The 63,447-nt window shown below is 38.9% G+C and overlaps 1 long non-coding RNA gene across 2 annotated transcripts; it reads left to right on the forward strand.

The window, feature by feature from the left end:
- The first annotated feature begins 326 nt into the window (after positions 1-326).
- Positions 327-39,760, forward strand: LOC144367191 (uncharacterized). Of its 2 annotated transcripts, XR_013426486.1 has the most exons (5): positions 327-779; positions 20,518-20,760; positions 27,921-28,036; positions 35,340-35,526; positions 38,947-39,760. It is a non-coding gene; the product is annotated as an uncharacterized LOC144367191 (long non-coding RNA). The 2 variants fall into 2 exon arrangements; XR_013426485.1 differs by lacking the exon at positions 35,340-35,526 and having other exon boundaries at positions 522-779; positions 38,947-39,743.
- Positions 39,761-63,447: the final 23,687 nt, after the last annotated feature.

Here is a 63,447-nt window from a genome sequence, read left to right on the forward strand (position 1 = left end):
GCAGCAATTCCCATTCCTAATAAGTTGGCTAAAGTGAGGGATACAGGTTTCCGGCGGAAACAGGTTGTATGTCCCCTTATTTGATCTTCAAATGAACCTGCGTCATGATAGAGCACTCTGGGAAACATATGCACCATTATACAATTAATTACATCTGTTGACCATTTCATGAAAACATAAATAATGTTTAAGTACATAGAATTATACTGTTGTAGGGACGGACAAGGCAAGGCACCTAAGATAGCACTGAAGACAGGGAAACAGTCCTATTTGGTTGCAACCGGATTCAGAGGGCATTGCTTCTGTTGTAATCAATTAATCCCCTGAACCCCAAGTTTAGGTAGTTTCAGAATTTTGTACTCAACATGTAAGGGAAGGGGCTCAGAAGTTCACAGTCTGCAGAAATTCACAAAAAGCAGTTTTTGTTTCTGTTTTTTTTCCTCTGTTCTGGGAAAGTTAACTTTTCAAGGACACCTGGGAGGGGGAGAACTTTTTTTTTTTCCTTGCCAGCTGTTACCATGGAGCCCAGTTGATAACTTTTTTATCTTAGAAATGTAGCCATCTCTGTGAAGCCCCAGCTCAGGGCCAGAGGCCTTGTTCACATATTTTGTGAAAAACTAGTAAGGGGGTGTCTAGCTTAGGAGTGCTGATTTTTCCAGCCAGTGGCCAAGTAGAACAGGGCAACATGAAAAGAGGAAGTTTATCTATACTGAACTCCTTTATAGGGACTCTTTTGCTGAAAGTCCTAAAGTCAGCCATAGTGAAGACTTCTGGAGAAGGTCAGTTAAGACTTTTCTGTGGGCCTGGTACAGAGGGGGAGGACGGGGAAGGTGGTGCGGAGAGCAGCTCCGTGGATCTGAGAATGAGGAAGGAGAGATGTAAAAGAATAATGGGAAAGGGGTTGGGGATTTTCCTAGCAACAAAAACTTGAGTAGAGGAACAGGTAGAGCAGAGGGGAAGACTGGAGTGAGTATCCCAAAAAGCCTGTGAGGGACTTTAAATTTTTAGTAACCTGTTTTCAGTGATGACAAAGCAACTTTAAAGGCCAGTTTCATTACATCTTGGATAGGGGTCTAAGGGCTCTCCTCTGGTTTGAGCTTTGGGTTAGCTGGTAAGAGGACCTGGTGGGACCCAGTGTGGGCACTGACAGGAGAAGAGAGGAGTGAATGGGTGGAGAGATACCTCAGTACCTGTTACTTCAGCAAGGGGGCAATGGTCTGAGAACCGGCAGAGGTTTGGGTTCCATCAGGTAGCCCCTGTATGTTTACATCCTTATGACTTACAGAAGTCGGTTTTTCCCCCACAGAGCCGTGACTCTTTGAGGCTTTGATAGTCTGCCGGGCAAACATAGTAATCTAGGTTAGCCAACCTGCATCTGGCTCCCATGTCCCTACATCCATAATGTTTGTTTCCATTATCTATGGTATGGAAGGGATTTAATGGAATTTTAGTGGGATCCTCTTCATCAGGGATACCCAATAGGAAAGACCTATAGCCAGCTGACAAATGTCTGGGTGGAGAGATGGCCACCAGGTCCCTAAGGGGGCTGTATGTGAGATAGATCATACTTTTTGTCCAGTAGGATTTGTGATAACCCATCGCTGCTGAATGGGCTGATGAGGGTTAGGACTACTGGTGGTCAAGGGGAGAGTCCATAGCCTTATCCACACGGCGAATATGCAATTTGAGAGAGTTATCGGTCTTTTTCAATTTCCAGCCAGAGTCTGGACAGGGCGCAGGCTTGAGATGAGAGGCATGGATCCAGGAAGTGATTCCATCTACCTTTACCGCTGTAGATGTTATAAGTAGCACCTGGTATGGTCCTTTCCAGCGGGGTTCCAGGGATGACACCTGATGTCGCCTTACGTAGATGAAGTTTTCCACTTGATATCGATGTGGAGTTCCTTCGTCCCCAGGTTGGTAGGCAGTGGCCAGCTGTTTCCACAGGTATCACTGAATTTTTTTAAGAGCTTTAAGTCTGTCAAGCAAGGGGGTGCAGAAGGGATTGTTAGGTCTTAGAGTTGGGATTAGGTCCCTTACTGGAGGAGGGGCACCATAGAGAATTTTATAGGGGGTGAGGTTACACAAAGAAACAGAGGGAGTATTTCTTGTATGAAACAGTGCATAAGGCAGGAGCATAGTCCAATCTTTTATGCCAGTCTCTAAGCTTAATTTCGTTAAGGTCTCTTTAATGGTTTTATTTATTTTTTCTACCTGTCCTGAGCTCTGGGGTCTATAAGCACAAGTAACTTTCAATTAATCCCCAGGGTCCTGGTTAACCCCTGACTTACCTGGGCCACGAACGCCAGTCCATTATCATACCCTATTACCTTAGGCAGGCCGTATCTTGGAAAAATATCTTTCAGGATCTTCTTGACCACCATTTGCGCCGTTTCTTTTTTTTGTGTGGGGAAGGCTTCAATCCATCCTGAAAATGTATCTACAAAGATTAGGAGATATTTAAGTCCATACCTTGCTGGCTTAATTTCAGTAAAGTCCACTTCCCAAAATTGTCCTGGTCTGGTTCCTCGAAGGCGCCTTACTGCAGGAAGCTTGGAAGGGTAAGCATTAACCAATTGATAGACCCGACAGGTTTTTGTTACCCGTTCAGCTATTTCCTTTTGCTGTGAGCCGGTTAGTGGAAAACTCTGTTCTTGATCCTTCAGGAATGCCTACAATTTCTTTGAGCCAAGGTGAGTGACTTGATGTACATTTTTAATGCAGTGTAGGGCTTTCTGAAATTGCAGGCTGGGCTCAGTAGAGGAGTTCAGTGTCAGTGTCCTTATGTTCCCCTGGTGTGGAAAGTGTTAACATGGTTACTCCGTTTAGGGCTGCCAATTTAGCCTCTTCATTTGCCCTCTTGTTAGATGGGGGTGGTATCTGCACAACGGTTTGTTTTCTGGGCTCAGTGAGCCATCGTTTACTGCCCCTAAGGGAATAGTCCAGGAAGACTACTTTTTGCTGGCAAATTTGGGCCTTTTTGGCAGAAGCTCTATACCCGAGTTGAGCAAGCTCAGATAATAGTGCTTGGGTCCCAGACTCACAGTTTTCCTTGGTATCGGCTGCCAGTAGCAGGTCATCCACACATTGAAGCAGGGTGACTTTGGGGTGCGTAGTTCTAAAGTTGTTGAGATCTCTGTGGAGGGCTTCATCAAACAGAGTGGGGGAGTTTTTGAACCCCTGTGGGAGTCTGGTCCAAGTTAGTTGATCAGACGTTTCGGTTTCTGGATTTACCCATTCGAAAGCAAACAGCAACTGACTATCTTTATGCAGAGGCAAGAAAAAGAAAGCATCTTTTAAGTCCAGGAAAGTATACCATTTTCACTCAGGGTTCAGGGTGCTAAGCAGATTGTACGGATTAGGTACTGTGGGGTGAATGTCCTGCACTCTGTTGTTAATCTCTCTTAAGTCTTGAATGGGGCGATAGTCCCCGGTTCCTGGCTTTTTTACTGGTAGCAGGGGAGTGTTCCAGGCCAATTGACAGGGCTTTAGGACCCCCTAAGGCCAGATATTTCTGAATATGGGGCCTTATCCCAGCTTTAGCTTCTTTGCTCAGAGGATATTGTTTAATATTAATTGGGGAGGCTGAGGTTTTAACTTCACTGTTATTGGAGGTTGTTTTATGGCTAGGCCTAATTTAGCAGTTTTTGCCCAGGCATCTGGGTAATCTGTTATCCATTTCTGGGATAGCTTGTCTGTTTGATCAGTCTTGGGGGATGTGAAGAGTTGATGTTCACCTTCTATTGACATAGTTAAAGCCATGACTATAGGAGTTTTTACTGAAGGATTTAAAAATTCCATTTGGGGGCCTTCAGGGTTAAAACTTATTCTGGCCCAGAGTTTGGTGAGCAGATCTCTGCCCATCAATGGGGCTGGGAATTCTGGGATCACTAGGAAGGAGTAATGGACTTTTCCTTTCCCCAGGTCCACGGTCCTCTTAGTTGTCCAAGCCTGATATTTACTGCCATTAGCCCCTTGAATTAGAGACCTTTTAGTTGATAGAGAACCCAAGGGTGCCTTAAGGGCTGAGTATACTGCCCCTGTATCCACTTCAAAGTTTACTGGGGTCCCCTCCACTTCAAAAGTTACCTTGAGCTCGGGGAGTGGATCCAAGCCCCGACTTTCCTAGTCATCCTCCAGAGTTAGAATGGCTGGCTGGCGTGGCTGTTTCTTTCTAGGGCAGTCTTTGGCCCAGTGTCCTTTTTCTCTACAGTAGGCACATTGATCTGAGGCCAGAGGTGGCTTCTGGCGTTGGCCCAGGTATCCCTTTCTGTCTCCCTGTCTCTTAAGTTCTGGCCTATTTCTTGTCGTGACCAGGACCTTAGTCAATGCCTCAGTCTGTCTTTTGCTTCTTTCATCCTCCCTTTGCTCCCTTTCTTTCTCCCTCCTTTGTTCCTTCTCTTCCTCAGTTTCTCTCTTATAGTATACCTTCTCGGCTTCTATGACTAAATCTCTCAAAGTCATGTCTTGTAATCCATCTAAGCACTGTAATTTTTTTTAATATCCAGGGCAGCTTGCCCAGTAAAGGCCATTGTGACAGATGCCTTTTGATCCTCTGCTTGAGGATCCAAAGGAGTATATCTCCTATATGCCTCCATAATTTTCTCCAGAAACATAGAGGGAGATTCATTAGGCCCTTGAATAATCTCTCTTACCTTGGCCAAATTAGTTGGCCGTCTAGCAGCTGCTCGGAGACCCGCTATTAGAGCCCGGCGATAAATGGACAGATGCTCCCTACCTTCAAAGGTGTTGGGGTCCCAGATGGGTTGGTTCAAGGGGAAATCGGCTTCGATTATGTTGGGAAGTTGTGTCAGTCGCCCATCTGGTCCGAGGATATTTTTTCTAGCTTCCAGGAGGATTCTCTTTTGTTCCTCTGTCATGAAGAGAGTGCCTAAGAGTTGTTGGCAGTCATCCCAAGTAGGCTGGTGTGAAAACGTCAGCGGGTTCTTTGAGTTCTTTTAGCTGGGCCAGTTTCTTCCAGGGGAGGAGGGGCTGTGTGTGCCATGGGGGAGTCATCTGGAGGGTACAGGGCTGGCTCAGCTTCTTCCAATGGTGGAGAGGCAGAGTCAGCAGCAGGGGAATCACTTAGAGTGTGTTGGGGGTTGGGGAACAAAGGCAGGGGATAAGGAAAGGGAGGAGAGTCCAGCAGAGTCAAATCTTGAGACTCAGGGAGAACAAAGGGTGGAAAAGGAGCAGAGGGTTTGAGAGATAGAATCGTGGGGGGAGGAGTTAGAGCGGGGACAAGAAAAGAATTCACCCATGGAGGAGGAGATTTGCAGAGGTCCTCCCAAGTTAAGATATATGGCTGTTGATCTGGATGGCTATGTGATCTCGGCTGAAAGACAAAGACAATATCTCTGACTTTATAAATTAGTGGAAAGTAGAAAGATCCTTCTGGGGGCCATCCGACGCCAAAGGTGGGCCATTCTGAGGAATAGAGAGTCTGCCAGGTCTGGTGTTTTACTGTAAAAGAAAGATTTTAAGCCCTTAAGCGGACTTCAGTCCAGTGATCAAGGGTCAGGGACAGAGGCGTGGAATGGCTCTGTCCCATAATGAAAGTTACTTGAACAAAGACAGGGACAATATAAACGTGACATAAACACGGACACAGAGTAAACAGTAAATGTGTAACACAAGTTCAGAGGCAAAGATTAAAACAGACAGTGAATTCAACTTGAGAGAAAGAATTGTTGCCGGCAAAACCAGACGGGTTGGCAGCAGAATACAACAGATGAAGGCACCTCCGTCCCTCCCAGATGAGGGCACTTCCATCCCTCCCAGAGTCCTTCAAAGCATCCCTTGAAAGACGTGGCCTGTGGCTTCTGGACACGTCTGTCCACCACTGCCAGGGGGAGCTCACACTCTCCACTGGCAACCACACTCTGCCAACCCAAACCAAAAAACCAGAAAGGCTCTGAAAGCTCATGCTCTCCACTGAGCAAAAAACCAAACTTTGAGCGATCGCAAAGGAAAAACAAGGAGAAGACAGAGAAGGAGAAGAAGAAGAAGGAAAAGAAAAGACCCCTTTATACCCCCCCCAAGGAGTCTGTTGGGGTCTCCCTGTCCGGCAATGCGTACTTCCTGGCCAACGCACCAAATGTTAGGGTCCGGCGAAACGTCGGAGAAAGAGACCACAAGAGACTGTCTTATGCAACAACAAAAGGGTTTATTTGGAGACCAGCGTGCTGGGGCTCAGAGCTCACTTTAGCAAAGAGAGATACAGCAAAGAGTCCTGAGAACATCTTAAGCAAAGCTTATATACTTTCCTTGGAGAGGGCAGGGAGGGAAGTTCATTGACGGGACAGGGCAAGAGGGCGGTTTGCCTGCAACCGGGTGAGGGAATACATACTGCAGTTTGGCAGTTGGAGACAGCACATTCTGGGAACAAGATTAGAAAGGAGTTCTCAAGATTATTAACCTTTCATCATGGTTCCTTTTCTTCTAAGACTCAAGTTTCATGGACTGAGCTGCTACTGATCTCTCCAGCTCTCCAGTCTGCAAATGGCCACTGTAGGACAATCCAGTTTCTGGTGTATAAGACAATCTAACACATCCCCTTTTTATAACCATACCTATATATATCCTGTTGATTCTGTTCCTCTAGAGAAACCTAATACTCTTTTGTTACTGGTCACAGTATCTCTGTAATGTCTCTGTTTAGTGTACCTGGTCATGGTATCTGGATAATCTCTTTGGATAGTGTATCAGGTCACAGGATCTGAGTATTGTCTGTGTTTTCTATACCTGATCACAATTTCTCTGTATATTTCTGATAATTATACAAGGTCACAGTAGAGGATAACATCTCTGGTTACTGTATCATGTCATAGTATCTGAGTATTATTTCTGTTTATTGTCTATAATTATTTGACCCTATTGGTTTGGGCCTCTGGCAAGACAGAACATGATGACAGAGACCATGTAGTGGAGCCATGTTGATTACCTCATTGTGGCCAGGAAGCAAAGATTAGGAGGAAGGGAGAAAAGAAGACTGGGACAAATGACAAAATATACCCTAGAGGGCATTCCCCCAATGATCTATATCCTCCAACCTTGAGCACACCTCCAAATAACCCCTTGAGTGATGGATCCACTAGCATTCTTATAATCTATTTGTGAGGTCAGAGCTCTTTATGATCCTATCTTCTGCTCAAGGCCTAATCTCTGAGCTCTCCTGCATGGGGACCAAGTCTTTAACACATGGGCTTAATGAAGACATGTAAGATCCAAAACATAACATTGTGCCCACAGCTCCCAGAAATGTTGTCTGTGAGACAATGCGAATTGAATTTCATTAATCTCCAAGAGTTCCTGTAGTCAATAGTTCCAATATGGCTCAAACATCCAAGTTCAAAGTCTTCGCTCAAGACTCAAGGATAAATATTTGATATGAACCACTGTAAAAATCAAACCAACGGTTGCACGTTCCCAAGACACACACACAGGATAAATGTCCCCATTGCCAAAGGAAGGAGTAGGGAAATGACAAAGAGGAATGGTTTAAAGCAAGACCAGATCCTCCCAGGGTAAACATCAATTCCTGTAGGTCCATATTCAACATCTATGTCACAGGGTGGTATGATGTAAGCACCAATAGGCTTGTACAAAAACTCAACTGAAAGTGGACCAAGGACCTAAGCAATGGACCAGAGACCCTGCCATAACTAGAAGAAAAAGTTGGCCCAACTCTGTATCATCTTGGCTTTAGGAGTCAAGAAGACTCCTGGAGTGTAAAAGTAAAACCAAGAATCAATACATGGGATGATAGCAAACTAAAAAGCTTCTTCTCAGCTTAGAAACAAGAGTGTAAAGAGACAGCCTACAGAAGGGGACATTTTTACCACCAGCACCTCAGATAGAGCATTACTCTCCAGTATATATAAAGAACTGAAAAAAACTTTAACACCAACAGAACAAAACAAAAACAACCAATCAAGAAGAAAACCCACCCAAATAACTCAATCATTAAATGGGAAAAGGAACTGAAAAGGTATTTCACAGAAGAAGAAATTCTATTGTTCCAAAACTGCGAAAAAATGTTCAATATCCCTAGCAATTAGAGCAATGTAAATTAAAACTAACTCAAATTTTATCTCACTCTAGAGTTAGGCAATTATAAAAAAATACAAATAACAACAAATATTGGCAAGGATGTAGGGAAAAGTTTCACTAAATACATTGCTGGTGGGACTGCAAATTGATGCAACAACTCTGTATGGAGATTCATAGAAAAACTTGGAATGGAAAAACCATTTGACACAGCGATCCCACACCTTGGTTTATACCCAAAGGACGTAAAATCAGCCTACTACATTGATACAGCCACATCAATGTTTAGAGCAGCTCAATTCACAAAACCTAAGCTATGGAACAAACCTAGGTGCCCTTCAACAGATGTATGGAGAAAGAAACTGTGACATATATACACAATGGCCTATTTTCAGCCTTAAGGAAGAAATTATGGCATTTTCTGGTACACTTGGGGAGCAGGCACAGACTCTAGATAGCTCCTCGATATCACATGTGCCCATGCATTCACTCACACACACACACACACACACACACATGCAGACACCATTATGAAGCCTGGTAATATGGTGCCCACTTGAAATGCCTTCAAAGGTTGAGATTGAGGACTTGGGAGCACCATTTTGAAGTTCATCTGGGGAACAGTGTAGAGCTAAGAGGTCAAGTTCTTGTGTGGTATATTAGTCTCTGGTGTCAGAAACTAGTTGGATGAAAAAAAATGTTAAGGAAGAAAGGAAGGAAGGTAGAAAAAAAAGGAAGGTGGTAGTAGGAAAGCTGGGGGAAGAAGGAGGTAGAGTTAAGTTTACTCCTTCTTCCTCTCCACCACTTGAGGACAAAGCAAGGAAGCCGAGTGAGGGAGAAGGAAGCTAGTTCTGTGCACACACCAAATCTCCTGGCCATCTGACCTTGGATTCATCAGACCCTGGAAAACTCAGAACTTGAACCCATGGATTTATTGTGATGAGCTAGCCTAAGATGGCGAGGGGCAGGAGTGTGACAGGGCAAGGCCTCTGGACACACCTGTGTTTCTCTGTGCCACGGCAGGACCCATTTGTAGAGTCTAGGATTGGTGGCCTACAGGTGTGTCCTGGATCGCTTTGCATAGTTGAAAGCACTGCCTTGGGGGTTCCAGGGTTCCTGGAGAGGGAGGTGTCTCAGAAATTCTGGGGGAAATGTGGACCAAGGCACATTTGCTCTCAGCCCGTTGGAGTGAAGAAGCTGGACCCGGGTGTCTTAGGGGACAGGGCATTGTGTGAGGGTGCGGTGATGTGAGTGAAGGGCCACCACATTAGGACACCAACCTCCCTGAGGCAGCAGACAAAGGAGGGTGGAGGTGCTATGGACCGAAGGCCAAAGGAGCTTTGGGTGTTGGGACCAGACACACGAGGGCCATTGGAGCCCACTACAGGTTTTGGTAGGTGCGTGAGACACTGTGGGTGGGCAGGACGCACCTATCCTTGAGCTTGTGGACTTTGATCTTTGCATCATGACCAGTGCCAGGTCCTGGGGGCCAGAACCCATAGGGAGAGGAGCATCATGGGCCAGGCAGGGCGCACAGGGCCATTTGTGGCCGTGACCTCACAAGGGGCAATTGTGAGGGCATTCCATGGGGGCGTTATAAAAGGCAGTGGCGACAGCTGAGCTTCGTCCATTGTGCAGGAAGCTCTTGGTGGTGACCTGTCGGACTCCCAGCTAGTTAGTGCGTTTGGTGGTTGGTGGTTGGTGGTTGGCGGTTCTGGTTTGTGTCTTTGTTCTTTGATTTGGGGTGTTGTTGTGTTGTTTTGTTGTTTTAGTCTTGCTTTGTTTGTTTGTTTGGTTTGTTGTGTTGTTTTAAGGTAGTGTCCTCGGGTGGGGTGGCCACTCCGGATGGCTAGACAGAGTAGTGAGAGTCAGAGTAGGGCGCCCAGGAGCCCCCAGCGGGGCCTGGAGTCCAGCTTGTCCTCGGAGGATGCCCTGAAGGGCCAGTATGAGGTGCTGAGGTGCATCGGGCAGGGCGCCTTTGGCACCGTGAGGCTGGCCCGCCACATCCTGACGGGGGCGGAGGTGGCGGTGAAAACCGTGCCCAAGGGCGAGGTGGACCCGGCCTTCCTTCAGGCCGAGGTGGCCATCATGAAGGCCGTGGAGCACCCCAGCGTGGTGCAGCTGTTCCAGGTGATGGAGACGGCTGACCGCGTGTACCTGGTCATGGAGTATGCTGGTCGGGGCGACCTGCTGCAGTACATCCCACAGGGGGTGGGCCTGCCGGAGCGGGAGGCACAGGGACTGTTCCAGCAGGTGGCCAGCGCCCTGCACACGTGCCACGCCCAGGGCATCGCGCACAGGGACGTGAAGGTGGACAACATCCTGCTGGACTCGCGAGGCCGCATCAAGCTGTGCGACTTCGGCCTGGGCTGCCAGTTCAGGCAGGGAGAGCTGCTGGACACGGTGTGCGGCACCATCACCTACTGGGCCCCGGAGAGGTTCCTCCTGGAGGAGTACCTCGGGCCCGCGGTGGACGTGTGGAGCCTGGGTGTGGTCCTCTACTTCATGCTAACGGGGCACCTGCCCTTTAAAGGGAACACCTTCGAGAAGCTGAGGGACCAGGTGCTGCACCGCTCCTGGGTCTTACCGGCCCACGTGTCCCTCCAAGCTCAGGACCTGGTGGCGAAGATGCTGACCGTGGACCCCATGGAGAGGCCCAGCATGGCTGATGTCTTGAGGCACTCATGGCTGAAATGGGGTCAGTGGGCTTTTGTGATTGATACCAGAAAGTCCTGCCACCGCTTCTGCCCAGATCCCGCCACAGTGAAGGTCATGCTTGACCTTGGTTTTGACCTCACTGACACCTGGACGTCCCTGAAGGGCCGAAAGTTCGACCAAGCCATGGCTACCTATCTCCTGCTCAGGCACCAGCACTCGCAGGGGGTGGGCCTCAGGGTCCAGAGGAGGTCTGTAAACTCGGGGCTCCAGCCCAGGTCCTCTGCGGGTTCTCTCCCAGCCACCCTGCCCCGCCAGAGGAGCGCCAGCAAGCCCACCTCTCCCTCCAGGCAGGTCGTGCCAGCTGTACAGCAGCCGCGTGGGGTGCACCTGTGGCCCCGGCAGAGGGGCAGCAAGGGAGGCAGCCTGCCTGCCCTGGCCCTCCCCAGCCTGCAGGCCCAGAGCCCAGCTGCCCCTGGCAGGGCCCCTCAGCAGGACCTTGCCGCCCTGCCTCCTGGCCCTGGGTCTGGAGGCCTCAGGTCACAGGTGGAGGGCAGCATTAGCCCCCAGGGAGTGTCACAAGGAGAGCAGACCCTCCCCAGGCAGCAAGCCCAAGGAGGGACAGCGGGCTCCTCCCAGGAAGGCACCAAGGCCTGGCGGAGGGTGGCCAGGAGGATCCTCACCTGCCTCACACGAATGTGCTGTTGCTGCGTGGCGGCCCCCAGGACAGGACCCAGGCAGGAAAACGGGGTGGCTCGGGCCCCAGAAGGGCGGGCACGCAGATTGCAAAACAAAGTGGTTCCTGAGATGGTGGCCAGTTGAGATGGAGACGCAGCCAAGCAGGTGAGTGGGTGCAGCCTGATGTGGCCCTTGCGCCATCCCTGATGGCCTTCCCCAGGACATAACCCGCTGTCCCTGGGTGGGTACCGAGAAGGGGGCGTGATGTGCTCACGCTCAGGCCAGTCCCTGTTTTTCCCCTCAGGCAGTTGGCAAGGATCTGATCAGCATGGCGCAGGTGCTCCATAGAGGCGTGCCACCTGCAGGCACCTCCTTCCTGTGAGTTCCAGTCCAGAGGGCCTGCTGGGGACAGGATGCCTGGAGACAAGTGCTCTCCCACCAACCCCCTCCCTGGTCTGCAAGAAAGACTGGGGAATCCTTTTCCTGGGGCTCCCCTCCCCCCACTGTGCTCTTCTCTGTCCCTTGTTTCTGGCATGGCAGACATGGCTGGTTCTTAATAAATTTCTCTTCCTCACAGATCTCCTCACTTGGATGCTTTCAGGGGACCAGGGAGATTTGTCTGGGTTGCATCCTGCTCTGAGTTGGGGTTGGGCCACCATCTGTTTGAGGGAAAGGGTGGTTCTGTAGTACTGGGAATAGAGCAAGGCAAGTGGGACTCCTGGGTCCTCTGTAGGTCCCCTGGGCAAACAAGGACTCTCAAGTGCTTGGGAAGGTGGGAGGCTCTTGAGCTGCCTGGGGGCCAGCAATGCAGACCCTGTGGGGCACCTTCTGACCCTGCTGGTCCCTGATGAAGAGAGTGGAGAAGGGGAGGTGCTCTGGACAAAAGAGATCATGTCCTCGGTGACCTATCTCCTCCTGGTGGGCCCACGTCCTAATATCTCTACCATTTACCCCTAGCCCACCAAGATACACAGTCACCAATGTCTCCATCCATTCCTGAACTCACAGCGCCTTTGATCCATTCACCTACCCCAGGAGCCCAACACAGAGCACTGCTCTCCTGAGGTTCAAGCCTTCAAAGCATGAGCTCTCTGGGGACTGGGAAGAGTCAGAGCAGAACAGGAGGGGTGTAGACTATGCTTAGAATGTGGATTCGAGGCCGACCATGGGGTCAGAAGGCTCAATTCAGATCTTCTCTTCCACTGACCCTCTGAGTTACTATGGACATGTCACGGAACTCTGCAAGCCTTAGAGTTCTTGTTTATTCCAGAGGCCTTATTGAGTGCCTACTGTGTGTGTGTGTGTGTGTGTGTGTGTGTGTGTGTTTTCACACATGCTTGTCTTTGGGATTCGCCCCAGGATCCCCCCACTCATGAAAGCATATTTGTGCCCTGTGACAAAACAGGACCCACACATTAGCCTCATGAACAATGAAGCAGACACGAGGTGGATCATAGGAGAGAGCATGACACATCCAAGGGTCTGTGTACATCTCCTCCTCCCTGAAAGGAGTCTCCAGAAACAGAGGGTCTAAGGTCCAAGGATCCATTAGTCCTGGAATGTGGAGGGCTCCCTTCGGGCTGTCTTGGGAAATTGCTTCTGTCCACTTGATTGAATTTCCTATTTTCTTTTTCCGCAAATTATAACACAAATATCCAGTGGTGATCTATTTTTGATCATCTCATTAAGCAGCACTTTCTAAAGTGGTAGAGTAATAGATAGTTGGTGCCTGAATCTCTAGATTTTGTCAAGCTGTGTTTTGAAATGCCTACCAGATTAGACCTTTATGTGAGACAGAACTTCTAATATTGTATGTCTTTTAAGCAACTGAACTGATTCATTTTTTTCATCTTCTGTAAAGCAACTAAGTTTTTACAGTGTACACAGGCCAAAAGCTAGGAGTTTATAGGGTTGGGGAAGGTCACTTGGCCTTTAGTCTTCTTCTATTCATTCTGTATTCTCTGATATTCCTTTGCTCTAAATGTCTTATTGCTCTAAATGTCTTATTGCTCATTTAAGTTATTTGGTTGTTTTGCATCCTGTGGTGTTTTATTTTGTTTTGTTTCAGTCTCAGAACATAGTTCCAATTCAGAATCTTTATACTGACATATTCACCCAAAGACTTCTAGGGAATCAAACCCATAAGTCATCTTTCTTGCTGGCTTATTGTGAAGTAAGAAGAACATGAATTCTTTGATATTCATCACATCAAGAAGTGGTTGAAAAAGTAACTCTTTTTATCTGGAGAGTCTCTTTAACTGTTTTGACCCATAGCATATGGTAGAAGCTGTATCATGTGGATTTCTGGGCCCGGGTAGTAAGTTTGTGGCTACCTCCACTTGCTGTCTCTTGGAATACTTACTTTGTAAGAAAATCCAAACATTTCTGTTTAAAATCCCTCCTGGAGTAGAACTAAAATCCCAAGTCTACAATCTCAGTCTCCCAGTAACAGCCAGCATCATTGTGCTACCCATCAGGTGCTACCCATGAGTCAGCCATCTTGGAAGCAGATATTCCATTTCTAGTCAAGTCCTCTCTAATGAAATTCAGGTGACTAGAGAAGCACCATCCTGTCAATTCCTAACTAGACTGCAATTTTGTCAGCACAATTTTTTTTTGAGCCAAAAAATTTGCAGTGGTTTCTTATATAGAGATAGCATACCGTGAAATATTTTATTAAAAACATTTTATTAAAAATGTGTATTGAATACTGCCCTGTAATATTATGCTTATTTGGCACAAAAGCATCTGTAGCTATTATCTTATTAAGACATGTTTACCCTTAGGACTATGAAATTCATAACAATAAAACCTAGCAGGGCCAATTACCACCTAATACAATTACCAACTCTATTATTTTTTTCTTTTTATTCCTGAGGATTTTGGTGCTCAGAGGTGCTCTGTCATTGAGTTACATCGCCCACCTTTTTAATACATTTTATTTTGAGACAGGTTCTCACTAAATTGCTGAGGCTGTCCTCAAACTGTGACCCCTCCTGCCTCAGCACTCTGAGTCTCTGTGATTACAGGTAAGCACCATCACACTGGATTTTGTAGGCTCATGTGGAAGCTCAACATTCCTGCGATTCCAGCCCACCTCTCTAAAGTTAAGCCCCAGGGACTGGGAAGGCTGAGGTAGGAAGATCGCACGTTTTAGGCCAGCTGGGAAATTTAGAATTTTAGCAACACTGTAAGACCCTGTTTCGAAATAAAATAAAAGCTGAGCGAGGTGACACACTCCTGTAATCCCAGAATCTCAGGAGGCTGAGGCAGGAGGATCAGGAGTTCCAAGCCAGCCTCAGCAAAAGCAAGGCACTAAGCAACTCAGTCAGACCCTGTCCATAAATACAAAATGGGGCTGGGATGTGGCGTGAGTTCTATCCCTAGCAACAACAACCACATGACAAATTAATGTTTTCATAGTTACATCTGGAAATGAGCAATTGAAATAGATAGTTCTATAATCTTGGTGGCTAAAAATTGTTACTTTAACTTTGAAAGATTATATGCACTAATCTTTCTCATTAGGCTTTAATACAGAAATAGAAGATTTCATATAAAATGATATTTGGTAGTAAATGAATACCAGCATACTTGTTGTAGAGGTGAATACTTTTCCATAGGTATCTGGAAAGTTTTTCTAATATAATATATTCCATGTATGCATGAGTGATACTTGTGCATACTGAGTCCACTTGTGAAAGTTACTGGTTATTCTTTTTTCAATTTTACAAACTGTTATCAATTTCTTTTAAACTTCTCTGGTAAAATAGGATAGTACATCTTAAATTAAAATTCACAAGCTTTTAAAATGATATAAATCTATTTGCTAATGTATTTTTATTTGATCTTAAATTGCATCAAATCTCTACATTCAATGTTGCTTTACCCTATTAGCAAACTTACCCCCACAGTACTTCCATGCCACATTCAAAGTATTTACTATTTATTACTGGAATTTCAAAATTCACCTTGGTCAATAAAAACAAAGGTAAACTACAGTCTGTCATGGTGATGTCTTGTTTCTGAAATCATATTGCAAAACTCTGATAATAAAACACAAAATTTTCTATCAAGATCTGAATGAGTAAATAAAATTTGGAATATAAACATATGTATGTATATATAATATAATATTGATCAGTATTAAAAACATAAGATTCTGCCATTTGTCACATTCAACTGTGATGTACCTAGAGGACATTCTGCTAAGTGAAGTAGCTAGAACCACACACACACAAAATGCCCCATGATTTAACTTGTATGTGGAGTTAAAACACACACACACACACACACACACACACACACACACACACAACATGCATATATAGAAACTGGGAGTAAAGTAGTAGTTACCAGGGGTGGGATATGGAAGAAATGGGGAGAAACAATTTAAAATTACATACTTGGACCTACATAGGATGAAGGGACCTAGAGATCTAAGGTACCTCGTGGGGACTATGGTTAATAGTATCATAATAAATACTAAACATTTTATAAGAGATCAAAATTTAGGTGCTATTCTAACTCACCACACACACAAACATACAAACTATATAAGTAGGAAGGTGGTGGATAGTTTCACATGCCTTTTTGTAGTCATTATGTCACTGTGTACATATACATCAAAACATCAGTTTACACATTAATATATCATATATATCTTTATCTCCTAATAATGTAATATATGTCTATATCCATGAGTGTGTATAAATACACATATATGTATATAATGTATAAAACTATTTGATGTATGCTAAATATAACCAAATCAAATTCATGGAAGCAAAATCAAACTAGGATGATGTTTACCAGGAACTAATGCGTCAAAGAAATAGGGAGCCCTTGGTGAGGGGTAAAATTTCAGTTAGACAGAAGCAAAGAGCTCATTAAGATCTTTGCCCAATAAGACCCAATGAAACCCCATGTTCTGAATAAATAACATGCACCAATAAATAGTAAGAGGAAAAAAGAATTACAATAAGCTCTATTGCCTTGCATTTGACTACAGTTACTAGTAATATACATTTCAAAATTACCAAGAATAACTTTGTGGTATTCTCCTGCAAAAAATGATAAGTAATGGTTATTTAAGTTCATTTCACATTGTGAACATGAAACCATTACTTTGTAATCCATAACTATATGCAATTATAATTTGTCAATTTACAAAAATTCATGAAATAACCAATACTACTAACTCTAAAGAGTGTTACTTGTGTTAATGAAATAGACAATTAAATGTTTTTATAATAAGTAGTAAGTTAAAATGTAATTCTATGTTGTAAGAATGAAAAGTATGAAAATGATGAGATTCAGAAAGTTTTAAAGTGAAGAAGTAGGATTTCCTATAAAATTATGGTGGACACCTATATTTCAATTTCTTCATAAATCCTAGAATATTATGCAAATCAAGCTCAAGAGCAACAATATATGTATGACTCACAATGATAAAAGAAGAGAAAAAATAATAAACTAGAAGAGAAAAAATAATAAACTTAAAACCAAGTATAATGAAGAGATCAGTATATTCTGTGTATTCTGAAATGTCGTGGAACAAAGCTGAGACATAATGATCCTTCTCCACATGAACCCACAGCAAATGTTATTACAACACTTACCAAAACCCAGCACTTAGCTCAGGAATAGGAGAACATTTTTGTAAGGATCAAAGGGTAGATGTTTTAAGGTCACAGACCATACAACTTTCATCTCAGCTCTTCAATCCTGTCACTCTAAGTTGAAAACAACCACAGACAGTAGTTAATGGATTGGTGTGGCTGAATTCCAAGAAAATTTTACTAACAAATACTAACAACATCTACTGTCTGTGGCTATTACAGACCCAGGTCTTTACAGAGCCAGGCTAATTACACACTCACCCTGACAAAAAGTGATACCAAATACATACTTCACTAACTGAGCACCAGGGCCAGTTACATACTTGATTGGGCCCAGTTACAAATGAGAATCAAGGATTCTGTCTTCATAGTTACTTAGAATTTCATGAAGTGGTAGCAGAGCCTCAATCCAAACTTGGGACACCCCTGAATCTCATCACAACATTACACTAGTACTTGGGGTGTGATGAGGAGGGACAAACATATTTTTAAAGGTACATTTAAGACCGGAATATTCATTCCATTATAAAATATATCTGTAATCCTCACAAAGAACACAGAACATTTTAAAGATGTTCTACTTTTGACAAGGACACACACACACACACACACACACACACACACAAAACTATCCTTCAAGTGATTATGGATTATAGGAAACTTCCTTTCAAATACCTATAACCAATTTATATTGACTTTTAAATTACTGTGAAGTTCAAAATCACATTGCAAAATTTCAGAAAAACGCATCTAAATACGTAATTGTAGTATAGGCAAATCTTTTTATTTTTTATTTCTTTTAATTAGATACACATGACAGCACAATGATCTTGACATATCATACATTTGAATCAGATGGGTTATAATTTCTAATTTTTCTGAGTATACAGGTTGCAAAATCATATTGGTTAGTCAAATCTTGATGACAATGAAATATCTACTTTTAAATATATATACATACATGTATATGTATATATATATAAAACTATTTTCATTTTGGGTTGATAAATTGTTTTTAATTGGTTACAATTAAATTATAAAATATCAAATTGACTGAAGTAACTACCAATACCAATGGATGAGACAATCAAAACTTAAACATGGACCAGTGAAGTGATGCTCATGTAATACAATAACATTTCACTTGATTATATTTGGACTCAGTTATGCTCTTTTGCATCAAGCTATTTTATATATGGTGGCAGACTTCATCTCCTAACTGTGCACTTGTTATTAATAAGCCAGAACTAAAGAAACACCATCAGTAAATGACAGGATGTCATGATCAGTGCATTTCCAGAGCTATGAAGATGATACATGTGGTAGCATAAAATGGAATATTCTAAATTTGAACTACAAACCAAAGTATTGCATTTGAAATGTTCTAAATCGTGAAATAAATTTGTCCTGTTATATTAAAAACACAGTGGTAGTTATCCAGGGTTGTTTATTTTCTCATAAAGATTAAAAGAACTTTTGGTTAAATTTTTCAAATATACAAGAGCCTTATTTATAGTTTTAAATGATTTTTCTTATATATTTAAAAAATTGACAGTAAAATATATCCATCAATATTAGTGTTGCAAATGTTTTCTTTATTATTTTTCTTTCATTAGCTGGGAGAAAGTTTAATTCTATTACAACAGTTCATTGGTCTGTGCTTACACTTATTATAACTATATACTATTTATAATTATAAAAATATATAATACCTTCATATGCTCTCCATGTTATGACTGTCTTCATGAATTAGATAATAATCCTTATCTTTTTTGTTAGATATTCTGTTCATTTTCCATCCTTAAGCAATTTTATACCTCTGAAAATGCATTGATCATGGCACTCTGTCATTTACTGATGGTGTTTCCTTAGTTCTGGCTTATTTATAACAAATGCATGATGAGAGATGGTGTCGGCGATCATTTATAAAATAGCATGATGCAAAAGAGCATAACTGAATCCAAATAGAATCAAGTGAAATGTTATTGTATTACATGAGCAACATTTCAACACAGGTCAAATTTATGGAATTTTAAATGTAGGTGTAATTTCTATAGCTGCTTACCATTTTATCTATCGTCTGGGGATATGTGGTTTTCTATATGAATAAAGCATAAAAGCAGACTATAAATAAAATCCTTGCAAATATCTACTATGAAGTTGGTGAAATACGTGAAAACAGTTACTGTATATAGTTTTCCATTTTTCTAAAACAATGACTTCTCTGGATATTTTACAGTTCAAAAATTGAAGATATTTTTCCCTAAAAAAATCTTACTAATAAATCCCTGAATTCATTATTTTGGATGTAAACTGAAATGTATAATATCTGAATCATATGGCAATTCTATGTCTAGGTTTTTGACAAATTACATACTATTTTTTACAGCAGCTGCACCCTCTTACAGAGGCTCAAAGAGATATTTTACATCAAGGCTCATAGTAATATGATTCACAGTTTTAAAAAGGAAGAGTCAAACAAACTCTCCATGGGCCTATGAATAGATGAGCAGAATGCAGTATGTAAATAAAATGGAATATTATTCAACGTTCAAAAAGAATGAACTTCTGATTCTTGCTAGAGCATTGATGAATCATGAATACATTCATTAAGTAAAATAAGACACACACAGAAGGAAAACTTTGTTTGATTTCACATATAAAACTTACCTAGAATGCCAACATTTAAGGAGACAAAGAAAAATAGTTTGTACTAGGATCTGGGCATGGAGGGAGAATGTGCTGCTATTGTTTGCAAGAACAGTCCCTGTCTGTGATACTGAAAATGCTCCAGAGGTGGAAGAGAAATACGGCAGCACAACAGTGAACATAGAACCAATAGAACACTGTGAAGGACAGATTGGCTCACGCCTAGAGAGGGCTTCATGTAGGTCCTCCCATCATGGAAGAGAGAAATTGGATAAAGCATTAGAGGGTATTCAGTGAGGGTGGCAGGCAGCACTACCTGTGTATTAGCAATGGATTCTGCCTGCCTCTGCCCCTGTCCCACGTTGAGATGTAAGCCTACATACATGTATATTAAGACATGTAATCATGTGAAGTTTCATATAAATACATGGACACATATATGCAAGTATGTGAAGAAAATACTTGGGGAATGAGTGTGTGTGTGTGTGTGTGTGTGTGTGTGTGTGTGTGTGTGTGCGGGCGCGCAGGTGTATATATATGTATACAATACAGCAGACACTTCATATACAGAAATAGTGTGTTTGCATATGTACATACTCTATTTCTGTAACACACTATATATAATAGACTATATATATATATATATATATATATATATATATATATATAGAGAGAGAGAGAGAGAGAGAGAGAGAGAGAGAGAAGGACAGAGAACAGATGTAGAGTACAGAATACACAGAGTATATGCATTTTCTCCACTATTTAAGGATGAGGCAGAACAAACAAAGAATACTTTTTAAAATATTGATGTAACTTAGAATGAATGATGCATTTACTGTTTGTGGTTTTCTATGTGTTTGTTTAGAAACAGTCACTTCAGTTTAGAACACATGAAGAAATGCTCACATATTGAAAAGAGGAAGGGGAAAATACCCAAAAACGAAGAAGAGAAGTCTTATTTGCTCAAGTCATCAACATCCCGGTACTACACCATGGTGGTTTCCACCCGCCTATCATCCATGCAATTGCTTATCACTCTGGTGACGGGCATGCTAATACATCATGTGCTGCCACTTAATGGAGAGAATTAACTTAATGCTGCCATGAGGTAACTGAAGAAGTGGATGTTTTTCTTCTCCTATTACTCATTGTCATTGGAGGTGGAACTCACTGGAGGTCTGGGCCCAACTGAGGCCTGGTGGGATTTCTGTTTGTGTGTGAGAACCCTGCACTTTAAAAACTTGATCTTTGCTTTGAACCATATTTGTGCTTGGGAAAGAAGAAGTTCTTATTGCAAAGCATGAGGGCATATAAGATATAACAATCGTCTAACCACATTAAGGTGTTATTTTCATGTAAATGTGTAAGCAATTTGTCAGAAAGTATTAGAGTAAAAATGTTGAAATGAATTTAACCTACTTTTATTTCTTAGTTGCCTTACTTGGTAGAAAAAGAGATTTTCTGCCAATGACTAGTAACTAAAGTCAAACTGACTTTAGTTGTCCCTGTTTCTGACTAATTGCAACAAATCATTCATTACAAAGGAATGTTTTGGAATAAACCTATTAAGGAAATACCATGCTGATTACCTGCTTCTGTAATAGATAATTAATTTGATGTCACTGCTAAAATGTATCAGTGCAATTTATACTCGACAAAGTGAAAGGTGACAGCAAGACTTGCCATCCAAGTAATCACTTCAAGTATTCATTTTTGAAAACTTTATCCTTAGTACTTAGGAGAAGATTTTGTGACTTCAGATTATTTACAGGTGAAGGTGATACAGGGTCTCACTCACAGTAATATGTGGCCAGTCCCCGAGTTTTAAAGGCAGAAAGGCATGTTTTTAACTTCTCTTTTGCATGTGTTACTTAGTAGGATTGTTGAGGACAGAATTCTAAAGGATTTTAAATAATTAAGCAGTCGGATATTGAAATCTGTTCATCTCATGTAACTCTCAGTAGCCTGGTGGAGGGTAGCACATGGGACAATAGCCAAGTTCTAATCTCTCTTTTGTCAATAATAAATGTAAATTTAATAAGTGTAAATCTCTTCATATTAGTTTTCTCATATTTAAAATGGTCTGATTTGAATAAGGTAATCTTCATTATTACAGTTAAGTTTGTCTGAAGGCATTTTTTAGAGGAAAGATAGGTTTATTCCAAAACATTCCTTTGTAATGAAATGACAGGGAAAATAACTCTAAGTACATGGTGCTTAAGTGGAAATTATTTTCTCTCCGTGTGGAAATATAAATCACTTTACGTTTTCTTTTCTTATTTTTTGAATACATAAGCAGACCATTTAGTAGCACATTTCTAATGTGATTAGTTTGTCCTTGGATTAAGAGGTAACACCACAAGGGCCTTAGACACATGTCTTCATGAATATTACCCTATTTTATTTGCTTCCATTAACATAAACTCACAACTCTGCTAGAAGTTCCTGGACAGGCTCATGTGAATGGTGGACAAAAAGCTCTCCCAGCACAAAGCCTCAGACATATGAGCTTTCTGAATATTTCCACAAATTACACATATGACCAAGGTGTTCAATCTGAGAAGGCCCATGTTGGGATTTCTAACTTATAAATTTTTATTAAGGTATAATACTAATAAAACATTTGACCCATCTTAAGATGGAGTGGTGTTATTGATGTATGAGGTAGGTAGTATCACAGTTATTTGGCAGCACATGCTGTTTAATGTGGCTTAAGATTTCATAGTTCCTCAAGGGTGCTGGAAGCATTGGAGAAAAATTCCTGTCATTACCACATTGCTGACTTTGTGTCCTAAACAATATTGTTCAGAATTCTTAGATAACAAAAATTATGGCTCCAGAGATAAAAGGTGAACCTGAATCACAGACCCCTGTTGTAGTTGGCTCTAGGGAATGTATTATATCTTTTGCTAAAATGAGCATCATGTCTCTTGGAAAATGTGTCTGTGTTGCTTTTTAAGCTTGCCTTTATGATTTAGAATTAAATTAATATGCTGTTATTATTAAGCAATTAGCAGATAAATGGCTACTTATGGGGGAATTCCTCTACCCAGGTCCACAGTCACAGAAGGCACAGCCTTTTGAAGAAAACTCATTAAACCAAACACGATGTGACACTATGAAAAGCTAAAACAAATCCAAATAGAATCTGAAAATAACTCCTTTAAACTTCTTTAACGACCCGTACAGGACATTAACTCTCTGTACATCTTGTATCTTGGTTTCAGGAACCCAGAACTGAGTGTCGTTTCCCTAATGAGTGTTTAATGTGTGTTCTCACTTTACAAATGTAGGCTTAGCGAGCAGTACTAAGAGGTTCAAACTCTAAGCAAACTCTTGGTTTCTTTGGGTTCATCTTAAAAGAAATAGAGAACAAAGTTTTTAAACTCTCAATTCACTCTTCTCCTTCACTTTTCTCATGAACTCATGATCCATGATCATAAATTAACATATACTAACATAACCATATGAAGCCTGGTCTCTTCCATATGATATGAATCAAAATAAATCATAATGAGGACCCCAAACTAAATATAATATTTTGATTAAAATGTTTTAGAAAAAGTATTTTAAAAATTAGAAATTATCTTCTATCACTACAATCTTTGCTGGAATTATTAATTCCAATCTTCTTCCTATTAAATTGAGAGATTAATAATGGTCTTCACTCACTTCCTGTGTTGGTGTCAGTGGCCTTGCTTGTTCTTCTACAGAGCTCCTAAACATATTTCTGTTGGGTGAAAGCTCAGACCTGGGAAGGAACGCTTGAGGCTCTGCAGGTGGAAGAAGATATAAGGCACAGTTGGGATAGTAAACATGCTTTATTCAGAGGTGACAGCAGATGCCTGCTCCCTGCCAGCCCCCTGAGTCCTTGCCTCAGTCCTGCTGCAGCAAAATAACCGGGGGGGTGACGAGCAACTTGTGTACATTGATACAGCAGGAGTGGGAGCTGTTTATTGTAGGACAGGAGGGGTATATATACACTGCACACAGCTTATCTTAATTAACATAAACTAGATACAGCAGTCAACCATTAAGGAATCTCCACACTTAATGGCTCACTGGCGTTACTCCACAAACCACTCCCTCTGGCAAAATGCCAGGCGCCATCTTGACTTGTTTACAGACCCTAACAAGTCCTGCCATAGGACTTTCTTTATGTGCAGGCCTAACCAAGAAGGCACAGTGCCAACAGCTTACATGAGGCAGCATGCTCACGAGCTAATGTTTATGACCTTGAGTACACTGAATCAGGGGGTTCATGACCTCGGTACACACAGAAAACATAGCCCCCTGGAAGCCTTGGCAAGGGAGCAAAATATCACTTAGAAACACCAACAATTCAAAGAGTTGCCAGAAACTCAGAGAAAATGAGCATGTGCTCTGTCCATGTAGCTGACTTGAGAATCATAATAGTTATCCCACAAGTAGATGTTGAAAGGGACACAATTCCTCTTATTCTGTTCCCACCAGGTCTGTGTACAAATGAGAGCTTCTCGGTTCCTACAGTCCCGAGTTTTGAAACATTCAGATCTGATAACTCTAACGCTTCAATATTCATTCAGACATTGCAACTATCACAAAGTTTGGAGACAGGAATTGATGGTCCCTGTGTTTACCCCATCTCACTGCGACTAGGTATTTGATATATTATTAAAGAACACTGAAGTGTGGTGTGGAAAATAAGATAAATAAGTAATGATAGATGAAACAAATAGGCAAGAATGCATATTAATCCTAGATACAGCACATGGAGCCTAGTGTGTTGAACATAGAGAGCGATAATGAAGGAAACAAGTTGCCTGTGCCACGTCACTCAGCAGTAGACATTTCCCTATCATGTTGAGGCCCTGGGTTCAAGCCCAAGCACCATCACACACAGAAAATTAATAACAATAAGGACCATATAAGAAACTCAAGGCACAAGGGTCGCCAGGTATTCATGTATTGTAAACTGATTAAACATTGGTGACACTTGTTCTGAAGGTTCTTTACATCCTGTTCCTGAGACTCAGAAAATCTGTGGCCACTCAGCAGGTCATGGTCTAGTTACAGCTAGATAGAGCCTGGGTGTGCTCCAAGCACCCTTTGTCTGTAGAACTGGTTCTCACAGCCATGCTGTTAGTGGGGAAGACTAAGGGAGGGGGGCTCCATAACATCAGTTGAGGATATTAACAAAGTATGAATAGGACATAGAGGTGGAAAATCTGATTAGTAATTCTGATCAAGTAACTTTTTAAACTTATGAATCTCAGAGAAAAAAACTAGCATTTTTACATAGTATGTTAAAAGGCCTAATAATGGGGAATCAACTTTGTTATTTAATAATAACTGGAAGCTCCAGGTAAGGTCATTTTCCTTTTCTGAATAAAACAATAGAAAATAAACATGAACAAAAAAACTTTTTAAAATATGATAGAAAATGAAAATAAAATTCTGCAGGCTCAAAGAAAGCAGCTGTCAATGAAAATGTTTAAAACAGGAATCTCAGGAAAATTTCTGAAAATTATTTGGCATAGCCAAGGAGACAGAAGAAGATAAGATTTTTCAAAACCAGGAGTAAATAACCATTTTGAGAGACCACAAAATCAAAACAAATTTCATTATAAATAAAACAAAAACTGAAAGCCAGGATTTCATATTAGCCTCAATATAAAAAATGAAACTCAAACAAGATTATCACCAAACAGCAGAATCATGAATTATGACCAAATGAGGTTTGTCCTCCAAATATGCATAAGTGTTTTAATTTAATTATCAACTTTTACAATTTCAAAAAAGAAAGCACAAGTTTATCTCAATAGAATTTTAAAAACTCCAGCACCCATTTCAGATTAAAACATAAAATAAAAAATATTTCTCAGCTAGGAAAATGTCCTCAATCTGACCAAGAACTACACAAAATAACTATACAGTTTCCATTCTGCCTAATGTTAAAGTACTGAATACTTCACTCCTAACATCTGGAACCAGGCAAAGGTGTGCTACATTCATCACGCAATTTGAGCCAATGCAATCAAATAAGAGAAACAAAAGGCATCCGGATTGGAAAGGAAGAAATAAAAAATAATCTTTTTTCTGGTTTTATTTAGTGCAGATTTTTCACCAAAAAAATTATATATAAATAAGCACATACAAAATATGTGCAACCATGTCAGTCACTGAGAAAATGAAAAGCCACAATGGGATCCCACTATACCTAATAGAGTAGCTAAACTTAGACTGACTACAAAGAGATCACATCAACTGTTGACAAGGATGTGGCCAAGTAGAGCTTTCATACACTACTGATGCAAATATAATATAAAGGTCATAATTGCATTAGAGCTGTTAAACAATCACTTCTGACCCAACCATTCTAAATCTAGATATTTATCCAGGGAAAAAGAAAGTGCAAGTTCTTAGAAAGTTTTATACAGGAAAGCTTATAGTAACTTCATTCGTAATGGGAAAATCTAGAAATAACTCAATATGTATCAATCAATGAAAGAATAAATAAATTGGGATGTATATAAAAATAGGATACAACTTGTAAAAAAAAATTTAATTTTTTTTGCACCATGGTATAAATAATTATGAAGGGTAAAAAAGGACAAACAAAATGATGTATACTCTGTCATTTCCGGTTCCAGTGATTACAGGAAACTTGATATTGGAAATCAGTCGACAGTGACTGAAGGCAGATCAATGGTTGTCTTGGGATGGAACTTGGGGAGGGGCAAGGAAGAGAGACTACAAAAGACCACACAGAAATTCTGTGGGATAAATGACATGTTCACTCGCTTGTTCATTGCTATGGTATACAAATAAGCCTGCCCATGTATGTGGATGTGTGTTAGTTATGCCTCAGAAAAACCATTATAGTCACCATTGATCTTTACCATTTCTACTATCTTCTAGACAAAGTGGAAAGACCCACATTCAATGCTTCATTTTTCTGACAGATTTTCATTTGATCACTTTCTTAAAAAGCCACAAGGGAGTAAAGTTATAATTTTCTAGCTGTTCAGTTCAATGTGTTACACTTTGATATCTAGACTTTTATGCAAATCATAAGAAAAATAAATTCTTGCAAAGTCCCCTTCTCATGGAATCTCCTCACAGTGCTACTGATGTGTACAGAAGATAGGGTTTGGGATCCACAGCATTGCTACCATAACATTCTGAAACTCTTGCCTCTGCTTTTTCACAATTGGCTTAAACTTTCGATATCTCATGTCACATGACTTAAAAGCTTGGCCTACCTTATACAGGTTCACATCACACCCATGTTGGGCAACTCAGGGGGAACAGAAATTTGGCAGCCTATGATGAAGCATTCAGTCTCTAACAGGGATCAAAATAAAACCAAAAGCACTACTGATAACATAACAGATATTTGCAGATATTCATACATATTTTCAGATATTTGGATGTGTACGTATGTGCAGGAAAACATACAGTATGCTGATATTTGGAAGATCCTACCTGCAGGGCACAGCCAGTCCACCCAGGGTGTGACCACAACAAGGATGAATACTTGGTTCCTTCTGAGATGCTGGAATTTTGATAGGCAGATGATGTCTATGTGCACAGCCCTCAGCAAAACTTGGGCAGAGGCTCAACAGGGCTGCCCTGGAAAAAGACACTACACATTATGTATTTTGCTGCCTAAAACAAAACAAAACATAAAAACCCCAAAGACATGCTCTGTTTAGCCTTTGCTAATGGAAGAGAGTGATGGGAAGGCCATGCTTGGATTTCTTCACACTCCACACTGCGTGCCTTTCCCTACTGATCAAGCCGAGCACCCTTGCTGTGTCACCATAATAAATCTCAGCTGCAAGTAGATGTTTTTTGAGCCCCTAACCCAGAAAGTCAACAGAGGGGAATTATCTAGGAAAGGCTGCCAAAATCTCCATAGGAAATCAGTATCTGCTGCAGATCCTTCCTTTGTCAATCTCTGTTTCTCAGATGACCGTGTTGTTCAACTGGCCCATAAGCTTGCAACGGGGTAGGATTATTTCAAGCTCTTCTTTTACTGTGGGCTTCAAGCAACTCTGTCAGTAAAAGAATCACAATATCATGTCCAAATATGGTATTTAAAATGTGTAGTTCTGAACTTCTTCAGTTTTCAGGATCTCCCAAATAGTCCCCATCATCCCTCATTCTCCAACACCAGAGTGGGTGTTTTGCAAGCACTCACCAAGAAGCTTCTGCAAATCTCATGCTGGTTTTAGTCTGGTTGAACCTCCCTGCATAGACTAATGACCTCTCTTTTTATTCCAGCTTTCAATCTTGCATGGGGTCCTTACTATCATACCATGGAACACATGGAGATGGGAATTCTCTGAGATACAGGACAACTTGGAAGTGCAGCAGGAATGAGGGGAAGTTGGCAAAAGGTAACCCACCATATATAAAATAAAACCATAACCAAATAGTTATTTTTTGTTCTACATAGAGTTTATGTACTTTAACTTATAACCAAGTTAATTAGGAATTTTTTAGAGTTTAAATATCAAGTGAATTAAGATTTCCACATCCAATATTTTACTTATGGAAAAATGTAATATCTAACTTTTTAACTTTCCAAAGTAAAAGCAAAGTAATTAAGAAAATGCATAGATATTCATTCCTGATAGTGTCTGTATAAAATATTCTGGTTTCTACCATATTAGAAAAAGAGAAGATGTAACCGAACTAGGTACCTTGAGACAGGTGTTAAAACAGAATTGTTCAAGATCAAGGTCCAGGAATGTAAATATAAAAGAAATATTTCTACAAAACTTAGAAGGGAAGAAGATTTGTTTGCTTGGGGAGACAGAAACTGTAAGGCTTCTATAATTGTTCTGTTATTTATTGCATAGTACTGCCTTCGCTGTTATTCTGAAGAGAAATTCTTTTCTACCGAGTTTCAAAGTAGGAGGTTGAGAGTTTCCCCATTTTCCCCTTAATCATATTAATGGGACGGCAATCTTGACATCAGCTAGTTACTCTGACTGTGTATTGTGTTCAGCGCCATTAGCTGAGAACTTTCGCCTTACTGAATATGAGGGCTAAGAATTCACAGAAAAGAGTGCAAGTGACTGAGCTACTAGGATTTAAAGACACACTCACTCAACTCAAATTTGCTCCTTAATGGAACATAGAGAAAAAAGTGGAAGCTATCAAGATTTCTTCAGCTAAGATGATTGTGGGCTACATAGCTTTTTTTTTAGACTTTTAAATTTTATATGTCATGAATTAGCTGCTATACAGTTTTATGTGAGAAAAGAGGTGGAAGGGGCTGCTGTGGATATGTCCAAGGAGAAACACAAACAAATTATGTTTCTGCAAATTAAATTATTCCTCCCCAGTATTTTAAAGGTATATCTAGAAAATCAATTATGAAAAATAGCAAAAATTTTGTAAACAAATTCACTTGAATTCATATGTAATAATTTTTAATATTTAATAGAATACTGGAGAATGATAAAATGATATAATTGTTTTAAATGTTTTTTCTTTCAAAAACATAAGAATTCTTGAGGCACCATATCTCAGTTATTTATACTCTTTGATACTGTTGATTTATTACTAGATACATTTCCTTAGCCTCAAACTTAAAGTTTTGTATACATTCCCAGTGTATTCTCTATGCTTTTTTCTTCATATAACCTTCATTGACATCAGAAAGTTCTATTAGATCATTTATTTTTATCAAAATTATATTCTTCCCTTTGACATCATGCCTCTCATTAAGAATGATGAAAATAATGAGGAAAGAGAGAGAATTCCATGTGAAGTTACCTAGTTATCAAAATACACAATTTACACCAAGCCATACAAATCAAGCTAAAGCTTTATTATGATTTTAAAAGTTTTTAAATTTGAAATGAGTAATCAAATTTAATAAATATTTAGTTGAAATATATATTCCTTTAAAATATATAATTATAGTAAAATAAGAAACCAGATGACTCTAATTCGTGTTTTGCTTTGATGTAAATTCTTCTTCTTGCTGCCTAAGTAGCTTGGCTAGAAACATCCTTGACAATGGAGCCAGGAGAGGATGTGGGAAGCCAGCCTTCGTCTGAGTGTCTGCATCCTGCAGTGGGACTCTGTTCCCTGAGGATCTAAGGGGTAGATTTCCTTCCCCACTCAGTGCAGCAGAACCTGTGCCTCAGCATCAATGTGTCTACTATGATCTGTGGCCTTAAGGCACTTTCCTCCCAATTCACAAGAAGGGAAATGTGGTGGCCTTTTCCAAATCTCATTTCCAGGCATCAAGCCTGAAGGGTCACCTAAACTAAGGGATCAGGAGAGATTCGACTGTGAGAGCAGTAGCCAATAAATGGTTCTGCAGGAGCGCTGGAGTAGCTGAATAGAAAGCACATGGGGATGAGAATGAAGCACTCAGGAGAAACCCCAGCAGGATCCAGAGGGAGGATTCTTTGACAATTACGAGGGCGACCCCCAAGTTTTCAGCATGGTGATGTGGGTTAGTGATCGTGGTAAGAGAGAGAAAATAGAGATGAATGAGATTAAAAAATACTCAGAACATGTATCTGTTTATGACAATTTCTCTGACCACTTGTTCACTTATGGAGGTTCTGAGCTTCTTGTGTTGTCAAATACCATGACAGGCAAAATATTTGTATGTCATAGATTTTTTTCATATTTTGTTAGTCAATTTTCTGCTGCTGTGACAAAATACCTGAAAGAAATGATTTTAAGAAAGAAAGATTTGTTTTAGCTTATACTTTCCAAGGATTTAGTCCACAGTTGTTTGATTCCATCTCTGGAAGATTTGGATAGTATTCACCTGGATAAACATCTGGGCCTGTTTTTACATGAAGATATTTTTTCTTTTTCAAATCTAAAGAATCAGTTTGAATTATCTTCTAGGCTTCTCCAGGCTTTCTATTTCTCTTCAGGGAGTTGTTATGGTGTTATTTCTGTTAAGAAAGCCGTGTGTTTGCAGGACCTGGTAATGCATACACATGCAGCCATAGTCCCCCATTCTAGGTTCCATATCTTGGTCTAAAATATCTTTGGACAACTGATTGTGAGCACCAAGTTTGGCATTGTTATCCTCTGCTGCATTTATTCCTTAGGGCATTCAAATCATTTAAGATTTATGCTTAGCTAATTTAATATTTAGCCCTTATTTTTCTCTATATTTATTTTAGCTATATCTTTATTTCATATTATATAAAAGCGTTGTCTGGTTGTTTCAGTTCCATATTATCTTCTTAATTTCCATTATAATTTTGTGACTTATAAATGATTTAGATGCATATGTTAAATGTATGAAATGCATAAAGTTTATTGTTGTATTTTGTTATGGATTTGCATTGATGTTATATTTAGCAATAAGAGGCTCTCAGACATCCTTTAATATATTTTTGCATACCTGAGGACATGTGATTTTATGATTTGGTATTATATTCATGTGTAAAATTTATGCAGTGGTAACTCAATCTCAATTATTCAAATACTAATATGGCACTATTAGTTTATGAAAGTTTAAGAAAAATATTTTGAAAGTTTCATACTGTTGATGAATTTAGCCCCTACACCTTGAAGTTTCCCAGTAATTTATTTATCTGTTTCAATTTCTACTTTTTTAGAATTTTCTTTATGAAATTTTAAATTTTACCATCATAAAATGTATAGTTTCTGATATTAATATAAACATTTTTAAAAGAAGTTCTCCCTTATTTTTAAACCCTACCCTCCCTTGCTTGCCCTTTCTTTCATCAGAGGGCACCCTCTGGGATCACTCCTTACCTGAAGCTTCCAGGATGCGCAGGATGCGCAGGATGTGTGGGCGAGGTCTTCCATTTTCAGTTTGGGGCTCTCTTCCCTGGATAAAAACAAGATTTTTATCCAGGTGATGATTCAACAAATGCACTCATAACATCAAAGATGAGAATTGCATTCAAACAATGCATCATAAAATATACAACAAATTCCATATTGTGAAAAAGTTTTACATTTCTCTGAAGTTTCCAAAGCAATATTTAAATAAATCCTTATATGTGACCTAGAACATGTCTGTGTTATGGAAATAGAACTCCTTGAAATAGTTGAATATTATATAGCAATCACAACTATTATAATTACTATAGCTGGTAAACCCTAGGTCTAGTCCAGAGCCTGCTGGTGGACTGGTGGGTTCAGGTCCCCTCCCAGGCTGTGTCTGGTTCAGTGTTCTAGAGACAGGGACAGGCTGCCAGCTGTAGCCCTTTCTTTTTCTATGAGCATAAGACCCTTGTGACTTCTTTCACTTTTACAGGAATTTCCATATTTTTAATCCTTTTTCCTTACATTTCATTTATTTTTGCTATATCTGGAGTGAGCAATGCATAATGACCTTAAAAGTGAGCTTACATCACCTTTGCTGATAGTCCAGTAAGACCTCATTCATAAACTTTAATCATTTTTGGATATTATAATCAAGCAGTGTTCTAAATAAAGAAAGAGTAACCTCCTAGCAAAAGGTTAAATGAAGAAGCGGCACAAAACAGAATCAGAAGACTCAGGGCAATCCACACAGCTACGTGGTCTAGAGAAATATTTTTATCTCATTTATATGAAAAGGAATTATCTACATAGATTGTTATTTAACAAGTGTATTTTGTTCTATATAGCTTTTCCATGAAGTGTGGAAAAATTGAGAAATTGGTATACCTGCGCAATTTTATTATAATGAGACTATAATTTTATTATAATTAAGTTTCGTGTTTAGTGGTTGCTTAAGCAAACATGATTCTTTCTAAATTTTGAAAAACATACTGGTAAGTTTTCAAAATATGCATGAGTTTGATTTAAAAATAGAATTAGGTTTATTTAATCCAATTATAATCTAATTATAAAATTTATTTTTAAGTAAAGAGGTAAGGCTTCAGTAGTATAGGCCTATAATCTCATTGCTTCTGGAGGCTGATGTAGGAAGATTGCAAGTTCAAGGACAGCCTGGGGGATGAAGAAAAACCTGTCTCAGAAAACAAAAAGCAAACTAACAAATCAAAAATCCAAAAGTTAAGACTTCAGATTTCAAAAACCTCTTCAGACTTCCTTTGTGTTCACTCTCCAGCATAGATTATAAAAGTGTTTTCATTCAAAACATAAGTGCATGAAATTCATAAATTTGGGAACACAGTATGACATATAAAATGATAAGCTAACTTCTTGGGAACTTCATGCCTTCAAAGAAACTGTGTATAGCATATAAATAATTTACACTATGATAATATGCCTCCCAAACAGACATATTCTCAACATAATTTATTCTTTAAAATGAGATTGCCAATCACTGTTTACAGTTGTAGATTGATTCCCTTTTACTTTACTGATTTTTACAATGAGCCAGCAACCATTCAGGTTCCAGCTCTGACACAGGGCAGATTCAGAAGAATCCAATATCGAAGAGCATCCATGTATCTTGACTTCACTAGAATCACCTGTGTCATGTGTGAGGGAGACAACCAATACTCTAAAAATGCCCTGTGAACCCTATCTCAGGTTGGTTCCTGTGTCATTCTAACAGCAACTCCTCTTGTGTGTTGGTGAACCTACTGAGGGATGTAATTGGGTCATTTCCATGCAGAGGACTCACCTAATTGTCCCCTCCAGTGCTGGTCTAAAGGCAGCTTGCCACTGGGACAAGTGGAGATGTAAATGTGAGGGTGGTTGGAGGGTTTTCTTCTAGACGGCTAACCCTTTCTATACCCGCCACCAGTAATTGCACCTGATTCTCCTTTTCTACTTCTTATCCCTGCCAAGGTGGTTATGAGTGTGTGCTCACCTGTTTGCATTCTCATTATCACTTATAAATTAGTCACACCTGGATTGTACCTGGTACCCCACCCACCCACCTCCACCCCTGCATCAAGCCCTACAAAACTCTTTACAGCTGCCTCTGGGGTATGCATGCCGTTCTGAAATCAGTGTGTCCTTCTGTATCTGGGCATCCATGATTGGCACAACTATCCGCTTCTGTGGACTTCTTCAGCTGAAGTGCATTCCCTTCAGTCATTGCTGTTAGGGAATGGTATCAGAGGTGATACAGACCTTCAAAACTTCCTATGATAGATATATTTCATTGGAGAAAAAACACATGAATGCATTCATGTTATAAAATTTCTTACTTTTTTCTAAAGCTAAGTTAAATTTATTTCATTTGTACTTGTTTTTTTGCAACACAGTTCTGTGTTCATTTGTGAGTCTGTAGTAGATTCTTTCTAACAAGCGTCCTGTGGTGACATCTAGTGGTCGTCCTGAAATATGCACTTTCTCTGTGTTCAATTAGCTCTTGATTTATAGGGGCCATCCTGTTGTATATAGTTGATAAAAAGGGAAAAACAAGATTTTTATCCAGGATGATTCGACAAACGCACTCATAACATCAAAGATGAGAGTTTCATTCAAACAACAAATCATAAAATATACAACAAATTTTATAATGTGAAAAAGTTTCACATTTCTCTGAAGTTTCCAAAGCAATATTTAAATAAATCCTTATGTGACCTAGAACATGTCTATATTATGGGAGTAAAACTCCTTGAAACAGTAGAATATTATATATAAATTATACCTATTATAATTATTATATTTTACATCATTACTCATAGAGTTTTGTCACATGCCAATCACTCATTGTTCTTGGCTCTCAGGATATAACTGTGAACACAATACACAAATTTCAGGAATTATACACAAGTTAACAGCCTCTACTAGTGCCTGACACACAATTTCTACTCTTTTTAAATAAGAATATATTAATTATAATACAGAATACTGGGTTTTATTGTGGCGTATTCAAACACGTATGTAGCATTATTTGATCAAATTTTTCTCCCAATACTTCTCGTTCTCCTTCCCCATTCCTATTCACTGGATTTCCTTATTTTACCTTAATAATTTCTCTTCTGTTTTCATGGAGGGTTTTGGTGGTTTTTTTTCTTTTGCTTTCTAATTTTTGCCTATGAGAGAAAAACTTACGGCCCCTGTCTTTCTGAGCCTGGCACACTTCACTTAACACAATGCTCTCCAACACCGTCCATTTTCCTGAAAATGGCATGCTTTCCTTCTTTCTTATGACAGTATAAAGCTCCATTGTGTATATATATCACACTTTCCTTATCTATTCATCTGTAGAAGGACACCAAGGCTGACTCCATAACTTGGCTATTGTGAATTGTACTGCAATAAATATGGAATGCATGTGTCTCTAAAATATGTTATCATCAATTATTCTGGCTAGATACCAAGGAGTGGTGGAGCTGGATCTTATGGTAGTTCCATTTTCAGTTTTTTGAAGACCCTCCAAACTGATTTCCATAGTGACTCTACTAATTTACATTCCAGCTAACATTATAAGGGTTCTATTTTCCTATAATCACAAGGATCCTGGAAATGACTGCCCTCACCAGAATTTATTGTTATTTGTATCCTTGATGATTGCCATCCTGACAAGAGTGGGATGGAGTCTCGGTGCGATTTTGATTTGCATTTCCCTGATGGCTGAGAATGTTCAAACATTTCATATAATTATTTGCCATTTGTACTTCTTTTTTAAATGTCTGTTTATTTCATCAGACCATTTATTGACTTGGTTATTTGGTTCTTTGGTGTGAGTTTTTTGAGTTCTTTGTATATTCTGGACATTAATCCTCTGTTGGAAGTATCACTGTCAAAGACTTTCTTCCTGTTCTGTAGGTTCTCATCACACTCTACTTTGCAAGGCAGAAGCGTTTTAGTTTGGTGCCAGCCCACTTATTGGTCTTTGGGATCAGTTGCTGAGCTATATGAGTCCTACTAAGGAAGTTGCTGTCTACCCCTACGGATGGAGTGTTCTCCCATTGTTTTCTTCTAGCAGTTGCAAAGACTCTAATTTTATTCCAAGGTATTTGATCTAATTTGAGTTGACTTTGGTACAGGTAAGAGATAGGAATCTACTTTTAATCTTTTACATATGTATATCCAGATTTATCTGAACCTTTTTTTTAAAAAAAAGAGGCTGTCTCTTCTCCAATGAACGTATTTTATTCAGCTCTTTTGTCACTGTGACCACAAAGATCTGACTAGAACAATTTAGAGTGAAAAAAAAGTTTTTTTGGCTCATGGTTTTGGAGGGTCAGTCCACAGTCCAACTCCACAGCTCTGGGCCCAAGGTGAGGCAGAATATCATGGCAGAAGGAATTGGCAGAGAGAAGCAGCTCAGGATATGGCAACCAGGAAGTAGAGAGAGTTCAGCTCCCCAGGGACAAAATACAAACCCCAAAGTGACACCCCATGTCCTACTTCCTCCTGCCACACCCTTCCTGCCTACAACTTCTGACCAATCAATCCATGCCAGTGGATTTATTCACTGATGAGGTTACACTTCTCATCATCTTATCATCTTACTGATGAAAATTCTTGTATTTTCTAGCATGTGAGCTTTGGGGGGATACCTCATATCTAAACCAAAACAAAATGTTTTTGACAACATTGTCAGTATCAGATGGCTGTAGCAGCATGGGTTGTCTGTGCATCATTCATCCCACTTTATTGGACTTTGTGTCTATTTCTGTGTCAGTAACCAAGCTGTTTTCATTACTATGGCTCTCTCATGGAATGTGAATCAGGTGTGATGATGTCTCCAACTTTACTCTTTTTGCTTTGGCTAGTGTAAGGTCTTTTGTTCTCTCCTATGAATTTTAGGATTGCTTTTCTAGTTCACAGAAGATATCACTGGTCTTAGAATAGGAATGTCTTGAATCTGCATATCATTTTATGTAGTATGATATCTTAACAAAATCATTTTAGCTCACCCATGAATACTAGAGATCTATCCATCCTCTGGTACCTTCTTTCTTTGGTGTTCTTTGCTTTTCCTTGTAGAGTTCTTTTAACTTTTTCTCTACATTTATTCCAAAGTATATTTTTCTTAATCTACTGTGAATGGAATTGTTTTTCTGATTTCTTTCTCACCATATTTGTTATCGATGTAGAGAAGAGCTATTGATTTTGTTTTGATTTTGTTACTGCTACAATGCAAAATTGATCTGCTTTAGAAATCTTTTAGTGGAGCTTTTAGGATATTAGAAGTATTTGATCAGATCATCTGCAAATATAGACAGTCCTGCTGCTTTCTTTCCTATCTGTATCTCTTTAATTTTCTTCTCTTTCACAATAGCTCAAGCTAAATTGTGGAATGCAATATTGACCAGGAGTAGAGAGTGGATAACATGGTCTTGTGCCTGATTTTAGGATTGTGTTCAGATTTTTCAGTTCTGTATTCTGGGGGCTTTGGGTTTGTCATATACAGCCTATATGATGTTGAGTAAATGCCTTCTGTCCTTAATGTCTTCCGGGTTTTTAATCACTCATTTGCAGTTTTATCAAACACATTTTTCTGCATCTATTGAAATAATTTTGTTTTCCTTGATTCTATTTATTTGGGTTATTCCATCTATTGATTTGCCTATGTTGAATCATTCTTGTATTCCTGGAATGAAGCTAATTTGTTCATAGTGCAACACAGCTAATGCTCTTTAAAGACTGCCTGATGACTGACAGTTGCATAAATGAACAAATTAATGAACCAAAGCATCATCTTTGAGTTCTTTCCAGATCATTTCATCTGCCATGGATCATGTCCAATTTTGTACATCTTGGGGTCTAAACTCTGATGTTGTTGTTTTTGCTTTTACATTGTTTTGATTAATACCCTGTCTCTCCGAGTTTTTTACTTAATATCTCCTAACATATGATTACACAATATGCCATTCAGTTACCCCTGTGTAGAAAATAACCATACTGGTGCTGATGGCAAACATTTCAGTTACGTCCCTTGTCTGAGCAGCACCAAGTTCATACTGGCCATAATTTCATTTGACCACCACAGTGTCTCTGCAACACTTCCCTGGTGCATTTGAGGTGTCGGAGGCACAGTAAGTTACTAACTTCACACAGTCTATACAATAATATGGACCTAAGGAAAACCCAAACTTAGTTTGGTCTCATGCAAAACTATGTAGTCATTAAATTCTACAGTAAACAGCTTCATCAGCACTTCACATGTCCATAATTATGGTGTGCCCAATGGTAGCAAAGATCATAAGTTTTCAGATAAGTAAAAATATATTTGATATTCATATTTTTCTTTAGCAAAAAATCATTCCAGTAGTTATTTTTGGTATTTATAATTGTATCACTTTTGTCAAATTTGCCAATAAATTCCTACAAATACCAAATCAAACTCAACTATAACTAAAAAAATATAGTCTAATTAATGTTTTAATTAAATTTTACACTTTCTTTTTTCCTTTAAAATATTTCATCTGTTATAATATTCATCTATTTATTTCACATTTGAGAATAATTGGAGATTGTCTTCCTTTCTGGAAAATTATTTGTAGTGTGATGGATTTACTTAGTATTTTGCCAAACTATATAAGGAAGTGAAAATGTGCTTAATGAAAATGGGATATTTCCATCTTATAAAATTTGCTTAATATTAAGGAAATTTTACATAAACCAAGTAATATACCAATTGGTATATTACATGTACCAATCCTTAAAATAAAATTAAATAAAAAACTCAGTACTCCAATCATCCAAAAGAGAAGAATTCATTTTTATTGTGTAGAATAGATTGATAATATTATAAATAACAAGTTCTGTCATATGTAATTGATAAGAATATGTAAGCTGAAAATATTTCACTAACTCATTGAATTGTGGAGAAGATACAGACAAGTTCATTTATGGATTGAATTATGTTGTTTTGAAATATGGTGAGACGTGAATTATAATGCTGAGAAAAATCTCCCAGGTTCCCAGTGGGATCGTCGGTGTCTTCCTGATGCCAGGAAAGTGGGACACCAAACCAGTGCTATTAACAGGGAGCAGAAATAATGGGCCCAAAGTGTGGTGACTTAGAATCTTTTACATACGGGCGTCATGAATGTGAACACTAGGCAAAATGAAAAGCTGTGCCTTTACAATTGACTGTTATGTTTAACTGTTAATCGTTTGAACAATTCACTGGAAGTTTTCTGAATTTTCATTTTGTTATGTTCAAACGTAAAAAGTGACTTTTTTTAGGAAATGAAGACCATACAGAAAGGCCTGATTTTTCTTCTACTGAGTGCGGGGTCTCTGGTCTACTGAGAGTTGAGTTTTGAGCATTCTATTACATACAGATTGCCAGTTTTCCCAGCATCATTTTTTAAAGAGGCTATCTTTTCTCCGATGTATGTTTATGGTGCCTTTGTGTAGGATGAGACAATAGTATTTATATGGTTGTGTCTTTGTGTCTTCTATTCTGTTCCATTAGAGGCCCAACTCACCAACATGTCAGCTTGAAATTGAGTTCCTCAACAAGACTCCTAAAGTAAAAGAAGTTAAGAATCAGTAAATTGGATGATATCAAACTGAAAAGCTTCTTCACAGAAAAGGAAACAATCAAGAACGTGTACAGAGATCCTACAGATTGGGAGAAAATCTCCACCATCAGTATCTCAGATAAAGCATTAATATCCAGGATATACAAATAACACAAAAAACTCTATTCCAGAAAATAAGATCACCCAATGAATAAATGGGCAAAGGAACTGAACATGTACTTCTCAGAAGAAGAAATACGAGTGATCAAAAAAATATATGAAGAAATGTTCAACATCTCTAGCAATTAGAGAAATAAAAATTAATACTACACCACCTCACTCCAGTCAGAATGGCAGTTCAAAAGAATACAAGGAACAATAAATAACAATTGGGAAATGAAAGGAAGGGGGGGCATAGGAAAGACAGTAGAATCAACTGGACGTAAATTTCCTATCCTTGTATTTGTATGCACAGCCAGGTTAACTGTACATCATGTTTGACCACAAGAGTGGGAACCTACACAGAATAAGTTATAGTTTATGTATGTATAATATGTCACAATACATTCTACTGTCATATATAATATAATATATATATATATATATATATATATATATATATTAAAGACTGTAGAGCATCATTACCTGGGCTTTATCATTTGATGATGTATTTACAATTTTCTATATGACATATGAGCACTAAATATAAGCTAATATAAACTTGATGAATTTTTTCATTGTACTTTGTCAACCACATGAATTTCCCATTGTGTGTCTGTGTCTGTGTGTGTGTGTGTGTGTGTGTGTGTGTGTGTGAGAGAGAGAGAGAGAGAGAGAGAGAGAGAGAGAGAGAGAGAGAGATATTCTGGGGATGGAAGTCAGGCTCTGGCAAATGCTAGGCAACTGTGGTACCACTAACCTCAATCCCCAGCCCCTGATTTCCCATTTTTGAAGCTGGCTGTGAAAACTTGCAGTCTTTTTTTTTTTTAAAGAGAGAGTGAGAGAGGAGAGAGAGGAGAGAGAGAGACAGAGAGAATTTTTAATATTTATTTTTTAGTTCTCAGCGGACACAACATCTTTGTTGGTATGTGGTGCTGAGGATCCAACCCAGGCTGCACGCTTGACAGGCGAGCGCGCTACCGCTTGAGCCACATCCCCAGCCCAAAACTTGCAGTCTTTAACCCTAGAATTAGATATTACCATTAATAGCTATGCTGAAGATTTCATCATCAAATTTGCAAATAGAAATAAACAATAAAAATTAGTTTCCAGGGTCTTTTGGGTGGGGCTGGGAGAGTCATCCCGAGAAAGAGCCTCCTGGTCCTTGACGCACACCCGGGAGATGTGCAGGGGCGAAGGCTGAGGCCGTGAGAGCCACCGGAGAGCACCCACCTGGAGCAGCACTGGGGTGGAACCGTGGCTCCCTGACCTGGCCCGATGGCCATTCGGCAGGGAGCTCTGCTGTGAGGACTGGGAGTTGTGCCAGGGACCCACCTTCTGCCCACGCCAAAGGCAAGGAAAGGCTGGCTCTGCCTGCCAGGTGGTGAATGCTGGCGATGGGCAGAGACCTTGCCTGTGACCTGTAGCCGCAGAGGCCACGTCGTGCTGCACCGAGGTGGGTCTGAGTGCGGTTTGTCCATCCTCAAACAGCTGGAAATCCCTTCCCCAGCTGGAGGTGTTAGGATGGTAAAACCAATGTGCCTATGGTGTTCAGAGGTAGGACTTTGTGGGATTGCTATGTGCCAATTCAGGACCCTCTAAACCCCACTGCGGTGGGAGATGCTGATCATAGAGAACTGAGTCTGCATGGGGCAGGGCCATGTGGAAGACCTCTGTACCTTCCTCTTAATTTTGCTTCTAAAGAAAAACAAGCCATTTTTAATATATAAATAGCTGCAGTGAAGATTCTGTTAACAAATTTACAAATAAAAATAAGCAATAAATAATATATGTATATATACATGTATATTTTATACATACACACACATCCTAATAGAAAGTTAATAAATACACTGTCTTTGATGATCCTATTTATGGCAGTAAAATCTTCCCCTCTCTAACTCGGAGAAAACATTCCATTTTCACATTTTTTTGAATTTTTTTTTAAGACAAGTATTTGCCGTGTGGATAGGGCTATGGACTCTCCCCTTGACCACCAGTAGTCCTAACCCTCATCAGCTCGTTCAGCAGTGATGGGTGCCAGGCTCCTGGTGCCTGGATGGATTTGGCTACCCTGGGCTCCGGCTCTTTCTCCTGCCAAGTCGTTGAGTTGTATCTCTGATCGGGATCTGCAAGTGGCGTGATGGAGCTTGGCCTCCCCTTGACCTGGCTCTTGTGCAGGTCAGCAGGGCAACGATCTGGGCCATTTATGAGCTCCTGCAGGGGTCTGTCTGTGGGTGGAGGCAGTCCTGGCTGAGCCTGAGCTCCAGCAGGGGTCAGCCAGTGGAGGAATGGAACATGCCTATCTTTGTCTGGGCTCTGGTGCAGGTGTTCGAGGTGGACCTGGGCTTGGACAGAGCTCTGAGCTCTGAAGGGTGTTTTGCCTGTTGGTGAAGTCAGTCGTGGCAGTCGTGGGTCAAGCCTGAACTCTGGTGGAGGTCTGGTGGTGGCCATATGTTTCCAGGGCTACCCTGTGCTGGGGCTCCTATGCACATCTGCAAGGCTTATCTGGTCAGAACCTGAGATCTACTGGGTGTGTGTTTGGGGGGGGGGTCGGTCGGTGGCTGGATGGAACAGCGCCTACCTTTTCCAGAGCTCCTGATCTGGTCAACACGATGGTTCTGGGCCTCATATGAGCTTGAGACGGGTTCTGCCTGTGGGTGGAGGTGGTGCTGTGTGTGGCCTGAGCTCTGCTCTGGGCCTGCTTGTGGCAGTTGGTCCCAGTCCTACCTTAGGCCAGGCTCCTGTGCCTGTCAGCAAGGATTATCTGGGCTGGGACTGAACTTCAGGGACTGTCTACAAGTGGGCAGAGTCAGTCCTTAGCTCTGGTGGCAGTCTCCTGGTGACTGAATGGACTTGGGCTATCCTGGACTTGAGCTTTGTCTCCTGCCAGGTCTTTGAGTTGGATGTGGGAAGAGCTGGAGCTCTGGTGGGGTTCTGCAGGTGGCAGGATGGAACTGGACCGCCACTTACCCAGGTTCCAGTGCAGGTCAGTGAGGCCAATTAGGGCCATGTATGAGCTCTGGCAGGGTTCTGATTGTGGGCCAAGTTGGTCCTTGGCTCAGCCTGAACTCAGGTGGGGGTCTGGTGGTGGCCATATGTTCCCAGGGCTACTGTGTGCCCAGGCTCCTGTGCACATCTGCAAGGCTTCTCTGGTTGAATTCTGAGATAGAGCAAGGATCAGTTGGTGGAGGGAAGCACCAGGGCCAACTCTGGGATTCAGCTGCCACTCAAGTGAGGCTGAAATGGACCAGGATTGGCCACCAAGGCGTGTCTGTTGGTAGGCAGTCTGTCCTGGTCCAAACCTGAGCTCTGGAGGGAGCTGCTAGAGGGTGGAGTCAGTCCTGGGAAGAACCTGAGCTCTGGGGACAGTCTCAGGTGAGTGGATGGACTCGGGCTACCCTGGGCCCCTTCTCCGGCTAAAGTCCTTAGGGTGACTCTGGACTGGATCAGAGCTCCTGAAATGGTCTGCCGGTGGGCAAAGACAGGCCTGGTCTGAGTCTCAGGTCTGGTGAGGGTTGTCCAGCGTTGGTATGGACCTGGACCTACCGTTTTCCGGGCTCCATGCAGGTTCACAAGGCTGATCTGGGCAGAGCCCGAGCACCAGTGGGTGTCTGCTGGTGTGCACAGGTGGTCCTAGGCCGAACCAGAGCTCAGTGCAGGTCTCCCAGTTGAGGGGTGGACCTGGGCCTACCCTGTGTCTGGCCTCCCGAGCAGGTCGGTGGGGGAAGATCTGGACTGTATATGAGCTCTGGCAGGTGTCTGCAAGTGAGTGGAAGCATTCTTGGGCTGGGCCTGAGAATCTTGCTGTTGGTGGGATGAAACTGGGCTACAGTGAGCCCTGGCTCCAGTGAATCGGGCAGGTGTCTCTGGACCTTTATTTTATTCATTTGTTTGTATTTGGTACTGAGAATCAAAGCCAATGTCTCACACGTACTAGACAAGAGCTCTATCACTGAGTCACAACCCCAACCCTATTTGCTGCTTCTCGACCTTTAATCATACCATCTTTTGGTTCATTCATGCATTTGAATTTTAACAAGTAGCTATTATGTGATATCACTAGCAATGCTTCCCAAGCTGGCCCCAAATGAGACCTAGATCCTCAGCTGAATTACATTCCACACATCCACGTCACCTCTGGCATAGGTGCAGAAGAGAGAGGACTAAGACATCATCCATGACTCTCAACTTTAGGGGAAAATTGTTTTGAAGAGGTAAAGGATAAGGGGTCACTTGACAGATCCTGCAGAATGCAGAGCAGGTATGTTTTTGAATAAGGATTTATGTATTTATAAAGTTTGTTTATTTCCTTTTTGCCAGCAAAAATTTACCAGTGATTTTTTTTTTTTTTCGTTTTCTTTTCAGAACGGGGATCGAATGCACAGCTTGGGGAATGGGAGGCAAGGGCTTTGCCGCTGCTTTCCCATTAAGCTGCTTCCCAGCCCATTCATTCATTGCCAGTGTGGGAATTCGGAGCTGCATTTATGAATGAATCTACTATGAATATTTCAAAAAAGACTGACCAATGGCGTTCGTATGTGTCCAATCCAATTAGCATAACTTTGGGCCAATAGCATTGGTACTTCTTTCAAGTCCTAATTAGCATAAGTTTGGACCAATAGCATTGGACCAAGTGCTATATAAACCCTTGGAGGCCGTTTTGGAGAAGAGAAGCTGCCCAGACCTTCAAGATTGGAGCGCTGGATGTTTGCTTGAGTTCCGCCAGAGTTCCATGGAAGTTGCAGCCTGGTTTGGTTCCCGGAGATGATTCTTCCACTTCCAAGAGACTGCGGAAGAAGAAGAGATGATTGAGAATCTGCTGGGGTCTGCTGTATCACTGGATGGAATGGCGCGCCATGAGGAGCTAGGACCCCTCTCTGCTGCAGAGGCTTCCCCACCCCGTGCGCACAGATCCTACCTACCAGCAGAAGCCATGGATTTTCATCTTGGAACTCTGGTTTTAAAGGTATTGTTATATGCAAGATATATAAATATATATTTAAATATATTATATGTAATAGGTATATAAATATATAATATTTACAAATATATAGTATCTATTATATATCATGTCTATTATATATTATAATATATATTATATATTCATGTATTATATGTAAATATATAAATATTGCAATTTTTAAATTTTAATTTCTATCAGTAAAATTATGAGATTCATAAAGAATGGAAAATTATTTCCCACAGTTCTGGAGGTTAGAAGCCAGAAAAGTCTGTCCCAATAGTTGTGTCATCATTTGGCAGAAAAGTGGGAGAGACTAAATTCACTCTTAAAAGCCCTTTTTCTTTCCATTCATTCGAAGTGGATTTCAGTGCTATCAAAATGTTTAAAGGAACCTAGGAAATATTTCATTTCATTAGTTTTATTTATTGGTCATTTTTAGTTATAAAATCCGTTTTTTAAAATTTTTTTAAGTTGTAAATGAACCTTTATATTATTTTATTTATATTTGGTACTGAGAATTAAATCCAGTGCCTCACACATGCTAGGCAAGTGCTCTGCCTCTGAGCCACAACCCTGGCCCATAAAATTCATTTTGATATAGTCCATATTTGTATAATTAGACCTTATCTGTTTAGAGTTGCATTCTTAGGATGTACATGGTGGTGGGATTCACTGTTTTATTTACACATATATACATGGGAAAGCTTCATCAGAGTCTTTCCACTGTTTTTCCTTTGTTTATGCCCCCTCTTTTCCCTCCATACCCCATTGTCTAATCTATTGCACTTCTGTTCCCATCATCCCTCCTTTTGTGGGTTAGCTTCCACATATTAGATAAAATATTTGTCCTTTGTTTTTTGTAAACTGGCTTAGCTTCAGTTATCATGATTGTCTCCAGGTGGATCCATTTATGGGCAGATATTGTAGTCATATTGTTTTCTGGAAATTGATATGTTTTTTAATCTACTTTTAAAAATTTTGTTCTAATTCTACATGACAATAGAATGCACTTTGACATACAATACATAAATGTAGGATGATCCCTCATGCTTCTGGGTTGTGCAAGAAATAGCATTACAGCAGTCATGTATTTGTATATGTACTTTGGATGATAATGTCTGATTCATTCTATTATCCATTCTACCCACTATACCCCTTCCTCTCTCTTCACTCCTCAATGCAATCTAAGCAACTATATTCTTCCCTACCTGCCCCTGCCCCCTTCTGTGACTAGCATAAGCGTATCAGGGAAAACTTGTAACCTTTGGTTTTTTGGGGATTGGATTATCACTTAGCATGATCAACTCCATCCATTTTCCAGCAAATGTCATGATTTCATTCTTCTTAAAGGCTGAGTTGTATTCCATCATATATATATGTATGTGTGTGTATATATATATATATATATATATATATATATATATATAAAAATTCGTTTTTTGTGTATGTATATATATGTATATATACACATATGTGTGTGTGTGTATATATATATATACATATACATATATATACCCAAATACACACATATATGTATATATATGCTCATACACACATTTTCTTTATTCATTTATCTGTTGAATGACACCTAGGTTAGCTCCGTAGTTCAGCTGTTATGAGTTGAGCTGCTGTAAACATAATGTGGCTGTGTCATTGTAATATGCTGATTTTAAATTCTTTGGTTATAAAATGAGGAAACGAATAGCTGTGTCAAGTGTAAGGTCCATTTGACGTTTTCTGAGGAACTTCCATGCTGCTTTCCATAATGGTTGCACCAATTTGCAATCCCAGAACCAATGCGTGCATGCACCCTTTCCCTGCATCCTCGCCAACATATTGTTACTTGATGATTGCATTCTGGATAATCATGTTTTTGACTGGGGTGAGATGAAATCTTGGAGTAGTTTTGATTTGCTTTCCTCTAATGGCTAAACTTTGAACATTTTTTCATGTATTTTTTGCTTCTTCTGTGAAGTGTCTCTTCAGTTCCTTAGCCCATTTATTCATTTGGTTATTTTTTTTTTTGGTGTTATTTCTTTGAGTTCTGCATATAATCTGGAGATTAATGCTCTGAGGTGCATGTGGTGAAGATTTTCTTCCATTCCGAAGGCTCTCTTTTCACATTATTGATTGTTTCCTTTGCTGAGAAGATGCTTTTTAATTTGAATCCATCTTGTTATTGATTCTTGAATTTACTTCTTGGAATATAGGAGTCACCTTAAGGAAGTCAGATCTTAGGCTGACATAGTGAAGATTTGGCCCTATTTTTTCTTCTATTAAGCCACAGGGTCCCTGTTCTAGTGTCTAAGTTTTGATCCATTTTCAGTTGAGTTTTCTGCAGAGTGAGAGAGAAGGCTTTCATTTTTTTTTTTATGTGGCTTTCCAATTTTCACCCTGCACCATTTGTTGAATAGGCTTTTTTTTTCTTTAATGAATGTTTTTGGTGCCTTTGTCTAGTATGAGATAACTGTGTTTTTGTGAATTTGTCTCTGTGTCTTCAATTCTGTGCCATTCATTGGTCTATGTATCATTTTGATGATGATACAATGCTGTGGCTCTGTAGTATAGTTTAAGCCATACTATTATGATGTGTCTTAATTCACTGAAGTCTCAAGGAAAAAAAACTGGCTTTAGAAAATAAAAAATTATTCCATCTTTTGTTACTTAATCATATTACAACTAAAAACTTTGTGGAGTTCAGGGTATGATTCAGTGATAGCATCCTTGCCTAGTGCACATGAGGCCCTGGGTTTGATCCCCAACACTGCAAAAATCAAAAAGTAAGTAAGCAAAAATTTTGTATGGTAAAGAGACCAAGACATATAGCTAATGATTGAAAACTGCTGTATAAAATGAATTTCCTGAGTTTAAGGAAAAATGTTTTTATTATTTCCTTTGTGAAACTAAAATATTTCTTACTCTTTGTTCCTTCAGTTCTAAATCTATTTATTTTGTAATTTTTTGCAATTTTTTTTCATGCATTAAAAGAGTAGTTCTCAAGTGAGTGATACTGATCCTGAAAGTAATGTTTGGAAACACAGTATGGGGCAGTTTGGGTTATCATTGTTGGGGAAAAGGGAGGATATCCATGGCATTTGTTGGTAAGACCATAGTTTCTAAAAATCCTGCAGTACACAGGCTATTTTTCACTTTGGACCAATTGACCCACCTAAGATGCAAGTTATACCTCCATTGGGAAACATTTGAATAAAATGTTTTCTAATAGAGAATTTGATTATTTGAAAATTGAAGTTTGAAAAATAATTAAAATATACCTATTGCAAACTGGTGAAATGATAATATAGTAACACATCAGGATTATTTTTAAATACGCTCTTCAGAGATCATATGTAAAAAGGGGATAATATTAAAGATGTCTAGATGTACATTATTTGAGTAGAGGATACAGCTATTGATCATCTTTAGACAAACATAAACATATATGTTAGAATTTAGAGGCAAAAGTGTATTTTTTAATCTAGAAAGAAAATTTGAACAGAAATAAAAATGACAATTTCCAAATCTATAGAAAGATAAAAAAAACTAATAAGACATGCTAAGTCCAGTAGAAATAGAGAAGCAGGGGAGAAAAAAAGAATCATTTAAAAAATAAACAGGTGCCAGGCATAGTGGTGCATGCCTGTAATTCCAGCATCTCAGGACATTAAATTTGGAGGATCACAAGTTTCAGGCTAGATTCTGCAACCTAGCAAGACCTTCAGCAACTGAGTGAGACGCTGTCACAAAATAAAAAACACTGAGGATGTAGCTTTACCTCAGTGGTAAAGCATCCTTAGTTTAATTCCCAGTCACACCTCGCCCCCACCAAAAAAAAAAAAAAAAAAAGATAGCACAGAAATATGGTAGGCACATAACTTACACATCAATCTAGACATCAGTAATGATAAATATATACTAAACTAGCCAGTTAAAAAATAGTGTAAATTGGATTTAAGAGTAAAACTAGCCAGGCATAGCAGCTCATACCTGTGATCCCAGCTACTTGGAAGACTGAGGTGGGAGGAGCAAAAGTTCAAGGCTAGCCTGGGTAATTTCGAGATGCTTTCTCGAAATAAAAAGGGCTGGGAATATAGCTCAGTGGTAGAGCACCCCTGGGTTCAATCCCCAGTACTGAAAAGAAAAGAGAAATTCTCTCCCCATCTTTAGAGACTTATAAACTCATTTCCTAAGTAATTCAGAATATCAGAAGGTAGACTGAAAATTGATGAACTTATTTAAAAAAAAAAACATAAAAACTAAAAGGATAAACCCAGTAAAAATAGATGTATGTCTGGGCACATACCTGTAATCCCAGCAGCTTGGGAGGCTAAACCAGGAGGATTAGAATTCAAAGCCAGCCTCAGCAACTCAGCAAGGCCCTAAAGCAACTCAGCAAGACCCTGTCTATAATAAAAATATAAAAAAGGGCTGGGATATTGCTCAGTGATTAAGCTCCCCTCTCCCCCCGCCCCCTCCCCCGTGGGTTCAGCCCCCACAGCAGGGAACAGTGGCACATGCCTATAATACTGGCTACTCAGGAGGTTGAGGGAATAGGATTTGCCAGTTTGAGATCAGCCTCACCAATTTAGCAAGGCCCTGAGCTATTTAGTGAGACCCTTTCTCAAAAAGGGCTGTGGGTGTAGCTCATTAGTAAAGTGCCCTTGGGCTCAATCCCTGATACCAAACAAAAAAAAAAAAAAGGAGGATATATGGATATAACAAAAATACAAAATTAATAAGATTGAGGGCTGGGGTTGTGGCTCAGCAGTAGAGCACTTGCCTAGCATATGCGATCCCCAGCACCACATAAAAATAAATAAATATATTATGTCCAACTACAACTAAAAATTTTAAAAAATAAATAAGATTGAAAATGATAATATAATAAAAAGGGTTTTTCTAAAGTGTTGTTTGAAATAATTGGTAATTCTCTGACAAGATTCATCAAGAGAGGGCTAGGGTTATGGCTCAATGGTAGTGCACTTGCCTGGCATGCGTGAGGCACTGGGATGCGTGAGGCACTGGGTTTGAGTCTCAGCACCACATAAATAAAAAATAAATAAATAAATAATTTTATATGAAAGAATCAATACTATTCATAGTAAACATTAAAGAAAAAATAAAAGCCACATAAATTAAGAACACATATGTAATACATATAATTGAAAGAAAATTGATAATTAGAATTACTAAGAATCCAACAAACACCAAAGCTTCCAAAAAGATAAACTAAAAAAACCCATCAATCTGCATTTTACAGATTAAAAAATGAACTACCCATTAGGCCATAACAATGTATGCCAAAACCAATTATTAATAGAAAAAGCACATATCAACACTTCAGTGTTTTACCACTTATAATGTACTAAATATTAAAATACAACATCACTTAATCATTATTAAGAACGAAAAGCAAGAATGCAGCATTGACCAGAATGTATATTAGTACAAGCACTACAGAAAACCTAAAACCAAATATGTACAATGTCCCAGAAGACCCCTTTCTGTTATATGTCCCAGAAATACTCAGAGACAAAGGGCAGTACTGCAAAAATGTCCCATCACTTCTTGACTGACATCTTTTACTCTCATTGTATTTATTTTTTATTTATAACATAATTTTATAATAATTTTGAGTCAAATGATTAATTTCAATGTATATGCATATGACTTAATTAAACCAAAAAATATTGTATTCAAATTTTTAAAAAAATTTTTTTTAGTTGTAGATGGACACAATACCTTTATTTATATATCTTTATATGGTGCTGAGGATCGAACCCAGCACTTCACACACATAAGGCAGGTGCTCCACTACTGAGCTACAGCCCTAGGCCCTGAATTCCAATTCTTTACTATATTCTTGAATACTGTTTACTAAGGTGCACTTGTTTTGCTACATACTTATCAATAAATTTTGATTTCCACTTTTACACAGTTGAAACATGAAAACAAATTGTTATAAATATTTTGCCCCAGCTTAATGTAGATGGGTCTTTAAAAAATCATGAGTATACATATCAGAGCATTTTATTTACTAATCCGAATGCATTTGAGAGGAGGGGACCAGCCATTCATTCTCTGTACATGTAGCTGTGTTTTGACCATTTGAAAGACTATGGCCAGGATAACAGTCAACTTTAACAGATTCATGCAGTAAATGTCTTGTTCCACATGGGTAATATCCATTTTCCACATAATTGAAAATGCATTGTCCTAAGGAGCATAAAGTGATAAAAGTGAAAACATTAATTTGAACAAAATATCTGACTAAATATTACCTTTATAATATTTAGAGAATGCATAAGCACCCAAAAAATGTGCAATTAAGAAAAACCCAAAACTAACCAAATGTTTACTAAAAAATAAAAATCAATAACATTGAATTCATATCTTTAGTTTTTTAAGTAAAACATGTATAAATGATACAGGTTTTCTTGTATCTTTGGTTTTCATGTGATTTTTATGAAGAGCTTCTTATAAAAGAAAAAAACTAATTGGGTCTTTTTGTGCACACAATTTTTCCCTTGGCCCTAATTTGTCATGCAAGACTTAACTGTAAATACATATGTGCTTCTTTCTTCCCTCATTGAAAGACACATGTATCATTGTAAAGACATTTACTTACTGATGCATGGTACTTCTGGCAGCCACCCTTCTTTTGTGCAATGAATGAAACCCAGTATGATTTTGAAGGAGACACAAAATTGTCATCACATTCATAGAGATATTGTTTTCCCATAGGTACAGGAAAGTATGGTCTATATCTTTCTTCATAAGATAGACTTCCATGTTTTATTTCTGGAAAATCACAAGGTTTCACTTGTGATAAAAAAAAATAGGATAAATAATATTTTATTGAGCAACATATCAGAAATAAACCATTTAAGTCATGAATTATGTCTTATTATAACATAATTACAAGGTTTACAGGATAAGAAAAGTCACAGAAATCATGTTCTGTGAGGTCTTTGTTAGTGAAGTCAAATTATATCTTTCAGTCGCCAGAGAAATCAACTAGAAATATGTTAATATCAAAATAGATAAGATTATAATAAACAATAGTTTTCTTCTAATTTCAGTTGGGAAGTGGGATGTTTTTAATGCTAAAATGTTGGTCAATGAGAAATAATTATATTTTAGTAACTTATTCTTATGTATTAAATAATTTAACACAAATTTAAGTGCTATTATTTATTTTATTGTTAGGTTTATTTGTATTTTCTTGAAAAAGTACTCTTTCATGAAATTGTTTAGAGAAAACCTAGTCCTTTTAATATCCAAATAGTATTAATATTTTCCATGCAATATGATTCCGTTTCAGGAAATCTTGCATGACATGTTATAAAGAATCCCCCCATCGCCTTCATGTATGCACACATACAATAAATATTCTACAACTTCTAATTAATACTTTTCCACTTTCCTTTATGTTTGATTACAGACCATTTTCAAGCAGCTTCTACTCTTAAAAATGTTAATTTGCGGTGGAGAAATGGGAGTGCCTGCGGCCTGCCCCTGGGGCCCTCTGGGGTCCCTGGCCCCAGGCCGGCGGGTGAGCTGGGGCCCGGGGACAGGGAGCGGCCTCTCCTGCAGATCCCCGAGCTCCTGCCGCCAGTGCCCACGTCTGGCCCTGGCCGTGCAGGACCGGTGACCTGCCACCCAGGATGGATGACCTGATGGCGGCAGGGACTGTCCCAGCTGAAGCCGCCACCGGGGACGTGGCGCCTTTGGGTGGCGGCGGGCGTGGCAGCGCGAGAAGGAGGGCGGCCGCCAGGGGCGTCAAGGTCCCAAGAAGGAGGATGGACACCTGGAAGCTCGGCCACGCGGAGCCGCACAGACCAGGGCCCTCCGTGAGCGCTCAGTGCCGGCTCCGGGGACCGCACCTGGTCTCGGCCACGGAGACCCGACCGTCCTGGAAGGTGAGCGAAGCCCCAGAGAGGACGAAGGGTGGAAGGTGAGCGGCCTCGGGCGGTTGGTGTCCTTCTACCAAAGAGAGAAAGGGTAGAGTCACAAGCCGCATCGACCCAGTTGGAAACCCCGCCACCCTGTGGGGAGATCTCCTGGCCCTTTGTCAAAGGCCTGTGTATACAATATGCAAAAGCTGCTCTCAACTTGCCCCCAAGCTGCCTTGTGCTGCATCTGGACATTCTAAATGTAAAGAGGACGCCTGGGGTATGATAGCGTTAGAAAATAACTTCTTGTAAATGTCCATTTGTTTGAAAAAATCAGAAATGCCTTCTGGAAGTGACTTCGAAATGAATGTGTTAGACCACCTCTAGGAGCGACACTTGTCCATGTTTGTTCAGTGGGTTGTTGGACATGGAGAAGACTGACCATGAGAAGGAGGTCCTGTGCCAGACTGGTTTTCCGTAAAAGACATTTTTCGTATAATAACCATTGTTTTTGCGAGTGAGTTTTATTCCTCATTAGTGTATATATACTTGAAAATGCTAAATACTTTTTTTTAAGTATCTAGGTTTTCTAGATGTTCTAAAGTGCCTGATATATGTTAAAAGTAGAAGTGGTAAAATATATGACACATTTTGTAAATTTCTTTTGTTAAAATTCTTATGAAATGGTTTCTTTTGGGGGGGGAGGGGGGTGCAATAGCCAAACCCCTGTTGAATAGTTCAGTTGTGTGCTGGTCCTGGGGAGCACAGTGCCAGTGTGCTTTCCGAGAGCCAAGAGTTGTCTATGGGTTTTGTTTTACTTTGCTGTGTACATAATGTATATAATCTACATCTAGTCTTTCTAGATATTAAAGAGGTTGCCAGTATATGACAAAAGTAGAATTAGTAAACCAGTTTTGTATGTTTTGTGTTAAAATTCCTAGGAAAGATTGTCTTCTGAAAATTTGAGCATTATAGCCCACTGGGTCAGTGAAGGGCCAGAATGCTCATATTTTGAAGACATTTTCAAATTAGAACTATTGTTACATGTGTGCAGTATATTCAAGACTGTCATGTACAGAGTGGACAAATTGAGTCCTTACTTGAAACATCTAGTCTTGTCTAGATGTTTAGAAGTGCCTGATGTATGTTAAATGCAGAGGTAGTAAAATATCACTTTGTAAATATCTTTTTGCTAAAATTCATATGAAGTAGTCTTTTGGGAATGGAACTATTAAACCACCTCTGTGAGTGGTATAGTACTGTCTGTATTTGCTCAGCAATGTGGAGGAGGTGGGAGGGAAGCAATTGCAAAAGGTTAGTGTGTTCATATTTGGACATTTTCAGACATCAGTTTTCTATGTTTTATGCATTTCGTTTTTGCTATGAATATAGTGTATATAATGGACAAATAAGTCCCAATTTTGCAACTTTCTAGTCTCTAGATGTTAAAGAGTTTGCCAGTGTATGGCCAAGTAGTTAGTAAAATTAGAACATTTTTTCATTTTTTGTTGAAATTCATAGGAAAGTTTTTCCTCTGTAAAAAGACTTTTGGATATGGATTTGTTTGACTTTTGAATATGGATTTGTTTGACTATCTCTAAGTGTTAGACATATGCCTGTACTTGTCCACTGGACTGAAAATAGAAGGAAATGAGGAGGGAAGGTTCAAGGACAAAATGGTCATATTAGAAGATACCTCATATTTAACCATTGCTACACGTGCAATTTTATTTACCAGTGTTGTGTGAATAGTAGACAGGGTCTTATGTGGAATATCTAGTCCTTCTATATATTTAGAAGTGCTTGATATATTTAAAAGTAAAAGTAGTAGAGTTGAGACTTTTTGTAAATAGCTTTTAAAAACTGATGAGAAATATTGTGTTTGGAATTGTTAAACCACCTCTTAACAGAATACTGTCTGTTGTACTTGTTGATTGGGTTGAGAGAGGTAGGAGGGAAGAAGTTGAAAAAGGTGTTTAACATTGTTAGAGTGTGCTAGAAAACTTCAGCTTACCCATTGCCTTGTACCGTGCATTTCATTTAACTTTGCTGTACTGTATATATTGTATATATACTGGACAAAGGAGTCCTAGTCTCTAGATATTAAAGAAGTTGCCAATGTATGACAAAAGTAGAGTTAGTAAACTCACACATTTTGTACACTTTGTGTTAAAATTCATAGAAAGGCAGTCTTCTGAAAAGGACATTTGGAAGTGAAATTGTAACATCATATCATGTGACACTCAGATGTGACATATGTGACAACAGGAGAAGGACGTGGAAGAAATGAAGGATTCTAGGCTAGAATGATCCTACTTAGAAGACACTTTCAGATATAACCATTGTTACATGTGTGTAGTGTTACATGTGTGTAGTTTATTTAACACTACTATGTGCATAGTGGACAAACTTAAGTCCTTATTTGAAACATCTAGTCTTTTTAGATGTTTAGAAGTGCACAAAGTATGTTAAAAGTAGAGGTAGTAAATAAAACATTTTGTTATATATCTTTTTTTAAAAAAATGTTAATTTGCATTATACATTTTGAATTTTTGCTCATCTTTTGTATTAGAACACTATAAATATTGGTTCCATTTTGACATAATCGAATATGCAAGGAATTTTATTTCAAGCCCCATCTACCCTTTTCCTCTCTTCTTCTCCCCCTGTTCCCTCCTCTTCTCTATTAAGATTCCTTTCTTCTACACATGCAAAAGGGATGTTTATATATGAATATGACATGATTTGGTTAAATTCATGCCATTTATCTTCCTCTTTCTCTTCCTTCTTCCCTCTCATTCTCCAATAGCTACTACTACTGATCTTCCCCGTATCTTTATGATATCCGATCTCCATCCCCACTGCCTTCTTTCTCTAAATTTACTATAACTTCCTCATATGAGAGAAAACTTTCAATCTTTGAGTTTCTAAGTCTGGCTTATTTCACTTAGCTTGATTTTCTCCATTTCCATCCATTTATCAGCAAATGTTATTATTTCACTTCTTTTGTATGTATGTACCACATTTTCCTAAATCATTTCTAATTCCTAATTGATGGGCTTTTGGATAGAATCCATAATTTGGGAATTATGCTTCTGTAAATACTGAAGTGGCTGTGTCACAATAGGATGCTGATTTTTAGGCCTTTTGGATAAAATTGAGAGTGGGATAGCTGGGTCATATGGCAGTTTAATTCATAGATTTTTGAGGAATTTCCCCATGGTTTCCAGAGTGATTGTTCTAATTTGCAGTCCAATCAACAATGCAGAAGTGCACCTTTTCCTCCAAATCCTTACCAGCATTTATTATTATTCATGATATTGATAATTATTGATTGCTTTCAAGTATACTTTCTTGGTCTACAGTCCATATCTCTTGGTGTAGTTTTGATTTGCATTTCCCTAATGGCTAGAGATGCTGAACATTTTCTATACATTTATTGGCCATTTGTGTTTTGTTATTCATTTTTTATTAGTTATAATCAGTTATACATGTCAGCAGAAAGCTTTTTGATTCACTGTATATAAACGGAGTAGAATTTTTCACTTCTCCAATTGTACATGAAGTAGAGTCACACCATTCATTCAATCATACATGTATCTAGGGTAATAATGTCTGTCTCATTCAACCACCTTTTCTTCCCCCATATCCCCTCCCCACCTTCCCTTTGCCCATTCCAAAGTTCCTCCACTCACCCCATCCACCGCCCCATTATGGATTAGCATGCACTATCAGAGAACATATTCAGCCCCTGTTTTGGGGGATTGGCTTATTTCGCTTAACATGATGGGTTTCTTCTTTTGAGAAGTTTCTGTTTAGTTTTTTTGGCCGTTTATTGATTGGCCTATTTCTATTTGTTTGCTTGTTTGAATTTGTTTGTTTGCTTTTGGCATTGAGTTTTTTTTAGTTCTTTATAAATTCTGGATATTATTCCCTTGTCAGAGGAGTAACTGACAAATATTTTCTCCCATTCCAGAGGCTCACTCTTCAACTCTCTTCATCATTTTATTTGCTGGGCAGCATCTTTTTTAATTTAATGGCATCCTGCTTACTGATCCTTACGGATCCTGTTTTGTGAGCTTTAGAGGTCTCATTCAGAAAGTCAGTGCCTGAATGTATATGATGGAATGTTCATCCTGTGTTTTCTTCTAATTTTGGCTCTGATCTTTATTATTTCCGACCTTCTACTGATTTTGTAATTAAGGCCTTGAAGTGCAACATAAGCTTATTTATTTGGGCTCTCTCTATATTTTTACGGTAGATACTCAATGACATAAAATTTACTCTTAGTACTGCTTTCATACTATCCCAGAGATTTAATATATCTTGGGTTTCATTTGTTTCTAAATATTTTTATTTCTTCCCTCAATTATTCTTGGATCCATTCTTTATTTAAAAGGATATTGTTTAATCTCTACATGTTTGTGTGGTTTCTGTTATTTTTCTTGCTTTTGATTTCTAGTTTCATTTCATTATGTTCTAATAGGATGCATGGGATTACATCAATTTTCTTTTTGTATTTGCTTAGACTTACATTTTGACCTGGAACATGGTCTATTTTGAAGAAGTTTCCATGAACTTCTGAGAAAAAGTTTGAATACATTCTGCTTGGATATATCCTTATTTATTTTATGTTTTGATGACCTGTCTATTAGTGATAAGGATGTATTGAAATCTTCCAGTAATACTGTATTGGGATTTATCTAGGATTTAATGTCAAGAAGTATTTTTTTTTAATTTTTTTTAGTTGTTGATTGACCTTTATTTTATTTATTTATATGAGGTGTTGAAAATCGAACCCAGTACCTCTCACATGACAGGCAAGTGCGCAATTGCTGAACCACAGCCACAGACCCTTAAGAAGTATAACTATCATTATTTCTTCTTGTTGGATTGTTTCTTTTACTAGGATGTAATGGCTCTCTTTTTTGTAGGAAACTACATAAGTCCTTCAGCACTCCTCCATCACAATAGGGGAGCTTTATTTTTCTCCTTTTGGGGGCATGTTGGACTTAGTGTCTCATTTCTGAAGAATAGATGTGGTGGTAGCAAGAGTAGATTCTAAGTGGTATTTGGGCCTCCACTCACTCAGATCAGTAGCTCTGGAGAAAGTTAGCTGTCATTCAGGTAACCTAAGGAGAGGCCCATGCGGTCAGGAGCTGAGGCCTCCTGCCAAAATCTATGTGCGGGAAACATGTGGGAAGCTGATCCTGCAGAACAGTCTATTACTCCGATGTACTGAGTGCACCACAAGAAGAAACTGACTCAGAACTACCCAGGGAAGTCATTCCCCAATTCCTCACCCACAGACACTGTGAGACAGCAAATGTTTGGTATTAAATATGTTTGGGGGGATATTTGTTTTAATGAAACAAATAACTAACATATTCTGTGTTAGAAGGTAGTATTTTTACCCAATGTTTTATTCACATATTGGAAGAATTTTATTAATTAGAGAAACACATTTATACACATACATATATTTTTTGAGTTGCAAGAAACTGTTTTTAGTTTACTAAAATGAGATTTTCATACTAAGAAAAGTAAAGAATGCTTTTAAAGGCTCTATGTACATATCATGTTCATAAACATAGACAACTATTTGGTCTTGTCAGTGTGTGTGTGTGTGTGTGTGTTTAGGAGAAAAAAATCAATTCAGAATTATAAAATAGGTCAAGAAACTTACAGCTACATCTTGGAGGAGGTATCCAGCCACTACTTGTACATTTGGCAGTTTTTCCCCTGGTTGCAAGATAAAAACCACTTTTACATTCATATCTGATTTCATCTTCAGTTCTGTGCTTAATCGTTTCAGGTGAGTAAACACCATTTGGAATATAAGGAGGATTACATGTTACTTCTGGGAAAAAAAATTGGATGTGTGAATAGTGTGGAAATCAGTACTCAATTAAGTATATCAAAGTAGGACTATAAGTGATATTTATTTGTCCCTAGAGGAGCACAAAATGACATTAAAATAAACATATTCTTACATATGACTATATATATCCTCATATATAACTCCTGTTTAACTTACTGTGGTTTTCACCAATATATTTGTTTCTCCTGAACTCTAAATCCCTCTTTGTCCAAAGCCATCACATACTTCATGATACTCCATGTCTGGCAATGACTTCATCATTTATAACTTCAAATATATCTTCCACTTTCTTCTATTTCTTTGGGCACTGTTGCTCTCATAAGAATTGTTACATAGACTCTTCTTTTCACACAACTGAATTAAATGTGGCCATATGAAAACAGAAGGGATTTTTAAAAGACGTTGTGTGAATTTTCATGTTCTCACCCCCACATCTGCAATAACTGAAGAAGAACATTGGAAAGATGATGCCTTTTTCACCTGATTCTTAGAACTAGTTTACCATATTTCACTGCATTATCATTGCCACTGTTACAGGATTCTTCCACAGAAAGACCAGAAAGGAGGACATTCCACAGGAAGCAGAGTATATTAGTGTTGGCACTGCTCCAGTGGATTTATATCCAAAGGCTGAGTCCCCAAAGCAGGAGGTGTTGCCTTATATACATCTTGTTAGCTCCTCTTTATCTGCTAGCTCTTTTGTCTCCCATGGTGATTTTGATGGTGCCATGTTTTCTTTATTCTGAGAAAGTCCCTACCATACCACTGCATTAATATATGTTCATGAGTATTCCATGCATTCTAATCTTGGACCAAGACAGTTAAGTAATGAAGAATTTCAAGTAATACCTGCACAATTTTAAAATTTTTTTCATATGTGAAACATTTAGTAGCACTTCACGTTTGGGCAAAAAAAAAATGCAGAAAATCTGCAGTGATTTTTCAGTGAAATACTGTGCAGGGGCCATTCTGAACTGTATTAGAAGTGAGCACAAACCAGAAACAAAGTGTAGTTTGTTAAGATATTGATATACTGCAATCTATTTTTTGGAAAACACTTTTTTGTAAAGGGTCTCTTTTGCAACTACTTAGGTCTGGCAATGTAATATAAAAGTAACCATACCCAATACATAAATAAATGGACATTGTTGTGCTCCAATACAACATTTCTTTACAGATGCCTGCAAATATCTGAGGACAGGAATTACTACAATATAGCTATGTCTTCTTGCTATTTTTTATGGTTATGATTTCTTAAACTCTTCAATCATCTATATTCTCTCTTCTAAGTCATGATCGTTGGAAGACATCCCTTTAAAAGGAGGTAGGCAAAAAAGAACACAATATTCAGATATACTTCTTGTGGGGAAAAGCGCTCTGCCTCTCTGCATGACATCCTTCCATGAAGAAGCTGGGAGTTAGGATTTCTTTTTCAGCACCATCATCACTGTTGTTCCAAATTAGACCCATTGCTCATGAAAATCTCCACTTTCTGGATCCCTTTAATTCCATTGTCAATAGAGATTTACCTCATCTGATATTAATATAATTTACTCTTTAGAGCCAAATTCTAGGCTTTAGAAGAGCAATCTATGTATTTGAGAATTGCAGATTATTGAAATTGGAAAGCCTATGACAGTCCTGACTCTGCTCCTGGAATGATTTATCACCATGAACTAGCTACTTAATAGTATATTTAAGCCTCTGGTCCTATTTATTTTTATCTTGAGAGAATATCAAATTAGTGTCAAAAGGGACTTTGCAACTTAATTCTTACAAATCTAATACTCTATTTTTGAGAAAAATAGATTGCTTACATAAAATGATTATATTAATTAAAATAATTGGGGTTGGGGCTGTAGCTCAGTGAATGGTTGAATCCTTGCCTAGTATATAGAAAGTTCTGGGCCCAATCCCACGAACCACAAAAATAAATCATAAATAAATAAGTAAATAATAAAATTCTTTTGGAGTGGGGTACCAAGGATTGAACTCAAGGGCACTTGATCTCTGAGCCACATCCCCAGCCCCCTTTTGTATTTTATTGAGATACAGGGTCTCACTGAGTTCCTTAGTTCTTTACTGTCACTGAGGCTGGCTTTGAATTTGTGATGCACCTGCCTCAGCGTCACAAGCCCAGGGATTACAGACGTGTACCACCACACCAGGCCTGATAAAATTTTAACAAAAGAAACAGAAAATAAAAATAACCTTACCTTCACATGAGGGACTTGGACTCCATCCTGAACTAGTGCATGTAGCATTGCCTCTTTCACTGTTTTCATAACCTTGATTACATTTATATTGAAATATTTCATCTTCCTTATAAATTTTCTTTGGAGATACAGAATACCCATTTCTAATTTCTGGTGATATGCTGGAAATTTCTAAATACAAGGGATTAAATTCTAAAATGTTATTATGAACTAAAAGACTATAACCAAGTTGTGTTTATATAAAAATAGAAATTTTGTTTCCATTAGGTAAATCAGCCAACCAAAAAAAAGTTCTCTTTTGGCTTGACTGTCTGATTTATCTGTTATTCTTAACATCAGTTGTTATCATCTGTTGCTCTTCATTTTTGCCAGAAGCTAAATTTCTGAGTAAAATTATATTTCAACATTAGTTTAAGGATAAATTAGTCCTTTGGCAGTAATTGATAGTAATACTCATCAAATATATATGTGATATTGAATATAGATTTACTGTGATAAGTATTTTCTCCAAGTGACCTGTAAAAATAAAACATTTTCTCATTATTGATTAAAGTATTTATTCAACAGAAAACTTTCTCAAGGAAATTTATTCAACTCATTTTTCATTACATCTTTGGAAGTAACTGAGATTCTGCTTTTGTGTCTTCACCATCTATACAGGTTTTCTGTCAAAAGCAAAAACACAACAAAACAAACACACAAACAAAACAGAAAACTGCCCATCATCTTTGACACCACTTCTCTCAAACACTTTTCCCTGAGATAGTGACAATGATAACTGTTTTCCCAAATCCTCTTCTTCCATCTTCCTAATCTCTTTTTCTTGGGTTTAACTACAAAAACTTCCAAATGGTCACCTTATTCCTCCACTTGAAATCCTTCACCAGTTCCCAAATCAGTCTGCATTAAAGCTAAGTTCTTAAGAATGGTGCATTAGCTTCTCAGTACCTTCTACTGGCCTATCTTCAGTTCATCACTGACTTATCACCTGACTGCATCCTATTCAAGGCTCCTGTGGACCGTGGACAAGGAACAATAGGACTTCACACTTATTGAAGGCTCACTGCCTTTCTATGTTCCTCTTCTGACCTTCCTGGGACTGGCATGCTTTTCCCTTCTTCATGGTCACCTAAAAATAGCCCTCTCTTCTTGTAAGACTTTTCTTAAGCATCTGCAATTCCAGGAAGGTTCTGCTAATCATGACATCTAGCTGTGACCATAGAAATCCCATATATGAACCTCTAAAGTATTTAACTTAACATTATATCACAGAGAACTATTTCTGTTAGAATTCTTAAGAAACTTTTTATCTTTTATTTTTTTACTGTAAGGTAGACTAGATAAACAAATATGAATAAATCAGAGGTTTTAGATAATAAATAAATAAATATGGCAGAAACTTCTTCCCAACAAGAATAGGTTAAATGAAGTATGGTACTATTAAATTAATTGGTCATAATGATTAACTCAAAAGCCAAAATTATTGATGAATGAAGATATATAAATCAGCTGTATCATGACAAAATAAATTGAAGAAATCATGGCTTACAATTGACTTAGAAATTTTTCTAAAATAAAATTATTTATTTGGTGGATTCAATTATGTTCAGCAGTTCATAGTTAACTTTCAGCATAAATATGAAAGAATCATTTCCTAGAAATAAGTTATCAAAGATGAGTTATTCAAAAATATAATGCCATCATGATGCATCAGTGGAAACAAATAATAAATATCTGGAATCCAGAATTAAAAATAGACTTTTCTGGAGATCAGCACAGAAAGGCTGAACATTCTCTTTCAACCTGTAAGAGCCAAGGATAGCCAGAAGTGGTATTACACGCTATAATCCCAGCAGCATAGGCTGAGGCAGAATTTCAAGTTCAAAGCCAGCCTCAAGAACAGCAAGACACTAAGCAACTCAATGACACTAAGCAACTCAAACTCTGTCTCTAAATAAATACAAAAAATGGCTAGCATTGAGTGCTCCTGATTTCAATCCCTGGAACTCATCACCCTGAAAAAAAGAGCCAACAACAATATGTTTGTGGTTAGAGTATGAATGTTGATGTCAGATAATAACCTAGGTTTAAATCTAGACTCCCTATGCTGTGGTAATCTAGGCTGCATGATTTGATTTTTGTTAACAAGGAAGTAACACCCAAAAGCTCATATGTGAGACAATCCACCAAGATTTAGAGGTGAAATGATTGGGTTATGAGAGCCTTAACCCAGTTAATCCTCTGATAGAAATTGACTGAGTGGTAACTGAAAGTAGGTAGGTTGTGGCTGGAAGAGGAGGGTCATAGAGGGTGTACCTTTGTGATATACATTTTGTATGTTGTGAGGAGAGTCAGTCTCTCTCTCTCTCTCTCTCTCTCTCTCTCTCTCTCTCTCTCTCTCTCTCATTCCTGATCATCATGTCCTGAGCCACTTTCCATTGCTTCATTATTTCCCCATCATGCCCCTTGAGCCCCAGGGAATGGAGCTGCCTATCCATGGACCAAGACCTCTGAAACTGAGAGACCTCAAATAAACTTTTCCTCCTCTAATTGTTCTTGTTAGTTTTTTTTAAATCAAGCAGCCAAGTAGCTGACTAAAACAATTTTGCACCAAAATTTCTTCAATTATAGAGATGATACTAGTACATAAACCATATAACTCTTTTGTAGGTAGAAAATAAGATGACTTATATGGAAAACTAAGATCAAATCAGGGATGTTGTACATGCTTAATAAACATTAGCTTTTTAAGAATTATTTATATTCATTATTGTGTACAATGTTTTTAAATATATATTTTCATAAGAGAAACTAAGAACAATCAAGCAACCAGTTAAGTGCATCTTACCCACACATCTTGGTTTTTCATTACTCCAATGACCATTTTCTGAACAATATATTTCTTTGTGTCCTTCAAGTTTGAAGCCTGAATTACACTCAAACTGCACGACTTGTCCAGAATAATATTCCTCATCTGGTTCTATCGCACTACTGATAATTCTCTGGTTCTGTCACTGGCAAACACTTAACAACTGAAAAAACAAAAATAATTTTTTCTAGTAGAATGTGAAAACTTTATAATGAAATTGTGTGTGTGTGTGTGTGTGTGTGTGTGTGTAAAATCATCAGCAAGGTAAAATAGAGGAAATTACTTAAATATTTTTAGAAGCATTTGATATACCTGTTTGCAAAAGATAAAAGCTAGGTAACATTAAAATTACTGTTTATCTCTGATTCTTTTCTGTGGAAGTGAACAAACAACTACTACTTTGAATGGTAGTTTGCATTTTTATGGTGACAAGTAGCTCAAATTATTAACAAATATAAGTTTAGAA

The sequence above is a fragment of the Ictidomys tridecemlineatus genome, chromosome 10, assembly GCF_052094955.1.
Source record: "Ictidomys tridecemlineatus isolate mIctTri1 chromosome 10, mIctTri1.hap1, whole genome shotgun sequence".
In the NCBI taxonomy this organism is placed as follows: Eukaryota; Metazoa; Chordata; class Mammalia; order Rodentia; family Sciuridae; genus Ictidomys; species Ictidomys tridecemlineatus.